This window comes from Balaenoptera borealis (assembly GCF_965194805.1).
Source record: "Balaenoptera borealis genome assembly, chromosome: 7".
Lineage (NCBI taxonomy): Eukaryota > Metazoa > Chordata > Mammalia > Artiodactyla > Balaenopteridae > Balaenoptera > Balaenoptera borealis.
This window is the reverse complement of record NC_138864.1, coordinates 51750342-51816418: the sequence shown is the minus strand read 5'-3', so window position 1 is coordinate 51816418 and position 66077 is coordinate 51750342. Positions and strand designations below refer to the sequence as shown.

The 66077-nt window shown below is 34.9% G+C and overlaps 1 protein-coding gene across 1 annotated transcript; it reads left to right on the top strand.

Annotated features, from left to right (window-relative positions):
• The first annotated feature begins 5688 nt into the window (after positions 1-5688).
• Positions 5689-35946, top strand: LOC309631761 (uncharacterized protein). Its single transcript, XM_082398683.1, has 3 exons — positions 5689-18081; positions 25296-25451; positions 27241-35946. The coding sequence occupies exons 1-3, from the start codon at positions 17921-17923 to the stop codon at positions 27278-27280; spliced, it is 357 nt and encodes a 118-aa protein (XP_082254809.1). The 5' UTR covers positions 5689-17920; the 3' UTR covers positions 27281-35946.
• Positions 35947-66077: the final 30131 nt, after the last annotated feature.

Here is a 66077-nt window from a genome sequence, read left to right as displayed (position 1 = left end):
GATCCTTGGTTCTTAAAAACCTCAATTCAATGACACTCACTGAGCTCTCCTACTCTGAGAATCTGTTTAACTAATACCTTTCTTGGTCTGAATGTGCCTCTAAGTAGGTACGGGCCAGGCAAGAAGCCTCTGGTTAGGGTTGTCATGATATCTGTTTATTTCTTCTCTCTGTCTCTATGTTATCAACTGGATCGTGATAGGCGTCAATCCATCAAGATCACCATGATGTATACTTGTCTTTCCACCCTTGTATTATCCATAGAGAAATGGTAGCAGGGCATGGTCTGGGAACATAGGCATTTGAGGTTTAGATTTAAATATGTAACAAAGATCCATGTTACGCTTCATAGCAGCACAGGTTTTGATACGCTTGTATCTTTTCATTAATATCACCTTTTGATAAAATAATTATTCACACTCTTCTAGAAAATAACGTTAGAAAGGCTGGTTAATTCAATCCTTCATTGAAGTTATAGGCAGAATGTTTCAGGTAGATTCATGGCTCAACAATGATAATTAAATAGTCCAGACCCTGGGAGAAAATGTAGTTTTAAGTATATAAAAGCACTGGAAGCTTACTGGTTTCATCCCATTTTTAATCCCCCATGGGGTTTCCTAAGAGTTGAAGGCTTTGACAAGACTTGGACGCTTTAATGAAATGTGAATGATCCAGAAAACACAAGCATTTGAAGAGCGTAATGCATTTAAAGAATGATGACTGAAATTACATATGTATATAATTACTTCATTTAGGGTTGTAGGTGGTAGTAATAAACCTTTGACACAATAAGAATGATATTATAATTAATTACTACTTTTCTTAGGTCGTTAGTGGAACAGACCTGCTCTGTATATACAGTTTGGAGGCGAGAAGAATAGTTATTTGGCATATGATATTCATAAGGAACAGGAAATGGTACATGTCTTTGAGTGAACTCATATGTGTCAGCACATTTTATTATGTAGTTTCATCTAACATAGCTTGAGGGAAGGAGATTATAGTTCAGTGACTCAGAGAAAAAAATATGCTTAAGAAAATTTAAAGACCTTTTGTTTTAGAAAAATCAAAGTGTTATAACTCTCAGTGAATTTTTTTAAACACACGAAGCCACAGAAACCAAGAATTTTATTAAAAAATCAGATTATATGCAAGTGTGACTTTTCCATGAATGGCCGTTCATCTTATTAAAAATTAAAATTTTGATAGGAAGTTTTTTTTAAAGAAAGTAGCAAGATGTCAGTTATTAAGATAATTAATTTATATATTAACAGACCTCTAATTATCATACTCTGACTCAGTAACTTAATAATCTCAAAACCAAGATTTCTCCATATTGTCTTCGGGGTAATTGTTCACATTTTAAAACAAATACAAAAATCACACTTTAAAAAATGAAATTTTGGGCTTCCCTGGTGGCGCAGTGGTTGAGAATCTGCCTGCCAATGCAGGGGACGCGGGTTCGAGCCCTGGTCTGGGAAGATCCCACATGCCGCGGAGCAACTGGGCCCGTGAGCCACAACTACTGAGCCTGCGCGTCTGGAGCCTGTGCTCCACAATAAGAGAGGCCGCGATAGTGAGAGGTCCGCGCACCGCCATGAAGAGTGGCCCCCGCTTGCCACGACTAGAGAAAGCCCTCGCACAGAAACGAAGACCCAACACGCCAAAAAAAAATAATAATAAATAAATAAATAAATAAATAAGTTCTCAATAAATACGTGATAAATGAATTAAAAAAAATGAAATTTCTATTTCTTACTCAAAGTTTTTCTCTCCCTCTCTCCCTCTTTCTCTTGAAACAAAACCAAAAATGCCTCCTTTGTCCTCACATTCTTCTCCAGCAAGTGCTAGAGGTACATGCCTTCAATTTTTTCCCTCTCATTTTCTTCTGAACTATATCCAATTTGGCCTCTGCCCTACAGTTTCACCAAAATTCATTACCTACAAGATCACCAACACACTCTTCCTTACTAAAACTGACGGTTAGTTACCAGTCCTAGACGTCCTTGACCCATCTGGAACGTTTGAAAACCTTTGCATCTTCTCACGCTTGAAGCAGCCCTCTGCTTCCAGGGCACGACCTCTCCTGGGTCTCCCCACACTCCTCCTGTCACTACATCTCAGTTTCTGGTGGCTTCCTCTGTTTCTCTCTAACTCTACTAAAGTAACCTGGGGTCAGCCCTCCAATCCCTGCTCTTTTCTACCTACCCTCTCTCCTTTTGCTATGGCTTAGTTATCATGCAAGAGATCCAGCGAGAAAGAAAAGCTTTTCTTCCCGCAGAGCACAAAGCAAAACAGAAGTTCCAAGCCTCTTCCTGGTGCCAAAAATCTCTTTAGTTTATCCCTTCATTTAAACAAGGTGTCTTTAAACATTTAAAACTCCTTGCTTAGCAATGGCCTGTACTTTTTGTGCCCCTTTCTTTTGTGTGCAATAACTGACTCAAAAACCCTTTCATGTTTAGTAAATTATTCAGGGTTAATTTCTTGAAGTCACTTTGTTTTTGTCACTTTATTCTTCTGATGTTGTTTTATGTAATTTGCACAATGATGTAAATCATTTCTAGTCTTTAGTTCAAAACAATTGGCATATTACAACTGGTTACATCAGGCTATCCACATGTATTCCCTAGGCACATAGGAAATTAAACTGATCAAATGTCAAAGTATTTAAGTTATTATTGATAGGACTGATATCTAGATTTCTTAAAAAGACAAATATTGATTTTTTTTCTTCTTTGTTATTTACAGGACCCTGGACAAAGGATATGAAGATAAAGGAGACATGAATCTTTTTCTCAAATTATTTCTTAGGGATATATATAAAATATGTCTATAAATAACTATAATATGAAATCATCATGAGAAATATAGGTAGTGTTATAAGATTGGAGGAGGAAAGATCAAACCCTTACTGCAGAGTATCAGGGACATCTCCACAAAGATGACATTTAAAAGGAACCTCATGAACCACCCAAAATGTCATCATTTGGAGGAGTCTGGCAGCAATTGTGGAGTCATCCTAGTATCTCTTCCTGTATAATTTCTCAATTTTATTCCCAAGCTTAAAAAAATACAAAATATATCTTTCCTTCAATATTAAAAATTTCAACAGTTAAGATCCAAATTCCACGATATCATTTTTTTAGAATAATACAAAAAATTCAAGAATATTTGAATAATTGAATTTACCTAAGAAGAACCTCAATATATATCTATCTCAACATGTATGACTAGTTACCATCAGTTGTAATTATCATTTTCAAAGCTCAAATTGTCCCATCTTTAGCAAGAGCATTCTTTTTAAATTAGCTCCTGATCCTTTTGATGTGACCTTTTGATGTGTCTTTGATATCTTTGTCACTATCCTATGTGACTCTGTGTTCCAAGTTTTCCTTGGACATTTTCTGCTCCAGAATTGGAACTAGTCACTTGTCTAAGAGGCACTCCTTTTATTTAATAGAAAAAGTAATTAAGACCCCAATCTGTGTAGTAAGGATTCTCATAGGTACTAGGTTGGCCATTCTTTTCAGGCCTCCTCAGTGGACTGAGCTAAGAATATATGTTGATGATAGATGATAAATAGATAGAGATAGACAGACAGGCACTTTTAAGAGACATTATACTTCGTGAGGTCTTACTGATACTTCCATTCAAATTTAGGACCACCAGACTTTTCCTATATCGTGTTCTATATTACATGCAACTGCTTGTAACAGTTATATACATAACTGCTTTCTTTTACACTGAGAATTCAAATTCTCTAGGGCACATGACATAGTAAAATTTGTACAGTCCATAGCATTACTTAAATTTTTCCCACTTTATACACACATTGTCAGAAAAATGATATTAACACTTCTAGTATATACATGAGAACAGTTTAACTTTTTACATATGCTTTCCCAATTTCCCCCAGTTTTAATAATTGCTTTATACCTATAATACCTGAGCATATGGTCATTACATACTGTTCTATTTCATGTTTAACCCTTCTTCAATTTTAAGTCTATAAGTAACTCTGTTTAATGTTCACCATCCTCCTCATGTCGATGCCTTTATAGCCATTTTGGTTGTCTGAAGATCATTCTCTAGTAGATTTCTCTAGAAGGATCAAGTTCTTCCATGTTGAGAAAACTTTGTTTATGTCTTCATACTGGAAGTCAGTTCTGCTGGATTTTATACTGACTCACATTTAAAATATTTTCTTGAGTATATTAAATATGTTACTCTATTTTTCTTACAAAAAGCACTGCTGTTGAAAATCTAATGATAATCTAATTTTCTAGTTCATGTAACTTTTTGTCTTGATACCCAAATGAGCTTTTGTTTTTAAAAATTTTAAGTCCAATAATTTTAATAGAATACTTCCTGGGTTTGATCATTCTGGATCAAAATTCATAGGTACCCAGTAGGCATCAGTACAAATTTCCATTTTTTTAATGACAGGAAATGTTTCTTAAGCTATCATTTTTTCTTTTCTATTTGTTCTTTTTCCATGCTTTGGATTTGTTCAGAAAGTTCTATTGTGTCTATTTTTTATCTTCCTTGCCTATCTTCAATAACGAACACTTTTTATTGAATCCTTTTACCTTTCTTTTTGGTTTTTATAATTGTCCTCTTAATCTAAATTTCAAAAGGCATTTTCTATTTATTTACTTGTGTTTCTTCTAATTAAGATGCCATTTATTAAGTAATTTTTCTTTTATTTTAGTTATTTCTTGAGTTGTATTACCATATTTCTGCTTTACTCTAATTCTCATTTATGTTGCTCTTTCATTTCCAAATGATATAAGATGGTTTAAAACTCATCTTAAACTTTTCATTTTCTGTGGGGATGTTATTCTTCACCTTATTACCTTTTTGTCTTATAATAAACGTATGGAATTTGACCTTGACAATGATCTGTTACTTATTTTTATGGAAAAGAGTTTTTCTGATGTTTTAAAAGGAGGCAGAGTTCAGAGATTTTCTAACTTAAAAGTGCTCTTATTTTCTAAGAGTGTTAAAAAAAATACTGTCATGCTTTCTGAAATTTTATGGGGCTCTTAACTCAACCCCACTTTATCTGGTCATTTTCTTTTTTTCTGTCTCTGTCCATACATTGCTTAATTTTGATTGCACTCAGCAGTTTCTCCTCTGTGTGTAGCTTTGGGCTGGCAGGGAGCCCTGGCTAGTCAGCCTGGGGAGTTTTTAATGGCTAGAAACACCTAGCTTTTTAGTGGTTACTGTACAGTCATTGTGCCCACAAACAAAGCAAATCTCCTCCTCATTTCAGCTGTTGTTTTCAAGTTGGCCCAGGGTGACACCTATCACCTTCAGGCATGGCAGGTACCTTGTAGCTTCTTTGTTTTTTGCCTCACAGACATGAGTGCCATGCAGGCTTTTGGTCTTTTTAAAAATTAAACCTACTTGTATTTTGGGAACCATAGGAATATCCTGCTGCCTAGTTTTATTGTAAATATTCTCCATGAGTTTTGTTTTTGCTAAATAATTTTACTGTTTTGATGTGAAAATTTAAAAAGATTAAGCCATTTGTCAAGAATTCTCCACTTAGTATTTCCTTAAATACTTTACTGGGAAAGTTTTTTCTGGATATCCAGTGTTCCAAATTGCTAGATACAGAAGTCCTTTTTAGACATTTAAATTTCTTGCAATTAATGAAATATTAGAATTTATTCTTTGAATTTTCTGGATATCCAGTGTTCCAAATTGCTAGATACAGAAGTCCTTTTTAGACATTTAAATTTCTTGCAATTAATGAAATATTAGAATTTATTCTTTGACTTTTTCTATGTTTGTTTTATACTTATTTTGTCATTTATTTGAATTTTATTTTTTTATATTTATCTGCTAATTTGAAAGTATATTTCTCATTTTCTTTTTTAGAAGTAAACAGAAAGATCCATGGATCTTCCCTCACCCCCAAAATTTCTCTTTAATTGCACCTCTGGGCTGGTGGGAATATGAGGAAAATCTCAAAAGTTCAGAATGGTAAGAAACTACAAACTCATTTCCCCAATATTGCCACACAAAAATACATATAAAATTATATAATTTTTGTAATTTGGATCTGTGAGTTTATTTTTTTGCTTTTAAAATTGTAACTCATTGAATAGGCATTCATATACAGTAAGGAAACTGTTAAATAACCAATGCCCAAAGTTATAATCCTAAAACATACATGCATGGAAATTCAAAATGGATATTGCAGACTCCTACTGCATCCTCAAAAGGTTTCCACAATTGCCCTGGTCATTATGTTCAAAGAGGCAGACGGCAGAAGAAGGCCTAGAGAAAATCTAACTTCTTTTAAATCACCTTGGGTCACATTTTATTTGTGAGAACCAGTCCAATGTCCTTAGGTAGACATCAGGGAAAATGGTCCTTGTCCACTCAGCTACTTTCTAGTTAATTATGCTATAGAAGGGTGCAGTCTTAAATCTCTATCAGGTGTTTTCAGTGACTGTCAAAAACTCAAAACACTTATGGACATTTTAATAAGTGTAATTAAAGTGATCATTACTAGGGATAAAAAACACATTAAACCAATATACTGCTCATTTATTTTCACTTTGATAGCTCAAGAGCGCTGAATTTTTTTTTTTTTTTTTGGATGCACCAGGTATTACTTGTGACAGGCAGGCTCCCTAGTTGCAGCTCATGGGCTCCTTAGTTGTGGCATGTGAAATCTTAGTTGCGGCAGGCATGTGGGATCTAGTTCCCTGACCAGGGATCGAACCCGGGCCCCCTGCATTGGGAGCGTGGAGTCTTAACCACTGCGTCACCAGGGAAGTCCCTGTCTTTCTTTTTTAATCTTAGACTTATTCGAAGAAACATATGTTTGTCGAAAGAGCTAAATGACACTAGCCTAGTTGAACTGTCACTGATGTGACATTAGCAGAATGCCTGGCCCCGCCATTTCCTAAATTTGTTTCCTTGGACAAGTTATTTAATCTCTTTGCTTCTTTTTATTTAGGTATAAAATAGAGATATAAATTATACCTGACAGAGTAATAGAGAGGATTAAATAAATTATGATTTATAATACACATAAAATGGAGCGGCACATAGAAAGTCCATCTGTTGTCCTTGTTTTATTTTTTTTATTATTAAATATTCTCTAATTATCTATAAAATTGAATGCTAGAAACTCCTTGAGATAGCATTTACAAAATATTTTGAAAATAATATATTCCCATGCAGATGCAAAATATTATCCCCCAAAATGCTATTTAGCTTTGGCAAATACCCTGAATTTCCCATTTAATCACCCTTTCCACCCGGATTCTTTTAATTGGTAACTAGTGGATGTTCCTGTCCTAATAAATACATTTTAAACTAGGTTCTATCCCTTATAGGCATGAAATAGTGTGAGCCTGTTTCTTCTTACAGATCTCACTAAACACATGGATCTGGTTAAGTCCCAGGGTGAAAGAGGGGCGGAAAGCACTATTATACAACCTGCATATTTCCCCTGTGGACAATCTATGGAGAGAATGATATAAGCCATCCTTTGAAACAGTCCATGTGGTACATAATAACCCTGTGGTATCTCAAAATAGGATTTATTTAGTCATTTACATGATAGTTTTGAAAGACATACATCTTGTGACGCTAAAGCCCAACTGTATTAAGTCATCAAAGATAACCACTACTGAGGGGAGGCATAGCTGATTGGTTAAATTCTAAATGAGGACACAACCTGAAGGAATAGATCCAGGTAACATTTGTCATAATTTATACCCAATCTTGACAAACTGCTTTAAAAAAAATCAAAATAGGTATAATAAAATAGCTGCCAAATTGAGTAGTCCATGTACTTCACCCTAGCGGTGTGCTAAGTGGTTTACAGATTGAGTATCTATGGAAAACAAAGAATCTTTTTTATAATCCTCCAGGAAATTTAGGTCGTCAAATATTGTATTACTGTCTCCAATTATATATGAAGAAAAGTCAGGAATTGCAGATGTGTGGGATGCATGAATTTCCATATTTCATAAGAAATCATGTAAATGTCTAAAATATAGTTCTCAGTAAAAGCTATTATCTTTGGAATGCCATTCATATCACATGCTTCTTTTTAGTGCCTTCTAAATATGTGTTCCCTCTAGAGTTGGCTTGGTTTGAGAGTATGTTCTCCCAGTTGCCTATTTCTTATCAAAGAATTTAGAACTTAATAGATAGCACACTTCTGGACCAGACCAATTCCCTTTCTCTCACTATATGGAGGAAGAATCTGCAGTTCAGAGAGGTTAGTTAGCAAGTGTTTAAAAATAATGCCTTAACATATTGTGCTCAAAAGCTATCTTGTTGAATGCATGAATGAATTAATGTCACCCAATCAGTGGAAACACTGGCACAACACAGATTTTTGTTCTTGACCCTTTTTCTCTTGGTTAAAGACTTAATGCTCAGGCTCCAGCCTTTTGTCATGATGTAATATGTGTTAAATAGAGGTGTAAAGTCATTTTGAGTGAACAATGATTTGCATAACTTGGTTCATGCTGTCAGCATGAATTGTAGAGACATAATTTTACTGCTGAGTTTTCTGTGTTTTATATTCCCCCTCCATGGTAAGCAATGAGGTTTATGGTTGTTATTTCATTTGAACTTCGAAAGAACTTTGCAAGAGATAGAGCAGCTTTTATTATGAGAAAACTGATAGTCTGGTGTTACAAAACCTGGCAGGAATTTGTGGATGCATTCACATATAGCCCTAAATAATTTCTTTTTCTCTTCTATTCTTTAGAAAGTCAGAACAATGTTTTATGTACAAATATATTACACTTGTATGTGTGTACTTAAGATGGGGACAGTGAGAATGTGCGACTCTCCCTCTTTTATCATAAGCTATTTCGCCACTAAGATTCTGTATGTCTAGATATGTTTATAGGCATCTTCCAGGAGCTTGTTTACAAGCACTTTACAAAGCTCACCAGGACATATGATAATTCATGGGAAGACAGAAACACTATTGATAATGAAAGCTTTAAAAAAGATAGTTCTCTTTGCTAAAAGCATAAAGACAATATATTTGCTCAGCTGATCTCCAGTGACTTGTGTCTCAGTGCTTTGGAGAAAATTTACTGGAGGAAAAAAACCCAACAAAATGAAACCCAAAATTTAAAATAACAATTTTTCCTCCCAACAAACAATAGTCCAGGAACAAATGACTTCACTGGTCAATTCTACCAAAACTTTAAAAGAGAATTAATACCAACCCTTCTCAAACTCTTCCAAAAAATAGAAGAGAAGGAAAAACTTCCAAACTCATTTTACAAGGCCAGTATAACCCTGATACAAAAACCAGACAAGGATACAACAAGAAAAGAAAATTACAGGCCAATATCTTTGTTGATCATAGATGCAAAAATCTTCAACAAAAAAAAAATTAGCAAACTGAATTCAACAGCACATTAAAAGGATCATACACCATGATCAAGTGGGATTTATTCCAGGGATGCAAGAATGGTTCAACAACCACAAATTAATGTGATACACCACTTTAAAATGAAGGATAAAAAAAATCATATATCCATCTTAATAGTTGTAGAAAAAACATCTGATAAAGTTCAACATCCATTTGTGATAAATCTCTCAATAAAGTGGGTACAGAGGGAACATAACTCAGCATAGTAAAGGCCATATATGACAAACTCACAGCTAACATGGTATTGAATGGCAAAAAGCTGTAAGCCTTTCTTCTAAAGATGCCTACTGTCTCCACTTTTGTTCAACATAGTATTGGAAGTCCTAGCCACAGCAATTAGGCTAGAAAAAGAAGTAAGAGGCATTCATACTGGAAATGAAGAAGTAAAACTTACTTTTTTACATCATGATACTATGTACAGAAAACCCTGAAGACTCCACCAAAATCTTGTTACAACTAATAAATGAATTCAGTAAAGTCACAGGATGCAAAGTCAATATACAGAAATCTATGGCATTTCTATACATTAATGATGAACTATCAGGAAGAAAAATTGAGAAGACAATCCCATATACAAATACCTCAAAAAGAATAAAATACTTACAAAAATTTAACCAAAGAGGTGAAAGACCTGTACACTGAAACCGTAAAACACTATGAAAGAAATTGAAGATGACACAAATAAATGCCAAGAAATTTCACGCTCATGGGATGGAAAGATTAATACTGTTAAAACGTCCATACTACCCAAGGCCATCTATAGATTCAATGCAATCCCTAAATGTGCATTTTGGTGTCAATGTCACATTTGTGTCAATGGCACATTTCACACAATGCAAGGATATAATTCTAAAATTTGTATACAGCCACACACACACACACACAAATAAAAACAAAAAAATAAATAGCCTAAGTAATCTTGAGAAAGAACAATAAAGCTGGAAATATCATGCTCTCTGATGTCAAACTATACTACAAAGCTACATTAATTAAAGCACAGTGATGTTATGTTAAGTAAAAAATATTATAGAACAATATGAATAGTATGGTTCTATTTGAGGAAGGTATCATAAAATACATATGTAAGCAAAATTAAGAAAATAAAAATCATTGACTTGTTAATATTTTGTTGTAGCTTCTGAAGTTGGTACAAGGAATGTGGGCTATTTAAAATAAAAAATGAAACAAAGAAAAACACAAAACAAAAACAACAAAAAAATAATTAAAACAGTGTGATACTGGCATGAAAAAAGACACGTAGATGAATGGAACACAATCTAGAGACCATACATAAACCCACACATACATGGATAATAAATTTATGATGAAAAGCCAAGAATATACAATGGAGAAATAGTCTTTTCAATAAATGGTTCTGGGAAAACTGGACAGCCACATGCAAAAGAATAAAATTTGACCATTATCTTATGCCATGTGCAAAAATTAAACTAGATTAAAGACTTGAATGTAAGACCTGAAACCATAAAATTCCTAGAAGAAAATGTACTTGGTAACCTCACTGACATTGGTATTAGAAGGCTTTGTGGATCTGACTCCAAAGGCAAGGGAAACAAATAAATAAGTGGGACTATATCAAAGTAAAAAGCCTCTGCACAGCAAAGGAAACCATCATCAAAATGGAAAGGCAACCTACTAAATGGGAGAAGATATTTGCAAGTCATGTATCTATTAAGGGGTTAATATACAAAATAAATGAAAAATTAATAAAACTCAATATTAAAAATCCAACAATCTGATTTTAAAATGGGTAGAGGATCTGAATAGACATTTTTCCAAAGAAAACATACAAATGGCCAACAGGTAGGTAAAAGGTACTCAATACTGCTAATCAAGGAAATGCAAATCAAAACCACAATGAGGTATCACCTCACATCTGTTAGAATGGCTACCATCAAAAGGACAAGAGATAATATATACTGGTGAGAATGTAGAAGATGTGCACTGTTAATGGGAATGTAAATTGACACAGCCAATATGGAAAACAGTATGTAGAGTCTTAAAAACATTTAAGAACAAAACCACCATATGACCTAGCTATTCCACTTCTATTTATCTGAAGAAGACAAAAACACTAATTCTAAAAGATAAATGCACCCCTGTGTTCATTACAGCATTATTTGCAATAGCCAATATATGGAAACAACCTAAGTACATTGATGGTTGAATGGATAAAGAAGATGTGACATTTTATATGTGCATACACACACATACATACTGTATATACACGTACATATACATATATACCATACATATATATATATATATATATACACACACACACACACGAACACAATGGAATACTACTCTGCCATAAAAAAGTGAAATCCTGCTGTTTGTGACATCATGGATGGACCTTGAAGATAGTATGTTAAGTGAAATAAGTCAGCTGGAGAAAGACAAATAAATACTGTATGATTTTACTGATATGTGGAATCTAAAACAACAGCAACAATAAAACCAACTAATAAATAAAATAAAACAGAAACACATTCATAGATAGAGAACAAAGTAGTGGTTACCAGAGGGTAAGGGAGTTAGGGGGGGCAAAATAGGTGAGGGGGGTTAACTGTATGTGATGTGTGCTAACTATATACTGTGCTGATCTTTTCACAGGATAGTAAACACATGTCAAGTCATTATGTTGTATACTTGAAACTAACACTGTTATATGTCAAAGATATCTCAATTTTAAAAAAGAAAAAAATAATAATTGAAGCAAAAAATAATTATTTTGTTACCCAATGTCTTCCTGAGGAAAAAAAAAAAACTCTTCCTTTTAGGAGGCACCGACTATGGTAGCAAGTGACCTGGCGGCATCAGAACTGGTGATAGCATTGCTATCAGGAGTCACTGGAAGCATCCAGGGTTTACTGGTGAGCTAATGGGCAATACTGGGGTAGTGTAACAGCAGATTGGAGGTGTCTTGACAGCAAACAGGGAGGCACTTTTCTTGGCTTTGGGATCAGGGTAGTGCATGCTTTGCCGCCACTCAAGGAGACAAGCTCAGAGCACACCTGTAAGCTCTTACCAGGACATACGGAAACTGGTGCAGGGCCTCCTGCACCCCTGTCACCCAGCAAGGTCAGCAGTCCCTGAACCTGGCAGCTGTCTATGCCAGTAATGAGATCAACGTGAGTGATGTCAAGGTCTATAGCTCCCACTATGACGAGATGCTGGCCCAGAACACAGCTGCATTGCACCTAGCGATCTACAGTGCTGCACATGACATCCTGATTGAGCAGTACAAGTGCTCAGAGGGGATTCAGAAGTATGACTACAACCTCAAGTTTGCCTTTGGGGACTCCACTATGACATTCAGAAGAGTATTCAGATGAAGACTGATGCCTTCCATTATATGCAACTGGGGAATGCCTCTAGGGTCCTCCAACTCTGCAGGATGAGGAAGTGATCCACCTGTTTGGGGGCACCCAGCATACCCCCTGTACCCGGTGGGCAGTTTCTACAGCAAAGTTCCCTCCATCATACATTTCATGGACATCTTCTACTGCCAGAGATGTCACTGTTCTGCATGGTAGACCACTTCCTGGCTCATGATCTGGAGTTTGACCAAGTGTACCAATACAAGGATGTGATGGAGGTCATTCAAGATGCCACACAAGACATGACCTCATATACCAGTGGATTGAGTGGGGACCTAGAGAAGTACATCCCGAAAGTGAATATTGCTATCCTGAGCCACCTGGTGGCCCATGGGAAACAGCTGTTCCTCATCACCAACAGTCCCTTCAGCTTCGTGGACATGGAGATGTATCATATGGTGGGTCTTGATTGGTCAACCCTTCAATGAGGTTATCCTCCAAGTGGACAAGTCCAGCTTTTTTCACCAACCAGCACAGTACTGCAGAAAACTCAATGAAAAGGGCTTAGTCCAGTGGGACCATATCACCCGCCTGGAAAGGTAAGGATCCTTCCACAGGGAAACCTGTTGGACTTCCTGGTCTGATGGAATGGGATGGCCTCTGCATGCTTTACTTTGGAGAACACCTCAACAGTAACCTGGAAGATTTCAGGCCCCAGGACGACTGGTGCAGTGGTGCCATCATGCCCAAGCTGGAATACGAGATCCACATCATCAACACAACACAGAACATGACCTATGCTCACAGACCCTGACGTTGCACTCATGGGATTGCTGGAGCATAAGTAGACCTTCCAGGATGTGAAGTCCAGGCAGGGGCTGTGTGCCTGGAAGAAGGAACAGCAGGAGCCGAGTTGCATCACCTAGGTCCTATTCAATGCTCAGTTTGGGAACATCTTCCACACCTTCCAAAACCTCACCTTCTTCTCAGGGCATCTCTTGTGTGTATCTGACCTTGGCATGGCCTCCCTAGGTTAACTGCTCAACCACTGAGTGGCTTTTACCTCATCCAGGCCCTACTCACCCCTGCAGCATGAAGCAACCTGCTGGATGGACCGACTCTGCACCTGCTGCAGGAAGATGCCTTTCCTTGGCAACGTGGCCCACATGTGCCGAAGGCACCTCTATTGTCAAGGGAAGGCCCCTGCCCTTCCTGCTCCGCCCACACTGGATGTCTGTCCACACAAGCAGCAAAGGTGGTCTTCTTCTCGGAAAAAACAACGGAAACAAAAACAAAGCCCCCAGAATTATACTGCACAGCAATCAGAAAGGCTAAAAGAGCCAAGATACCAAGTGTTGGCAAGGATATGGAGAAACTGGAGCTCTCTCACATTAGGAGTGCAAGTTTTATATCCATGTTGAAAGATTGTTTGGCAGTGCCTACTAAGGCTGAATATACATAATCCCTGTTACTTAGATTTCCAATTTTAATGGAGACTCGAGAGAAATGTATATATTTGATTACCAAAAACCGTGTATACGAAACTCTATAGCAGCATTGTTCATACTAACCTTGACTGAAAATAACCCCAAATCCATCAACAGTAGAATTGGATAAAAGAACTGTGGCATATTCATTCAATGGAATAATTTCCAATAATAAAATTAAACGAACTAGTGTTAAGTGCAACAACATAAAAGAATCTCACCCACAAAATGTAGCACAACAGATGTCAAATATAAAAAATATAGCTCTTATGATTCCATTTATATAAAATTTAAAACTGATGAAACTAATCTATAGTACTTGGAATCTAGATGGGATTGGGGGAGGAGGTCGTCTAAGTGACTGGAAGAAGGTATTATAAGTCCTTCTGGGGGTTGGTGTTATTCTATTTCTCGACTTGTCCATTTATGTGTGTATGTTACAGATAAGTTACTGGAAAGCAAGCAAGTCTAAGTATCTCCATTAAGACGAATATCTGATTGGCAACTTCTATAGGTCTCCTTAATCAAACTCCACAATACCTTTTAGTGAAGCTTGAAAATATAAAAAAGTTGGGTTCAATCCCTGTTTCAAAAAAAAAAACAAAAAAAACCAGGAAGCACTGATGGCTGATAGCTGTGACTACGCTGGAAATGAGTTTTTAAAACTCTAAGCTCTTTCCAGCCGTAAGCTATGAGCCCTCTCATAGCTTTAAATAATCTGGAAGAATTCTTGTATCCACTGGTGAATGCACTGATTCTTATTATTTCCCCCCAAGTAAATCTAAAATCAACATCATGAACCTTGTCTGCCAAGTCAAAATGTGTAGCTTAAACCACTTTTATACAGAAAGGAAAAAAGCACTTAAGGTTCCCACATCCCTACAACTTCCCCGTAAGAGGGGCCAAATAGCTGTGTCCTTTAAGAAGCGATCGTCTGGTTGGAGATGCCATGGCTCACGATTTCATTAGGTGACTCCCTCAGGGATAATTACCCTAACTTTACATTTTCTCATGTAACATGACAATTAAAGCTATTTATTACTAGGCTTCCTTCCTGGCAATAGCACCATTTTTAGACCTGTCCTCAACTCCCGAACTGACAACATGGAAATGTTGTAGGCTCGTTTATCTTTCTTATTTCCAAGTCCCACTAAGTGTTTCCCTTATCTGATTCAGACTTTGGAAAGCATCTTTCAAAATTCTATGACTCCTCACCTTCATTAATACTGGAAAATGTACTAAGTGGACATTTAGTGAACAGGAGCTAGCAATGAATGCTGGCACGTGCATATACACATATAGGCATATAGTACTGCGACATGATTCTAACAGCTTTTTAGGTGTCGGAGGTGGGCAGAAAGAGGTACTTGTGAGTTTCATGAATCTACTCCTGCCTGGAACAGTCCTATCTCCGGGACCTATGTGTCCACAATACGAGCTGAAGACTCAGGTGATTCACCTTATTTCAGTTCTCCTATCCTTGCTCATCATTGTAATCCGAGTGCCTTGTTAGGCTCTCAGGAGGACTTCCTTGGGGAGACAGAGGTGTCATAAATTATAACACTGCCTCTATCATTTCCTATGAGAGCCTTTTCTTCATCCTGGAGAACAGAGTACCTTCTTGTTTTCAAAAATCCAATAAATAATGGTGCCCACAGGAAGGCCCATAAAGACCTGAACCTTAAAGCTCTCAGGCTCATTTAGAAACTGCTCACACAGGAAGTTTAAAAGCAGGAACCACAAACTTGTCCTGGGTTCACCTATCGCCTATAAAAACACGACCTGCGGTGCCAGTTTCAAAGCTGGGCAATTGTAGCTGACCCTGGAGGGCATGGTACTTTTTAGTACAATAAGCTGGTTTCTTTTCACATTCAAGACGGGTGGAAGGAGAGTTTGTTACAGCCAGATACAAAGTAATCCTTTGGCTGTAATTCAGACGGATTTGCAAAGTATGATTTTCTTGGAAGAAAAATGAATCCCTTAACTGTTTTCGCCTGCCATTACAACAGCACTAACAGTTGCCTAATTTTCCATCTGCATATTATTTGGAAACGGTAAAAGTTAGGGTAATATAACGTGCAGATGAGTGAAAACAGAATTTGTTTGCTTTCCTTCTTGCCTACACACAGGGTTTACTGATGTGTAAATCACAGAATCTGCTCACTTGGTGTGTAAGCTGTGTTTTGATGTGAGTTCCAGTGTGCGTTTTAGACTCGGGCTGCCGAGGAAACTTTTAGGAATGTATTACAGGTAAAACACCAGGAGACAGCATTTATGTGACAGAAAGTGAATGACAGCTTATTAACTATTCTGTCTGAACAGTTAAAGGCTTTTACTCTTTCAGTGAGTGAATGGGGGAAAATCCTCTGCTTCTGTCACTTTAGGTTACAGTAAGAAAAGAAGATAATTATCTGTTAGCTGTTTTCAGCCCCTCAAGAACTTGGAAGGAGACGGAGGTGGAGCCAAAAGGTAGGATTCTCCGTCCAGTATCTAACTCTTCAACTAGATCTGTTCTTCTCTTCTCTCTTGTACATACTGAAAGTATAACTTTCAGGTATAGCAATGGTTATCTTTTTAAAAAGTTTGAAAACCATGACGGATATTGCACCAACTAAAATCACAGTGCAAGCAGAAAAGGTGGCATCAACAAGTTTTAGACTTTTAAAAAAAATACTGACCTCAGAATATGAGGGCAAACTCCGTACACAGCACCCCCTCTAATTAAGTGACTGCCATCCATGGAAGGGAAATATCCATCAGCATAATACAATCCCCAAGCTTAGCTGGAGACACAGTTATGATTCATCTGAAGTTCAGTCTTGGACGTGGCAATTTACCTGATGTGACACATAATGCCAAACGAGGAGAAAAGAAGTTGAATTCTATTCATGTATTTGTAGCTCACGGTTTATGGCCAAAATAATATAATTGGCATTTTGGATAATAATCAGTGCTAGATATTTGATAAATTATTTTCTTAAACTCTTATAAATGATTATTCTCTTAATGTATCCTAGGAAGATTACTAAATCATACAGGAAAGAGGTAAACTGAATAGTCCAAGATAGGAAAATAGAATTCCACTGAGTAAAAAGTTATCTGGTAATCTCACTCTGTTGTACTACCTTATTAATCAGCATTGAATTTCAGGATTATTTTTCTTTTAGCTTTGGATATAGCCTGTTATAATCAGAAAAATCATGTGCCAAGTGGTCTGCGGCCTGTTTGAAAACTTCACTTATGAGAAAACCCTTCTGGCTTCCTTGAAATGGAACCTGGCGTTTCACTATTTCTGCAGTCTTCAGTAGTTCATGTGTGGTGTTGCATATGCACACCGTGTACTCGGCCTGTATTAGTAAGCAGTACTGGGGTAAGAGGCATAATTACCATATACAAACTAGAATGATTGGCACAGACTCATTTATTGTCTCTAATCTGAGGAAAGGTGATTTTGACTTGAGAAGTAACTGGAGATTACAAAGCACTGGCGTTAACCGTATTTTAGCCGAAAAGTGGGCAGTTTATTCATCCTTAATTTACTCAGATACTCCTGATTTTCTTTACTTTTTCTTCCTAAGAAGCCCAGTAGAATTTCTTTTTTTTTCTGGTGGATCCAGTTAGTCTTGCAATTCTGTGAAAGCAATCTAAACTTATTGGCTACATTATGAGAACAGGAGAGAATAACACCTCCTTGTCTCAGCTTTCTACTCCAGTCTTTTATCCTTTTACAGATATGCCAAGTCACTGGGGAGACATGGTGGTCTCTAAGGCAGCATTCTGGAGCCAGGAGTGCGTCGGAGAATGTAATCAGCGGTTAGATCTAAGGTTACATGAGTCCTGGCTCATCAGCCTGATGCATCAATGTGTGAAAGCTATTTCTTGTGCTTGGCTTTAGAGAATATGGATACATTCTAAGTAGCTTCTCTTTTTTCAAATCTGTATGTTTAACATTAAAACAGCTGATATTATACCCAGAGAGTATCTCCATCATCAGTGATCTTACAATTTCACATCTTAAAAATAACATATTCTATATTACTTGAGCATTTTCTAATAATACAATTGTAATCAGGTATTATTTCTGTCAAGGAGTTGAACTTGGCTGAAGCAAACAAGTGTAATTATGTATCCAAATATCTCATGAGTTAATCTCTATTCAGAGGTTCTTAGCCTGAGGTACAAGGATATAATTCAGTGGGTTCAAAGAAACTTCTAAAATAAAAAAATTTTAAAAAATAGGCATATATATTACATATTTTCAGTGTCCTTTTTGCTAAAAAAAAAAAAAAAACCCATGGCTTTTATCAGAATTTTCCCCCCAAACTGCTAAGCAATCAGTGCTAAGCACCACTGATTTTATAATGATTTGTTATTATGATTAGTAGTAATAGTACTAAAGTAGTATTTTGCTGATGAATCAAAACTGAAATTTGTAAAACAAATTCAGAAATAACTATAGGTATTTTTTTTTTTTTTTTTTTTTTTTGGCTGTGTTGGGTCTTCTTTGCTGCACGCGGGCTTTCTCTAGTTGCGGCGAACGGGGGCTATTCTTTGTTGCAGTGCGCAGGTTTTTCATTGCGGTGGCTTCTCTTGTTGCGGAGCACGGGGCTCTAGGCATGCGACTTCAGTAGTTGCAGAGCGCAGGCCCTAGAACGCACAGGGTTCAGTAGTTGCAGCGCGTGGTCTCTAGAGCGCAGGCTCAGTGGTTGTGGTGCACAGGCTTAGTTGTTCTGTGGCATGTGAGATCTTCCCGGACCAGGGATCGAACCTGTGTCCCCGGCATTGGCAGGCGGATTCTTAATCACTGCACCACCAGGGAAGTCCCACTATAGGTATTTTCAAGTTTATGATTATCTATTATAAAAAGATTGTCAACATGCTGTCCCCTATCTGACACATTACATGATCATAGCATGGATTCCAAAATACCTGGAGTCAAAACAAAAGTTTTCCCCAAAGCTTTGTGCTTTTAACAAGTAAGAATCAATCAATTACACAGTGATGCCTCACTTCCTGACACTATTCTAAGTGCTCTGCACATTTTATCTAATTTAATCTCCCAAACAAGTTTATAGATTAGGTACTATTGTTTCCATCCCAGTTTTACAGATGATAAAACCAACACAGAGAAAGTTGCATATTATGCCCACCGTCAGTGAGTTAGTAAGTCTGGCCTTAGAATTTGTAAATTAACCACTGTAGCTATGCTACCTTGAGAATCAAAGATCACATGACACAGAGAACAGTACACATTTCAAGGCTCATGTCTTAGATTGAAGTACACATTTCAAGGCTCATGTCTTAGATTGAAGTAACAGTAGGACTCCTTTACCATTTTCTTCCTATCATCAACATCAGATCTTCCCAACTCCTATTTCCATAGTCTTTGTAGCTCTCAATCCTGCAGTCTCATCAACAACTTTAGTGATGTCCTGTATCAAGAACATGCATCTGTTTCATTGTCTCTACTTATCTTTTGTTTTCTTCAACCTTCTCTCCAGGAAAAAGGATTCTATGGTTAATGTTAAAAATTAGAATGGTAACTGAGTGTACCTCCATCCTCCCATTTTTGCATCCCTTAGGATATGACACGAAGGGGTAGGCTTTCGTAGTTCAAGTCAACACAAACATGCCTATGAAATGCACCTTTGTGGAAAATTCAGCACATGCTACAACTTTTTTAAGTATAGTTTGCTCATTAGTGGCCAGCAAATACCAAACTTGAGGTAGCTGTATTGTTTCGTGATGTCATGTATGGTATCATGGTCACCCTGTTTATGTTTACTGGGGAATAGAAATTCAATTTGACCACATCAAGAAGTAATTATTCTCACTAAAGAGAGTGGAAATAATTTTATCACCTTACCTGCAATATGGCTAACAATACAGATTAACTGAAAAATAGTCAAATGAGAGATGAGCTGAGTTAACACATACTTCTATGATTAACAAGTAAAACAGGCATCCAGGAATTGACATCATACTGAAATTTAAAACTCAAACATTGAGGTTTTCCTTTGTATTAATATGTCTTTCCAACTCCTGAGTAAGCATATGCATACAAACTCACTTTAAGCAATTGCTTTATCAGAGCTTGAGGACTACGTGAAAATATTAAAAAGACGCTTGGGACAAGGACTGATAATTTCCAGCACATCTGGCAAGGAGGAAAAATTTGTGATACATAGAAGTGAAGGGGAATGGGAAGTTGGCATAAGAACATCATACTCTATTTTTAGTGTGTTTTATGAAATTAAGTTTTGTTGTGTGTGTCAAGAAACACAGAATACATGGTCATTTAATCTAAGTCAAAATAAGCTTGGATTTTCACACAACCTTAAGGAAAACATCTTTTGTAAAACTGAACTCTTCTAAATTAAAGTCAGGGGTTTGTTGGTAGTTAAATAAAAATACATTTGTGTACCATTGAAAATAGTTTAACTGCTTCTGATTATCCAGATAGTTTGGAGTATATCAATAGAGAAAATTATCAATAACAATAATTGCCATGGTTGGGATATAAAATATTTCTCTCAGTGTGATTCCTTGTTATTATGAAGATATGCTTGAAGATAGTGACAATGTATGCCGTCAGTACAATAGTAACTAAAAGTTTTGCCACAAAATCTTATTTTTATAAGTAATTAATTATATGAACAACTATATTTACAAATAGCTTCACATGATTTTTTTTAACATCTTAATTGGAGTATAATTGCTTTACAATGGTGTGTTAGTTTCTGCTTTATAACAAAGTGAATCAGTTATACATATACATATGTCCCCATATCTCTTCCCTCTTGTGTCTCCCTCCCTCCTACCCTCCCTACCGCACCCCTCTAGGTGGTCACAAAGCACCGAGCTGATCTCCCTGTGCTATGTGGCTGCTTCCCACTAGCTATCTATTTTACGTTTGGTAGTGTATATCACATGATTTCTATATTCAGTTCCTCACAAAAGACATACACCACATGAGCCAGAGTTTCAATAATACTTTTGGAAATCCTGAAACAACACAAAGGCAGCTCACTACATCAGTTACTTTTAGGCAGTAAGTAAAGGACTAAGGGGCATGTGAAGCATGACAATTATTGGGTTTTGTTTGTAATTAATGCCTCATTAGTTTACGGTAACAATATTATGACTTAATTACGTTTTGAGTTACCGTGAAATCTTGAGCTTTAGAAAGACTGCTACAGTTTGGCTATGCATTTGACACCACATCAAATTGATGCTGAAGGAAACCAGGATTCTCCATGACCACATATCTAAGATGATACCTAGTATTAAACTCTTATTTTCATAACTATTGAATAGAAATCATAAATTATCATCACTGTTTTAGGACAATATTGATAACCATATCAAATCCAGTAGTTTACTGTACATAGATCTGTAACCATAGTGTACCACACAGCTTTATTTCATAGCTAAAATTATTTCAGAATAGCATGGCCTTCCATTTATATGAATATATTATAATATGAAAGTATGTAATAAATGTTGATATGCGTATGTATATCTCATATACGTAAGTCTGATTTAGTATATTGCTTAGCCGATCAGTCAATCATTTTGAAAATAACCATTGAGGAAAATATGAATCATTTTATCCACACAGTCCAGCTAAATATTTTGACACAGACCCATCTGGATAGAATCCTGTGTAACGTGTTTCTGATGACCTATGATTTTGACAGTTTGAACACCAATTTTACTACAGTTACATTAGTTCTTAGGTTGGCACACTGAGATTTCAAATAGAGATGAAAGGGCCTACTTTTTTAGATGCTGGTCTCAGTGGTTATATGCAGAATCATTCAAAAGATGTGGAAAGATGGAGTAAAAGGAGTAAAAATTATAAAGCTTTAGGACAAAGATAGGAAGATTAAGTGAGCAAAAGATACAAGCACTCTAGTGGAAAAAACACAACAGGCTAGATCTATAACAAAATATTAGCTAACCACAAAAAATACTATTTATAAAAGATCCAACACTCGGCCTTGAAACAAATATGAACAATTATGTTGCTATAACCAAGCATATATACTTGACTGCCACCAGAACTTATGCTTATCTTAACATGAAAGATTATATATATGAAATAAATTTGGACCCTTTAAGCAGACATTTTATTAATAAAACGTTGTCTTTTTTTAAAACAAAAGCCTCATAGCTGATTTGGAACATGATTATAACTCCTGGGTATAGAGTAAGCCGTCTCAACCTACCTTAAGTATAACACTATTCTCTAGCTATGTAAAATCTATCACACACACACCCACACACCCCTACCTTACAATACAGCAAGTCGTGGACCAAATTTCTCTATATGTAGATTCTCTTTTAAGTATCAGATTTAATTTAAGCATAACTATGTCAGTCTCTGAAATACATTTTAAGTTAGATCCTGACTCTGAGATTTTCCAGTATCAAGTACAGGCATAAGTAACACATTTCAAAGGAACAGACTGCCTTTTAAGGAGAAACCAAAATCCCGAATGCTGTGTCTACTATATTGCTTAAACTCCTTAAAATTCAGAAAGCATGCTAAAAACCCTTAAGTAAGACACAAACCCGAGATTATCCTACCAAGGAAGGGCAGGATGGTCACAACAATCATAAATGTACATACCATATGAATATCCACTTGATGTTCAGAGAAGATAACTCAAGGAGATGAAATGATGTGAGTCATAATTAAAAACACTCCAGCTATCATCCACAAAACGTTTGCGGTAATGTGAGAGGGCTTGTCTGCAGAACTATCATAATTCTGGCTTGGCATTTGGCTTTGCCTCGGTCACCAAAATTCTGTTCTAGGTTATTATCGCACACTCTACGGACTGAGTTGCAACGACGATAGAAGCCAGTTTCCATATTAGTGTTAATTGAACATTGGCTTGGATAGAGCCTAGATCCCACAAAAAGTGATCTTATAGGGGGAGCAATGGATTTATATTATCAAAGGAGTTCTCTTTCTTTTGCTGATCTCATAACTGCGTACACACATACATAGCAGGCAGCTTGCCAAAACACTGTGAAAGAATGCCCCTAATTAAAGCAAGCCACTTTTACCATTTGATATAAAAACTGTTCCCTTTACAAGGTTTATCAAGAAAGATTATATATTGAATATCAAAGTGGAATTTTTTTGAGCTCAGAGATTATTTCTACATGGTATTTTGGCACCGCAGATAGTCTGGAATGGGAGTGCTTGATCCTTTCATATCTTGGGATCTGTGCATAATTTACAGTCATCAACATTGTTGACACAGCACAAAATAATGTAAAAATCTAGCCAAAATAATGACTGTGGGACTAAGTTATTTTGCTTTGCTCTCTTTTTCATTAATTCCTTGTAAATGCAGTTTAATTTATCATGCCTAATTTTGAACTTAAAATTCATTGAAATCTTGAGTTGTATTTCTTTAAGCAATATGGTATAAGAACGTGGTGGTGTATATTTTTTCATATCTAATGGTTTTTTTAAAAATGACTCACTGCTGCTCCAAGTCAGATGTCTTACAGGAACTTCTTTTTCATACATAATTTGCATATTAAATGGTAACAGCTTTCTAAAAATGATTCAGATTCAACTCATGTGTTATTATGCCCTGTGTCATGGCATAATGGGTTCTCTATTAATGGGTCCTCTATTGAGTCTGCTTTTGGTACTAAATCACCTTTATAACATTGCCTGGAAGGAAAGGTTGACTCTAATGGCTAGTACTTCTATACTTATACTCCATCCGAAGAAAAGGTCAAAACATGTTTTAAAAATTATTATTATTAAATGAAAGACAAAGGAAATGTGCAGTAGTACAGGGTAAATAAAGTGCCAGAATTATAACTGGAGGACTTACAAGGGGACTTGCAGGGAATTGGAAGATACTACGGAGATCACAGAAAGAGAATAACTTGAGACAGAAAATCTTTAAAGTTATTTACAAACTTTTCGGGTGACCCCTCACACCATCCCCAACCACCAAGATATGCGTGCATGGATCTGTCCTAAGAAGTAGACAAAACACTTGGAAACTAAACCAAGAGACAGACAACCAGACAGTTCCCAGACTATCTCAGTGTGCATCACACTCTGGAAATAGAAAACAAAATATTAAAAACACAATCCAGAGATGGATGGATGGGTGGGTGGAACGTATGGCTTAAAGCCAAATTTGTTATCTATTAAAAGTATCAACATTATCTAGAGGTTTTAGAAGATATAAGAGTCTCATAGCACAATATTAAAATGTCCAAGACACATTTAAAAAGTACTTTGCAGACAGAGAACAAGGAAAATATCAACAAGCACATGATACAACAATCAATGTTTGCCAATGACATGACACAAATGTTGGAATTGACAAAGACTTTAAAGCAGCTATTAAAAAAATGTTACAACAAGTAAAAGTGATCACTCTTAAAATGAACAGAAAGCTAGAAAAGCTCAGAAAATGAACAGAATATATAAAAAAACAATGAAATGGAAATTTTATAACTTAAAAACAAACCCTCACTGGATGTGCTTAATAGCAGAGTGGATATGACAGAGAAAACAGTAAGCAAACGTGAAGACTGATTAATAGAAATGACCTAATATAAACAACAGAGACAAAACATATTAGAAAAAAAATGCACAGAGCTTAAGGAACATATGGAACAATATCAAATGGCCCTAGAAGGAGAGGAGAAACTTAGTACAGAAAAAATATTTGAATAAATATTAGCTGAACACTTCCCCAGTTTTATGAAAGACATAAACTTACGGATTCAAGAAACTCATTAACCCCAAACAGAATACACCAAAGAAATCTATCCCCATCAGTTGTTATAAAAGTGCTGGAAATCAGAGACAAAGAAGAAACTTTTTCAAAGCAGCGAGAAAAAAAATAATGCATTGATTTTGGGGGAATAACAATTTGAAGGCTGGCTTCAAGTTTTATTTCAGAAATAACTGATGACAGAATGAGTGAAACAAAAAATTTAAAGTGCTGAAATCTTAGATTTCTGTATCTAGTGAAAATATCTTTTAGGGATGAAGGGGAAATAAAAATACTTTCAGATGAAATGAAACTAAAAGAAGTTGTTGCCAGCAGACCTGTACTCAAAGAATCACTAAAAGGAAATTTTCAGAAGAACACCGGAAGTAAACTTGCATTATTAGGAATGAGGGAAGAACAGCAGAAATGGTAAGCACCTGGGTAAATATAATAGACTCTTCATCTCTACTTCAGTTCTTTAAAATACATCTGATGGTTGAATGCAAAATTATAACATTGTCTGATGGAATTTCAGTGTATGTAGTGGTAATATACAAGTACAACACAAAGGGAGAAATAAAGCAACACATATTGTGCTAAGGTTTCTGTCTCCACTAGAAGTGGTAAAATATTCTTTCTAAGTAGAAGTGAAAAGACAAGTACATAACTAATCTCTAGAACAATCACTAAAAGAATTATACAAAGACATAAAGAGGAAGAGAGATTTAAATAATTTAAAACTATTCAAATAACTCAGAAGGAGACAGAAAGGGGGACCAGAGTAAGGATAATAAGAGGAATCAACCAAACCAAAAGAAATGCCAGACCTAAATTTGAAGATGTTTATTGTATGGTATGTTCATGTCCCTAAATACACCGATAGAAAGACAGAATGTCAGAATGAAATTTTAAAAACATGAAACAACTATACTCTATCATAAGTCACTTGATAGAATGACGAAATATAATGATAGAAGATGATTTCCAGAATGGCAGTGTGAGGAGCTCCACGGACCCTCCCCTCAGTGAAACAACAATAATTGGTGAAAACAACCATTCAAAGTCTCTGGAAATTGTCCTAAAGGACTTTAGCGAATGGAGAAATAGTTACTGAGGAAAATTTACTACATCTTGTGTGAATAGTCTGAGTCTCTGACACCTGAGTCACTGCCTCCTCCATTCTTCCCCCACCCTAGCTCAGGAAGCTACACTCATGGCAGGTACCACCAAGACGACAGAGCTCCCTCTCTCCCCAGTTCCCAGGTAGGGCTACTGTTCCAAACTGGCCACCAGCATTTATCATCCCCTCCCACCTCTTGCAGTTCCGTGTTGCAGAAGCTCTCTATTCCAGGCAAGTGCAGTTGAGATGTCTGGGGCTCCCCGCCTCCAACCAGACCCATTATTGAAGAAGCCCTACTCTAGACATGGCAGCCTGAGAACACTCTGCCCCAATCCACCCTAGTACCAGCTCATGTTTAGGGCAAAGATTCCACACCATGAGAGGCAAGCTGAGAAGATCAAGGGCTACCATGGCCACCAAACATTCCATTCATAGAACACAGGTGTCACCCCAAGAGAATTGGTTGCTCAAAAGGAGAAGAACAATGCTTCTGTCCAGGCATAGGGGAGGCCTTAAGAACAGAGAGCTGTGTAGCTCCCACTAAGGAAACTGCTTTTATGACCCAGGTGATAAGTTAAATCCACCAGAAGAAATAAAGAAAACCAGATGTGATAAATAAAAATTTTAATATAATGAACTCTAAATACTTTTCCTCCTTGTTTTCCTCTTAGCTTCTTTGAAAGATATAAAATTATATAAAGAATTATAACAATGTATTGTTGGTTTTGTAAGATATATAAACATAATATGTATAACAAAAAAGCACAAAAAAAGAGGAAGGAATAGATTTATATACAAGTAGCATTTTCTAACTATCAATTTATAATCCCTTATAATTTGTTTGTCAGTTAACTATAATAATTATGAAATGGGAATAAAGAAATTGACTGGGGCCTTTTTAGAATTTGAATACAAAAATGTTATTACATTAAAGTAATCTTTTCCAAGTTTTATTAAAGTTTAATTAAATGTCAATAAAATTTTAATACAGTTTTATTTTCTTTTGCAAGTTTATATATGTTACAGTATATAAAATAAATGTAATACTTATAAGTGTTGAAACAATTGCATTCTGTAGATCTCTTTTTGTTTTCTTAGGGGAAACAAATACCCTGTACCTCTCTGGGAGCCAACTTGAATAGAAGAACTCTGTAAATGAGGCATGAGGCAAGAATGTGACTTCTTAGCTTAATCCTTTTCATAGGAAACCCTTGACAAGTTAAATGAATAAAAAAATAATATACACATTTTAAAAGACTATGAGTAAAATAAACAATAATGAGAAGTTCACTGGAATTTTGTGATCAAAGAAAGAGAATCATCCACCTAAAGAAAGGAAACTTAAGAAAATTTTCCTTATTAATGCTGCATGGGAGGGGACCAGCCCCAGATCCTTTAGTGGCAGGTGGTACAAGGAAAGCTATCAACTGTTCAAGTCTGATCCAAATTGTTGAGAAGGTGCCCTGTTATCCTTCCATAATAAATTCATTTGTAATAGGATTCTTTATAAAAAAGTATGTTTCTGTAATGTGCTCCTTTTTAAATGATTTAATATTTATTTTCTTTCATTATGAGCTTTGCATGAATATTTTGTCCACATATAATTTAAAAAACTCATATAACTTAATCATCAGAGCTCTTACAATAAACAGAACTCTTTGATAAATGTAGGTTATTCCAATTTGAACTAAGATAAATCTCTAGACATCCATATGTTTCTGGACCCTGTTAATGGGGCTATTTAATCAGGTTTAGAAAAAACAAAAGGTTTCTTAGGCCTGCAGGATTACAAAGCATCCCAACGCTAAATCCAGTCTCTTTTCCAACTGGAAAAATTTGACATAATATTCTCGGTTTAGATGGTTCCAGAAACAAACCTTAATACGTTGGACCACCACTGGGCACCTGGGCCATTGAAAACTGCTTTACCCCAGGATATGCATTTCAAATACAGCCTTTGGACGTCTGCTCTACGTTCATTCTTACTGACTTTTCATTTCCACTTCTTGACTATGTCTTTGTTACCTACCATCCTAAACTCTTGGCAATTCCCAGTCACATTCATACCACTGCAGCCCTCCTTTCCTAATTCCGATCTCAATTCCAATTTCAGGTCCTGTATCTACCCTTTTCTAACCCAGCTTCTATTGCACCCACACTCTTGCCCCCCCCACCCCGCCTCCAGTTTTCACCATTTCAATAATCCATATTATGTAAGGTATAGACTCTAAGTTTTCCAGGGGTTGTCTGGGATTATCTAGTCCAATTTCATTAAATACACACGTTCCAGATAAGCTGAAAAACAGGCTCAAGATGATAGAGTTAATTAGCAGAAAAAGAGAACTAGGTTATTATATTATGACTCCTAGTCTGGTGCTTCTTCTATCAAATTGGAAATATAGATTGATCACTAAAAAAGAGTTAAAATATGATTGAATGCTGTTGGGAAAACTGGACAGCTACACGTAAAAGAACAAAACTGGATTATTCTCTCACACCATGCACAAAAATGAGTTCAAAATGGATTCAATACTTAAATATAAGACCTGATATCATAAAACTCTTGGAAGAAAACACAGGCAGTAATCTCTTTGATATCACTGTTAGTAATGTTTGTTTGGATATGACTCCTCAGGCAAGGAAAACAAAAGCAAAAGCAAACAAAGGGGACTACAGCAAACTAAAAAGCTTTTACACAGCAAAGGAAATTATCAACAAAACCAAAAGACCACCTACTGAATGAGAGAAGATATTTGCCAGCGATATATCCAATAAGGGGTTAATATCCAAGATACACAAAATAACAACTCATACAACTCAACATCAAAAAATAAAAATAAACAACCTGATTAAAAAATAGGCAGAGGAGCTGAATAGGCATTTTTCCAAAGAAGACATATAGATGACCAACAGGCACATGAAAAAATGCACAATATCACTAATCATCAGGGAAATGTAAATCAAAACCACAATGAGGTATCACCTTACACCTGTCAGAATGGCTATTATCCAAAATAACAAGTGTTGGTAAAGATGTGGAGAAAAGGGAACACTTATACACTGTTGGTGGGAATGTAAATTCGTGGAGACACTAGGGAAAACAGTATGAAAATTCCTCAAAATATTAAAAATAGAACTACCATATGATCCAGGAATTTCATTCCAAGGTATTTATCTAAAGAAACTGAAAATGTTAATTAGAAAAGATATATGCACCCCTATGTTAATATCAGCATTATTTCAATAGCCAAAATATGGAAGCAACCAAGTGCTCATCGATAGACAAATGGATAAAGAAGATGTGGTGTATGTATATATATAAATGAATATTACTCAGCCATAAAAAATGAAATCTTGCCATTTACGACAACAGAGATGGACCTAGAAGGTATTATGCTAAGTGAGGTAAGTCAGACAGAGAAATACCGTCTGATTTCACTTACATGTGGAATCTTGATAACAAATGCATAATTATAACAAAACAGAAACAGTTATAAGTACAGAGAACAAACAGGTGGTTGCCTGAGGGGAGGGGGTTGAGGGGAGGAAAGAAATAGGTGAGGGAGATTAAGTGGTACAAGCTTCCAGTTATAAAATAAATGAGTCACGGCTATAAAATATACAGTGTGGGGAATGTAGTCAATAACCATATAATATCTTTGGATGGCGACATATCGTAACTACACTTATCATGGTGATCAGTTTGAAAGGTACAGAACTATAGAATCACTAAGTTGCACAACAGGAGCTAACATAATGTCGTAGGTCAATTGTACTTCAAAACAAACAAACTCACAGAAAAAGAGACCAGATTTGTGGTTACCGAGGCACACGGTGGTGGGGGTGGGGGAGTGGGGTGAAGGCAGTCAAAAAGTGCAAACTTCCAGTTCTAAGGTAAGTACTAGGGCTGTCATGTACAGCATGACAAATATTATTAACACTGGTGTATGTCACACATAAAAGTTAAGAGAGTAAATCCTAAGAGTTCTCATCACAAGGAAAAATTTAGTTTCTTTAATTTCCTATCATTTTTAAATGACGGATGTTCACTACACTTGTGATAATCATTTCATGATGTATGTAAGTCAAATCATTATGCTGTACACCTTACACTTATACAATACTGTATGTCAATTATACCTCAATAAAACTGGAAGACAAAAATATACATGATTAAATTTTGGTGTTACTTTTAGAGCTGCTCTTTCCAGTCTTTAAGATTCTTGTGTATCCCTTTATGATTACTTTAGGACCTACACAACTTTTGGTAAATATAAGGTGGAGTCATAAATATTATATTGCCCTAAGCTCAGGCACTCATTTGACTGTTTTCAAAATATAATATAAGGTAGTGGTAACTTCTCTCTACCACTTCTTCTATTCACTCTTGATTTCATTAATATATTTCCATGTGCTAAGCTCAATTTACTAGTGGTTTAAAAGAGCATTAATATTAAAAACAGCCTCTCTCTCCTTCTCACTCCAAGAAAACTTAATCAGAAAAACAATCCTCTAAGTGTTGTATTTTGCCTTTGATTCCTCCTCTCAGCCCATTTTGAGATCCCTTCCCCGAAACTTTTGAGCAAATATTTCCTTAAAGAGACTTTCAATTCTGTCACAACACTAGTATCTTCTTGATGGGCCTGATCAACTTGTGTTTCTTTCTTCTCATCTAGGATCAATGTGTAAGATGACACAGACCCACATTTGTATTTAAAAGAATGAATAAAAGGGAGAGTTACTATAATATCAAATATTACAGTTACTGTAAAGTCAAATGACTTTGTTACAAAAGAAATAATCTCTCTCTTTTTTTTTTATGTCAAAGGAACTCATTATATGGCTAGATATGTCATTTTGTATTATTTTCCAGATTAGAGGATATAACCCCTCAGATAAAAGTATATTTTTTATAGAACATTTGATCTCAGTGGTAATTTCAGAATGTAAATATTAGAACTATTCAGTTTAATTGGACTGACCCCAGAAATGAAACCTTGCTTTCATGAAATTCTAACTATATCTACACAATCTACTTTATTTGCTTTTAGAGTTTCCTGGCAATATTCTGTCTCTGTGGCTTATGTGTCTTTCATATGGCTAAAAGATTTCTTCCAATTTTCCCCATTAACCCAATAATAGATTTCAACTGAGATCACTGTAATTCCAGAATTTCTATTTCAACTCCAAAATTTCCGAATCCTATTTGAGATTAAGGCAAACACTAGATGCCCCAAAGGAGTTCCAATTAAATCCGATTTATCAGCACAGTTCTCTTAGAAATTTCATTTATTTGAATGGCTGGTATTTTAGTTTAAACTTAGAAAATCATGCGAAAAATACGTTTGTTTCATATGATTGATATGATTTTGACTTCGTATTTTTATATATTTCTTTCTTAGGGGATTAATGGTATTATATAAACAACATCTGTATCAACTGAAACTTAGTTAACATGTAGAACCTTTTCATCATGATAGAGCCATCAGTTAGACAAAAATAAAACTTGCTCAGATAGTTACCTCTTTCCTGCCTCACTGTTATTAAATAAACCTGGAGTTTGACTTGCGTCATATTGGTTTGTGGGAACTGGCGTCACAGAATAAATGTTTGGAAGATCAATCCTTGAAAGGACATTGTCAACATCTTTAAACCATGGGTTTGAATATTTTATTCTTTTCCTGTTTACTGTATAATTTTATTTTTTTAACTTCCAAAAATATTATCCCAACTATTGGGCTTTATAAAAAATTGCTTTTAGTTCTTTCTCCAAAGTATTCTTAGTTGAGTTCAATTTTACACTAAAACGTTGAGCACAAAGTTTAGTAATAAAATTATCTATATGTAATTAATTCCTTTTGCTAAATGGTGAAGTTTGCCACTTTCTATCATTTCCCATGTACTTTCAGGGTCGATGTTACTATTGCTAAATCAGACTGTTACAAGGTAAGATTTTTGCCCAACGTTTTGGCAAAGAAAGCAAAATCATTTTAAGTTGCTCCTCTTAAATTTGAGAAATATTGCTGAATATAAATTACGCTAAAAAGGAACACAATAGGATTATAGATCAGTATGTTAAGTGACCTGTTAATATTGCAATAAAACATCACTATCGATTTTAGTCATCTCTGGTAGATATTCTAGATTAATTTTCCCATTCTACTCTTCTAATTGGAGAGATTGGGTATTAAATTATATTTTCAAGACTCTCGTACCACTAGGCTTCTAGACTTGTTTCTGTCAATTATGGGAATATGTGAGATTTTTGAAAGGAAAAATGAGACAAGAGTCATCTTCCTGTACTGGTAAGATAGAGGTGTGAAGTAGAACTGTTTTTACATCATTTCAGCATTGTATTCCAACATTCTGGGTATCAAGAGGCAGTTACATCAGCAGTAACAGATAAGATGGTAGAGATTCTTGAATGAAGCTTCTAGATTCATAAAGTGCAGGTATTGATGTGCTGTCTCGATTTGGAATCTCCATTGGTGACATTAAAGATAGATGGCTCTGCATATCCATGGAGTCAATCAACTATGGATCAAAAATATTGGGGAAAAAATTCCAGAAATTTCCAAAATGCAAATCTTGAAATTGCCTTGCACTGGTAACTACTTACATCACATTTACATTGTATTAGGAATCATAAGTAATCTAGAGAGGATTTAAAGTATATGGGAGGATGCGTGTAGGTTATATGCAAATACTATGTCATTTTATACAAGGAACTTAAGCATCCCTAGATTTTGGTATCCATGGGGGTCTGGGAACAAATCCCTCTCAGTTATTGAGGGACAACTATAGTTGTTCTACCATCAATTCTGTATTGCTCTAAGGTCATTCATACAGTCACATGCCTTCAGCATTCTGCTGATTTTTATATACACTGAATTCCTTTTATTAGTAATCTGTGAGAAGAAACAACTAGGTCGATTAATGGTTCCAGGCTGGACTTTGATATGGTAACTTTATTTGGGGACTCTGTTAGATTTAGTTTTCTTTTGTCAGTCTCTTTCACAGTACAGCTTTCATTATTTTTAATTATACTTCATATAAATCATTCTAGTTTTGTCTTATTCATGGAATAACAGCATTATTTTACCCTCAACAGAAGAAAGCAGTGATTCACTTTTTTCATTAAAGAAATCCACTTCTGGAGCCTTTACTTGTATTGATTATAAATCATGCTTTCCAAAGACATTCATTTATTTTTAAATACTGGGTTTTCTCCAGACGCTGTGCTTTGGGTGAGTCTTTCCTGAATAAGAAAATACAAAGACTTCAACGCCGTTTTTTCTACTAATTTATCCATAAATAATTTATCAATGACTTTCTCTGGCTTGAATTTAGAATCTACAGTAATTCTTTCTTATTTCATTTATGTATTTAGAAGTTTTATTTAGAACAAAGAAAGTATTAAGCAGTTGTGAGTTAATATTTATTGAGCACTTGGATAGAAAATAACATGCGCAAGGCTGTGGGAAGAGGGTATGTTGTTTAGACTTCATGATATGTCCGAGAGAAAAATGGTGTATTTTCACTTTGGAAATAAAAAAGTGAATGGGGAGCAAGATTCATGCAAAGTTTGCTTTTATTAAAAAACTGAATACCTTTAAATTTTTTTTAAGATTTTTTTTTTTTTTTGATGTGGACTATTTTTAAAGTCTTTATTGAATTTGTTACAATATTGCTTCTGTTTTATGTTTTGGTTTTTTGGCCCTGAGGCATGTGGGATTTTAGCTCCCTGACCAGGGATTGAAGCCACACCCCCTTCATTGGAAGGCAAAGTCTTAACCACTGGACCGCCAGGGAAGTCCCTGAATACCTTTAATTTTATGCTTAGCACTCAGCTTTAACCAATTACTGCTGACCTTGCATAAATTGTAATATCTGTTTCTATATTTCCTAAACTGTAAAGTGGAGTTACCATTGACTGCCTGCCATAGGTAGTTGCTCTCTCTCTCAATATATATATTTATATATATATATATAGGCACCCTAACCCATTTGCTATAAAGATGTTCTTTGATACTTGTGATAAATGTTCTTTCCTTGAAAGTTATTGGTATCCACATCAGAGAATTTTTAGTCTTTTGCAATATTTTTAATATCTCTTTAGAACCATGTTTAGTAAAAATACAAAAAATCTAAAGTATATATATTATATTTTATATGGTAATCATGTCATAAAGTTTGAAAAGATTATGTACATTTATAGGTATACAACATAATCACTGACTCAAACCCTACATAGAAGAGTGTGTACTTTTAGAAATAATCTGAAATGTATAGGATTCTGCTAAGCAATAAATAAAAGATGACTTTGGAGTCAAAGGTGGTTCATAGAACAGAGTGGACTCTTAAGAAAGGAAAAGGGTAGGGAGCCGTGAAGGCAGATATTTATCTGATATTATTGACTTGACTTTTGGAGTCATGTTTGGACATAAACTAACTCAGAAATGTCTGGCTCTAGTAAGGGGTACACAACAAAACAAGCCGTGGAGTTGGAAGTTACATGCTCCTGAGACCAGTCTCTTTGATTCTAATCCAGTAGGATCTAGAACAGATGTGGCCACTTTTATTTTAGGAGATACACAGATCTGATGCTCATCCTTGTTTGAAAACCACTAAGGTACATTACTCAGTGTGGTAAACATCTAAAAGATTTCAAAAATATTCTAAATTTAAACAGGCTTTTGGACAGAAACAGCAAAATGAATTTAATATGATATCAGAATCTCATTATTTACAAGTACTTTAAAAATATCAAAATCAATTTAGACCACCTTCAGATGAGCCAACAGAATTGGCTAAATGTCAAAGTTATTTTTAGGATTGACTTAAAATACTGGGCACATATGTGCACGACTGCTTATGTCTAACTCCAGAAAAGAGATTTTAGGAACGAAAAGACATCCACTAATACATAATATCTAGTAAATAGTATCAGACAGTTAGTTCCATGGAGAATAAATTAACTTTTTTAATCTCTTTTTCTGAGACTTTCTGAAAATGCTTAAATTTCTTATGGGGCATTAGCAGAAACCACATAATTTCTTGGGACACGTGGCAGAAACAGTTTGTGACCTAACAACACCCATTTCCTCATTCTTATTAACAAAACACAGATTTTTGACCTGGAGAGTAGTGAGCTCATCTAAGTATTGCTGTTCTTCCTCTCCTTTGCTCTTAGATGTTGGCGTACAACAAATTTCTCATCAGAAGGGGCATAATTAGAAATCTATGAAGTGTTTCTGAAAAAATCTTTCATTTTCTGGTGAATAAAATAAGAGTCAGTAGGCACTAAACTCCTTCCTGCGTTGACTTGGACATGCAGTCTGAATTGCGATAACCTTACTGTGCAAGAACCAAATGTCCCTTATCTGGAGGGAAAGGTCCTTCATATCCAGAATGTGGCTTCATTTATCCCTCTGTTTTCAGCTAGGCTAACAGATGTCTATTGAACTGAATCAAAGGCTTTAGAATTTAGAGTGTGACTATGCTTAATCTGGATTAATATCTTACTTAAGAACCTCAGAACACTTATTTCCAACAATTAGAAACACTTTTTTCCCAAATCACTTTGGCAAATGGGACAGGGGCAGCAAGGAGCAAGGGCTAAGCTATTTTCTTCTTCTTTTTTTTTTTTTCTGGACAAGAATTGACTAATCTCCTCACACATTATTTCTCCCTTTCATATACTTAGTCTTTCATATACCTAGGCATGTATGTATATGGCTAGTGGAAAGAGAGAGAGAGAGAGAGAAGGAAAGGAAGAAAGGAAGAAAGAAAGAGAGAGAAAGAGAAAGAGAGAAAGAAAAAGAGAGAGAGAGAAAGAGAGAGAGAGAGAGAAAGAGAGAAAGAGAGAAAGAGACAGAAAGAGAGAGAGAAAGAGAGAAAGAAAGAAAGAAACAGTTGCTTAACAAATATGCATAGCTTTATCAGGATCCTAGTAAAAATTACAACAAAATTAGTAAAGTAATATGTAATATTTAATTATTATAATGCAATCACTATGATTAAAAATAGTGTGATTTCTTGCCCATGATCTTGACTTTTACTTTCTATCCTTTTGTGAGGCTCTGCTTTACATATGCACACAATCTCTATACTTATTCAAGCATATCAAAGATACAGCAGTGCTACTACTAATTATAGGTTTACAGTTTCACATTCCTTTTCTCATCTAGTGTTCCCTCAATCTCTTCAACATCCCAGGTAGATAAAAACAATAAATCTCACAAGCTCAAAAATCAGAAGCAAAATATTACGGAATTATAAGTAAGAAATCTAACTCGACTTTACAGAAAAGTTCAGAAGAAAGTTGGCAATTAAAAAAATACAAATTGTGAGGCAATTAAGAAGTAACAACTGAATGATCTGCATGGATTCTTTTGGCGGATATAGATTTTGGCTGAGCAGAGAAGTGAGTAAACCTTTTTTCAGTTTAAGATGCAATGCCAATATCCTGGGTAGAAGATGAGTATGGTTTGTGTTGTAGGGTGTCTATGACACAAGAGTTGTTGAGGATTCAACATGTTGATGTCTCACTGGAGAACACAGGAGAACAGAAAAGAGAAAACTAAGGAGTGATCTGACATCTGCAAACCAATTCCTTTTTTTTCCTTAATGGAAATTATGCTAGGACAAGTGTGCGCTCTGATGAGCCAGACTGAAGTTATTTATTTCACACTGCTTATTGTAGAGGTTGGAGAATCTATTGACACTGGCTGGGAATCATTCCAGCAAGAACTTTATTCAAGTAAACTGCAATAAGAAAACTCCTCCTGATTAAATCATACTCGTTTCTGACATCAAAATACCGGCTTCCAAAAATTAGAACTTGAAGCAATACTATCTTGAAGTACTTAATTGGACTCCCTGATCATCCTATAAATCAGAATTGATTTGGTTTCTCTTTCCAAAGGGAAAAAACTTTGTTTACAAATTCATTTTTGCTTTAACTATAGAATACAAATGAAGATAATACTACACATCTTCATGTTGTTTTCCTTAAGACATGAAGGGAGAAAAAGGAAAAGCTTTAGGATGGTAAAGGGAGGCAAACCATGGCTTTTTTCCCATCATGTTGGGAATAACTCAAGAGAAAAACCAGCTTGTGTAGAACTGCCTTTTTGTTTTCCTTCTTAGAAAGCATACGCACCCAAGTAAGAATAAACTGGATTCTCTGTTCCAGGACCCTGAATATAACTAAATATTGGCTTTAAAGTGTTTATTATGTATCAGTTTCTGTACAAGGCATTGCACATGTATTACCTAGTTTAACTGTACAACAGCAGTGAGATATTACTATATTCAGTTCACAGATGAAGGAACTCAAGTCAGGAAGATCATGCCAATAGTACATAGAGGAGAACTTATCAAAGCCCAGTTTGTCTTTACATGAAAACACCACGATACCCTAGTCCCCGTACTCCAATTATCTGAGGTCTATGAAAACTGTAATCCCAGCTGTCTGAAATTACCCTGCCTGAGCAGCATGCCACAACAAGCCCCAAAGCCTTCTTTGTTCTACAATTCAAATACAATTCAAACACAATCACGGTGCCTCCACCAAGCAAAGGGTAGGCTTTGTGAAAACTACTAAAAGCAAAAGTGAACAAGAGATCCCTTGGAATACTTCACCAGTGGGTCATTTTTCCATAAGTCACATTTTCAAAATTTAACTGCTAGGAAGAAAGATTTCCACCTGTATTAATTAGTTTCCCATTGTTGCTGTAACAACCACAAACCAAGCAGCTTAAAACAATAAAAATTTTGAATCTTACAGTTCTGAAAGCTAGCAGTCCAAAACAGGGGTCACAGGGTGTCAAGGTGTCATCAGGGCCGAGCTCCTTCCCGGAGGATGCCAGACATTTTTTGGATCGCGGCTTCCTTCCTCCATCTGCAAAGCCAGGAGCTGTCATGCTCTCACACCTGCTCACTCTGACACTGACTCTTCAGCTCCATCCCCCTGTCCTCCGCATTTAAGTACCCTTGTGATTACATTGGGCCCACCTGGATAATCTGGACTAATCTCCTTAGTTGAAGATCAGATAACTTGCGATCTTACTTTCACCTGAAACTTTAATTCTGCTTTGCCGTATAACACAATATAGTTAAAAGTTCCAGGGATTAGGATGTAGACACCACTTAGGGACCATTATTCTGCCTACTACACAACCATTTTAAAAATCACACTGGAAAATCAAAAGTTGTAGTAGAGACAAAAGGGCAAATATGGACAAAACCTCAAATTGCTTATCTTCAAATTCTAAACACTGGAAATCAGTAAATGTCCCTGGCAGGGGCATAAGGATGAACACAAAAATCCCTCTAAGACTTCTTGGGAATTTCAGAAGCAGCATGAAAGGATAGTTCCAATTCTGGTGCCTGAAAATTGTGTGACCTTAAGCACGTCCGTGAACTTGTATTTCTGGACCTCAGATTCCTCATCTTCAAAATAACAGGGTCTGAGTAGACGACCCCTCATATCATTTCCAGTAGGTAGAGTATGATCTCCGAAAAAGAGGGTTTTGCTGAAGATATGAAACTCTGAGAAATGTGGGTACTAGTGGCCCGTAATGATAGAGCACCTGACAAAAAACAAGGCAATTAACATTTTACTACTTTAAAAAAATGTGCAATCTGATACTGAAGTAATAGTGCAATAGTGAGCAAGGGAGTCTTTTTCTTATAATTTGCAGATGATGAAGGACAGACTTAGAAGCATTTTGGTCAAAGTAAAGTAAATACCTATGAGGATTATCATATGAAATAATTTTTACTTAACTTTGTTATTCATTGTATTCATTGTCATAGAAAATGAAAATTAATTGAAATCCTATAAACAGAAACATAAGCTGTTTTTTACAGTTAAAAACAATTGCATTGAAACATGATTAATGGGCTAGTGAAAGCAGCTGTCAAACAAAAATTTATAACTGACAGACAACAAAAGAATCTCATATTTATGATATTTCATATCATATAAATTAGGATTTATGATTTTATAGTATATCTCAGACTTTAAAACCAAAATAAAAACTCAAATTCCAATTACTTAAAAGAATACTTAATAAAAATGGATAAAGCAGAAAAGCACTTTTTGATATCAAATATGGGCAATCTTTTTTTAAAACTACATTAGTCAAAATTATTCTTTGAATATACGTACCCCTTTCTCTTCGTATTAAATATAATTGTACGTGTGTCACTCAATCATAATTTTGTGGGTGATGATTTTATAATAGGCCATAATTTGTTGAAATTCGAAGAAGACACCTTGTGGCTAGAAAAAAAAAAAAAATCAACTTCAAGGAAAAGCAGATGGGGTTAAGGCAACGATAAAACCGGTAAGGAGAAGGCATTCCAAGATACGTAAACTTCTGTAAGCCCTTTGGTCCTTATTTTCCTTATTTGTGACATATATAATGTTTCCTATCTATCAGATCTGTGATTCTACAAGAAGTGAACTGATAGAGTCCAGGAGATCCAAGTAATAACTGCAAGATGAAACTTGCTCAATATTAAAAGGAGCAAAAGCATTCCAGACAAAGGCTGAAGAAATAAGACTCACAGAAAGTGACTGAGGTGAATGGGGTGGAAGGCAGTGGGAGAGGAATTTGGAGGCAGTTATAGGTGAAAAGATGTTCTGTGCTTGGGATCTTGGGCCAAGTTAAATTAGATAATTGCAAAAAAATGCAAGTAGATAATTGGAGTGTGGTTTAGGCCTGGAATCCTTTGGGATTATAGGGAAAGTCCCAAGAGCCACCAAGAACAATGAGGTTGCAATAGAGCTGAAATTGAGGTAGAAAAAGCCTGAAAAGGAAATTTGGAGAGAGGCAAAATGTCATTGGTGGCTAAAATGTAGCATGAGAGCTAATATATAGTTGATACTCAGTAATACATTGCCCAATTTATTTTATACATACATATACCATTTATACAATCAGATAACAGTAATTACAAAGATTTGGCATTCATTCTGCCAAGTTACATTCTGTAACTTATTTTCTTCTTAGGGAAGCTACAGAGGTACCTAAAAGATGATGCAGATCTAAGAAGGAGAAATTCAAACTTAAAAATATTTATTGGACTAATATACTACCAAATGTAAAATAGCTAGCTAGTAGAAAGCAGCCGCATAGCACAGGGAGATCAGCTCGATGCTTTGTGACCACCTAGAGGGGTGGGATAGGGAGGGTGGGAGGGAGACACAAGAGGGAGGAGATATGGGGATATATGTATATGTATAGCTGATTCACTTTGTTATAAAGCAGAAACTAACACACCATTGTAAAGCAATTATACTCCAATAAAGATGTTTAAAACAAATACATTTATTGGATTTCTGCCTTGTTAATGGCGTTAGATACTGGAACAAGGAGAAAACACTGTAATAGAGTAGCAAGAATATTTTGTTTATGCAAAGTTTTACAAAAGCTCATTATCTGTCATACGATGAACATTTAATAAATGTTGATAGGGATGACGATGATGATTGGATAATAAATAAGAAAGCTTAGATGTTAATTTTAGTTCTGCTAGTTACCAGTTATGTTTTCTTCTGAAAGTCATTAACCTCTCTTTAATCTTAGTTTCCACCTTTAATTAAATCATAAAGAAAAATACCTCTTGTACCCCTACTGGATGGGATTTTTGAGAAGAGAGAAGACAATGAATCTCCTCTATCTATCTATCTATCATGGCTTTTTGTAAACTCTAAAAATCATAAGAATCCATATGGCTAAGGCAAAGTCTTGTCTGTACACAGACTGTAAGCTAAAAATTGAGATATAATGCACGTACAAGGGCTATAAGAATACATACAACATGTTGATGATACAACGACAGAATACAACAAATGCTGTAAGAAAAGTACAGTTTTATTTTCATTAACACATTAATGAAGGATTATAATATGATATTAACACCAATTGACTCAGTACACTTAATGGAATGGATCAGAGTAGATGAAAGGAATCGCTCACTAAAAACTGAGTTAAAGAAAGGATATAAATGTTACATAGAGCATATCTGCAGTTGCAGCCTTAACACTGTACTTAGTCACTTCCATCCTCGACTCCTGACCTTTCATATAGATTCAGTTTTAAACCATATCAGACTCTTGAAAACCTAACATACATTTCAGCCTAATAGTACCCATCGATAACTAAAAGAATTTTTGAAACATTGCAAAGAAAATGTCAAAAACTGCTACTGATTCTAACAGCAGAATATTAGGTATCCTGTAGAAGATGAAGAGTGACTTACAGTGGTATAGAGAAAATAATAATACAATGTATATTGGGTTGAATATAAAAGAAACCACAGAGAAGTTAAAGTTAAATTTTAGGGAAACCACAAAATGATTAGATTATAGAATCCTCTCCCTGGGGAAGTAAAAGAAACCTTGTGACTACTAAAACTACATCAGGGGAAATGAAAGGGTGGAGACAATACAGGAATTCTATACCAGAAGGGGAGGGGAGAGATAGATGACCTTTGATTTTTTTTTTTTTCTGTAGCATTCTTGGACACCAAACTGCTCAGAGACAGCACTATTTTTCCGAATTAACTGTAAATAAATCAGAACCATATGTATTACAATTTCACATTCTGAAAATGACCCTGGTCATCCGTAATGGGGTGGGGAAAGTTACCCATTAAATTCCAGATATTTTCAATTTAGCAAGCTCTGTACAAAGGGCACGAGAATAGGTGTAACCAGTTAACATCAAGACTAAAAGAGATAACTCTCTGCAAACAGGCATCTGAGGCCGTCTCTCTCCACTGCTTCCTTATCTGTACCTTAACAAGTCATCTCCTTCGGGCAAAATATATTCTCACATGACAGAAACTAATTCTGACACAAAATGTTCTGTATTGATTTCTGGGATCCTGTTGTGGCCTCTCCTCAGCAGATTCTTGCTGGACCAAACAGGAAAACCACTTTGATCCATAATTCAATAGAAAGCCCAATATAACTTTTCAAATTTACTACTGACATCTGAGAAGATGAAGAATGGCATCCCATCCTTCTTCCTGGAACTTCAAGCACAATGAATAAAACTTTTCTGTCCAAAGGGCATATTCTGCATGACGAGCCACATCACTGGGGAGAAACGTACCAAAAATGATCCAAGTTTTTAAATAATAAAGGAAAGGATGAATGGGTGTAGCCCTTACGTGCTTTTCATTACATTCCAACCCCCTAAGGAAAAGTATTCCTTCTGGATGCCAAGATTAAGCCCTTTTGTGCCATAAAAGGCGGCAGAATGATGTTCTTAACAGCAGTTTTTAGGGTCCTAATCTAATGTGACCCAACTTGATATTCTAACTGGACATAGAAAAACAAAGGGACCAGCAAAAAAAAAAAAAGCCTGATCAGTATTATGATTTTCAACTACTTTTCATGATATATAGTTAAGAATTTCTCAAAATTTTCACAATTTTCATTCACAAAAGAATTCAGATATATACCATATATTTAGTAAAATGTACAAGATGCCTTATTTCCAAGGCAACACTTCTGATAATTTCAAAGATGTATTCATAAAATTTCAAAATTCCCCACCACAGTAAAATGCAATATAGTCTTTTATCATTTTATGATATTGTTCTCTCTAAAATGCTTATTTATTAATAATGCATGCAAATCTTAATTATTCAGAAATATATAAATATCTTTGTGACATCTCTGGGGACTATTGATAACATTGCTATAATTTTGTGCCTGAGATAATATGAAATCTGGGAGTGATTTTTGTTGATCATACCTTAAATTCACTTGAGAAACTTCTCAATCCTAAAATAACTGAACTTATTTTACGATTGAGGGACATCAGACTTACGACTTTTGTCATTTGATTGCTTTATGTTTTTGAACGTAAAATATTTTTACACACAAAATCATTTCTCTTTACACTAAAATGTCAGAAAGAGAAAGTAAAAAAAAAATCCCATTTAAAATAGCATAAAAAAATACCAAGGAATAAACTTAACCAAGGAGGTGAAAGACCTGTATGCTGAAAACTACAAAACATTGATAAAGGAAATTGAAGATGATGTAAAGAAATAGAAAGATATTCCATGCTCTTGGACTGGAAGAATTAACATTGTTAAAATGGCCATATTATCCAAAGCAATCTACATATCATATTTAATGTGATCTGTATCAAATTACCCATGACATTTTTCACAGAACTGGAAGAAATAATCCTAAAATTCATATGGAACCCAAAGCGATCCTGAGGAAAAATAACAAAGCTGGAGGCATAACCCTCCCAGGCTTCAGACAATACTACATAGCTACAGTAATCAAAACAGCATGGTATTGACATTAAAACAGACATATAGATCAATGGAACAGAATAGAGAGCCTGGAAATAAAGCCCTATATCTACAGTCAATTAATCTTTGACAAAGGAGGCAAGAAAACACAATGGAGAAAAGACAGTGTCTTCAGCAAGTGGTGTTGGGAAAGCTGGACAGTCCCACGTAAATCAATGAAATTAGAACACTCCTTCACACCATATAAAAAATAAACTCAAATGTTTTAAAGACCTAAATATAAGACATAACACCATAAAACTCCTAGAAGAGAACATAGGCAAAACATTCTCTAAGTCTTACCAATGTTTTCTTAGGTCAGTCTACCAAGGCAATAGAAATAAAACCAAAAATAAACAAATGGGACCTAATCAAGTTTATAAGCTTTTGCACAGCAAAGGAAACCAAACCATAAACAAAATTAAAAGACAACCTGCAAAATGGGAGAAAATATTTGCAAATGATGTGACGAACAAGGGCTTAATTTCTAAAATATACAAGCAGCTCATGCAGCTCAATATCAAAAAAACAAACAACCCAATCAAAAAATGAGCAGAAAACCTAAATAGACATTTCTCCAAAGAAGACATACAGACGGCCAACAGGCACATGAAAAGATGCTCAACATTGCTAATTATTAGAGAAATGCAAATCAAAACCACAGTGAGGTATCACCTCACGCTGGTTGGAATGGCCATCATCAAAAAGTATACAAATAATAAATGCTGGAGAGGATGTGGAGAAAAGGGAAACCTCCTATACTGTTGATGGAAATTTAAATTGGCGCAGTCACTATGGAGATTCCTTAAAAAAGTAAAAATAGATCTACCATATGATCCAACATACCACTCCTAGGCATATATTTAGAAAAGAAAACTCTAATTCAAAAAGATACATGCACCCCAATGTTCACTGAAGAACTATTTACAATAGCCAAGACATGGAAACAAACCAAATGCCCATCAATAGACGACTGGTTTAAGAAGATGTGGCATACGCGCGCGCACACACACACACACACACACACACACACACACACACTAGAATATCACTCAGCCATGAAAAAGAAGGAAATATTGCCATTTGCAGCAACATGGATGGAAGTAGAGAATATCATAGTAAGTGAAGTATATCAGACAAAGAAAAGACAAATATCATATGATATCACTTATCTGTGGAATCTAAAAATATAATAGAAATGAATCTATATACAAAACAGAAACAGACTCACAGACAGAAAATAAACTTCTGGTTGCCAAAGGGGAAGTGGGGGAGGGTTAAATTAGGAGTATGAGATTAACAGATATAAACTACTATACATAAAATAGATAAGCAAAAGGATTTACTGTATAATATAGGGAAAAATATTCAAAATCTTTTAATAACCTATAATGGAAAATAATCTGAAAAAATATATATATATAACTGAATTACTCTGCTGTACACCGGAAACTAACACAATATTCTATACCTAACACAATATTGTAAGTCAACTATATTTTGATAAAATAATCATTTCAAAATCATTACTATTCAATAAAAATCTCTACACTTAATTTGGTACTTATGTGGAAATATACACTAAGATCACATATGTGGGTGTATCATAATATATGACATATATAACATACATTTTTATACAATATATTATGTATACATTATATACATGTATACATATATATATGTATTCATATGGCATATATAATATATACTATATATAATATAGAAATACATATGTATACAATTTTCCCATCCTTTAATAATTAGAATTATTTTCATTGTACTCTATTAATAATTATAAATTATCAGGAATAATTCAAAAGCTGAGTATAATTTTTTTAACAAGTTTTACCATTGATCCAAAAGTTCAATGATCTTTGATAATTGATTACACTCTTAGGCCTTGGAGATGTAATAAATTACAGGTTGGCGCTGATGTCACATACTTCAATATATTTAACCTTCCATTATTTGGTTGTGAACTCTAGCTTTAAAAACGTGAAATCAAATACATTTAAATGAACTTCCCTTTACTGCGTTTTCAAATCTACAGAGAAAAAAATACTCCAACTCAAGTCAGAGTATGTGAAACTGCCTCAAAGAAGAACAGAGAAAATAAAGGTTTATAATGTTTGGAAACTTTTTAGAAGCTTTGTTTCCAGTATTTTATTTTACTTATAGACCTTGGTCCAACACAAACTAACTAGAGTCAGGATAAATCTAATGATTTTCCACCAAATGAATTCCAAGCTTGCAAAAATAAGAACTGATAATAACAAGAACAATATTTTGATATCTCCCTTTCCTATTTAGGGCCATCAAGAGGAAAACTACAAAAATAAATAGTGGTGAATCCAAAAGGCAGAAGCACAAACATGACAGGTCTTGTGGTATTATTTCCTGAATGGCTCATGTGATTTGTTGGAGAGTATTTTTATAGGCTAAATTACAGGATCATAGAATTATGGAATTTTTAGAACCGGAAGGAATGTTAGCAATCACTAGGGTGCTGTTTAGTAAACTTTCCCTTGAATGTTCAAAACAATACCCGAAGGAACTCATATAATTTCCTAAGACATTCCTTTCCCTGAAGACTGCTTCCTATACATGTTGAGGTGCTGGGTATATGGCACCATGTAGCTTCACTACATTGTGATTTGGTACAGGGTGTATAAGGTTTGCTTCTTTAGGATTCTCTCCAAGGAGGTTTATCATTGGAAGTTAAAGGGATTCATAGGCAAACATATTTATCAAAACATATCCCATACAGAAATCCAGATAATACCACCAGGATAAATTTTCTGTGTATAAAAATGCATGTCACTAACTAAAATCTGCCATATGTAGCAGAAACTTTAGCCTAGCTTGCGATCTCTAAGATTACATTATAATATGTTAGTAGATTACGGTGTTTTTTAGGGTAGAGTTTATGTGCTACATTACTGTAACTCATATAGAACCTAGTCTTGCATATAGAAGGAGCTGGATATTTGTTTGTTTGGTTTGTTCTATTTTTTAATACTTTAGGTGGCATCTGTCTCAAAAAGAAAAATAAAACAAACCTCTAGAGTATAATATGGGCATCTAAAGTGTCCCATTTATTTTAGTAGAATTATTAGGGGAAATTTAACTGTGCTTAAAGAAGATTATCTCATTCAAGCCTCACAAAAATCTAGTTTGCAAGTGAGAAGACTGCTTAGAGAGGGATAATCATTTGCCCTGAGTTACACAGCTGTTAAGGCACAGCTCTGAGCTTCAAGCCCAAATGTCTGTTAAAGCCCCCCTGTGAGGAATGACAGAAAGTGAGAAGGATTTGCACATTAGTTCATCCATTTTTCAAAGGAAGGATAATAATTCGTAGAACATTTATATCAAGTAAAAAATACGTAATAATTCTAATTACTGTATGAAAAATGAAAATTTAAACTGAGATGTACCCTGGAATCTAATCAAAGAGGAAAACAAAACAAAATCATTCTCCCCAGAAATCTCCCTTTTACCCATCTCCAGAGTTTCTTCATACTAAAAAAGAAACATAGCATCGCCTGGACTAAAAACGATGCCTGGAAAACACGCTCCTGAGGATGTGATGGCCTAAGGTCCTCCTCAATCTACATTCCTCTCAGTCGAGCTCATAACTTTGAATATATGTTGTCGGAATGATTAGCTAGTCTGTGGATTCATCTGCTTCCATATATGCCCATGGTACAAGTTTGTGTATTTCCCTCAACTCTAACTTTCAAGCATGCACAGATTTGGTAAATTATTGCAATCTTTCACAATTTCTGTTCTTAATATGTTGATCTTCTGCCTTTCAAGAAGAAGCTATTCTATTAAATAGTTACACTCATTCTCTGAACCCCATTGTCTTTCTACTGAGAACTGGCGATACAATGTTGATCTTATAGATTAGCAGACTTCACCAGTAGTTGATATTAGAAGTTTATTCTCTTTATTTTCTCTTTCACTGGGCATTTTGTGCCATCCTTGTGGATGATTTCTAAGGTCACTTGATACCTTTATTTTTATTTAAGGGGGTTTTCTAAGGTCACTGGATATCTTTATTTTTATTTACATATCTTGGATCTTTCATTAGGAAAAAAGACACTTTTCCACTGAAAATAAATCAAAATACTGGGTGGGCTTGTAAAGTTCCAAAATAATTTGAACGTCATATTCAGCTGCCAAAATTGATATAATTTATCAGCTGGCATTTTTAGTGCAAGAAAATTTCCAATTATTTGAATCAACTTTTTAAAGTAAATGAGGATATGATTCTCATGTTCATTTTAGCAATTTTTATTTTTTAACATTGTGTTCCCTTGGCTACTTTGTAGTCTGGCTGGATAAAAATTGCAAATCAGCATATTAAATGATTAGAGAGAATTAATAAACTAATGTGAGAACTGATTCCATCTCAACTTATTATTACTACAGTAAGTTTCATTCAGTGCCTTAAGTTTAAAGAAGAAGTGAGCAGTAATCAACAAACACTCAAGATTTTTAATACATAATAGTTCTATCTCATTCACATAGTATTTAATGAACTATATTTTACTATATAAAAGCAAAAACGTTCTTAATCTATATTTATTAAATCTGATTAATCAATATTTCTTGTAAAGGGTTCCATTACAGTAACTGTTAGGATTACATAGGAGGAAAAAATCAATTACTCACATTCTACTTTACAGGAAGCAAGAAGTATGTATAAGTTTATAAGAAATTTTGCACGTTATTTCAATGACCTTTTATCTCAACTTCAAAATTGTCAGATTTTATACACATCTACAGTATTAAATTTTATTTTAGCCAGCTTCACCTCTGCTTTCTAAATACAGCCCATACAGAGCTTATTTCTTAGCAAAACCATTCTTGTCTGCTCTATGGAGTTATTCACTTACTCCCCGTGATGTATTTGACACATTTTTCAGTTGGAGATCATACCCTATTGTTTTCTAATTATTATTTATGTCTGCCTTCCCTTGTAAAATAATGGACTTGTAAACAGACGGTCACTTTTGTTTCATATTTCCACACTCTCTACTTGGCACTCTTTCTAGCACTTAGAAGATGAACTAGAATGTAAATTTCCACCAGCAAATAAATTTCATGAGGCAGGGCTTTTGCTGTTTGTACACTGATGTGTCATGATCACCTAGAAAGTGCCTGGCACATAGGAAATTCTCACTAAAGAAATATTCATTGAACTCATAAAGTTTTATTAAATTTAAATTAATTAGTTTATTCAATTAGAATTATTTTTTTAATTTGAATTAGATCCTAAAGTGTCTAATCATGAAAATTATCATTTGCCTTTCTATTAGCTTCTATGAATTGTGTCATGTATAAAATATTTTCTGAATTTAAGTTTACACCTCAACACACATTTCAGTCACCAAAAGAAAGGAAAGAATCAGATCTGCTACATCAGACTGTAACCCGTGCCTGCCTTTCTGACACAAGCACCATCTAATACGTGTGCATTACATTTCCCAAGTCTGGTACTCTCATCAGAAGCTTCAACCAAACTGTGTTTGAGTCTTAACACTGAAAATGGGGTGGAAACTTTGCTGTACAATCTCACTCATGATATTTCTGGCACTCTTTAGGTCATTTCATGCCAAATAACTGCAAGAGGCCACATTAGATTTCAGAAGGACATACCACCTCTTGCCAGAAACAGGAAGATAAGTGAACATGATGAAGCTGTCACAGGTTAACAGTAATTACAACAACATATTTTTCAAGCCCTCTCTTTGGCAATCTCCTGTTCCCAGTCTGTAATTTTAATTGTTCCATTCATATTGAATTAAACGTGAACTAGTAAAATTTAACTTATTTATTTAAAAGAGCACTGGACTGTGAAAATCAAGAGACCCAGATTCATGTACCAATTGAATCATTAACAAGCTGTGTGTCTTTGGCAAGTCCCCTCTTTTTCTCATTCTTAGGATCCCAAATGGAGAAAACAGGAGATTGAACTGTGTGATGTTTGAAGTCCCTTCAAGCTCTAAGATTCTAAGATCCTTTTAACTTATCCCTAAACATTGACATTTCTCAATTTTCACCCATATCATTATACTCTGTGTTCTCTCCTTAGCTTAGAATACCCTCCCCTCTTTCCCTACTTTTTCAAATCTTGATGACTTTTCAAGACCCAACTTACTTCAAATTTCCAACAAGAAGCCTTCCCTGATTGCTGTGTGTGGACATATTAATGGCCATATGAATATACTATTTTGTTGGATAGATTAGTTTTTTCTATTCAACAATAGTTTTGCATATGTATTAGTCTTGTATCTCCAAGTAGGTTACCTATGCTCTTGAAGAGAGAATGGCTAAGCTTCCATTGTATGCCTCATAGCATTTAGTAGTATTGTAGGTATTCATTCGTTTTCTGTTGTTGTCGTACTTTCAAGAAGCACTTGATTGACTGCTTACTTAATTCATTTTTGAAATGAACCTGTAATATTTGTGCAATTAAAAAAATCTACAATTAAAACTCCACAGTTTACTTTTTGCATAAGCTCTTAAGCAAGATCTGACTAAATTTTCCATTCTGTTGATAATGCTGGTATTTGAAGGGTCTTTCGTTTTTGAATTTATATACCTTGTTGCTTCTGAGAATCAATTTTGTCTATGAAGGAGAAAAAGGCTTTTGGTGAGACCCTTGTGTGTGTTCAAGTAGTGGGAAATTTTACCATTCCAGATGATTCATTTTAGCTAAAATATTTCTTTATATGGCCTAAGGAATGAGAGGATTATGACTCAAGAGAACCAGATTTTAGTACCAGCTTTGTCAGGAAATCCCTGGATAATAAAACCAATAAATTAAGACGTCTGTGCTCAGCTTTCCTATTACATCTTTAATTCAGTCTTATTCTCCTGACTTATTTCACAGATTAGCTGAAAATAAAATGAGAATGTTTTTTAAAACAAATTTTAAATACAAGCGGTATAAAAATGCTAGAATATTACTACTTTCAGCTTGCTTTTTCTATCCTCAGTTCAACTGTGTCTTTCTTATCAATCAAAATTGTTGAGATTATTTTAAAATTCAGAAGAAAAAACTCCAAAAGAAAAATTGTACATGAAACTGGGACTTTACTTCTGCTGAAAATAGATATGGACAGAGCAATGGATATGAGACTCCTCTAAACAGCCAGTGTGATTTTTAAAATTACTTTAAAAAATGTTTTAAATTACTTTTCTTTTTTATGAGTTTAAAAACTATGTTTATTTGACAAAATGAAAGGTGGACAAGCCTACACTGATTTCCATTTTTCATTTACTTCTTCATGAAAAACAAAAGCACAAGAACCACTGATCCAGCCCAACTATTCATTTTCAAGCAGAAAATAAATCAAGTCCTGGAGTGATCACATGACTTGCTCAAATTCCTGATTTAGAGTGGTTAAAATGATACAAATGATCTTATTTACAAAACAGAAACTGACTCATAGATCTCAGAATCAAATTTATGGTTATCAAAGGGGAAACAAACATTGGGGGAAGTGATAGATTAGGAGATTGGGATTAACATATACACATTACTACATATAGAGTAGATAACTAATAAGGACCTACTGTATAGAACAGGAAACTCTGATCAACATTCTGTAGTAACCTATATGGGAAAAGAATCTGAAAGGGAATGGATATATATATAAAACTGATTCACTTTGCTGTACACCTGAAACTAACACAACACTGTAAGTCAACTATACTTCAATAAAAATTTTAAAAATAAATAAATAAAAATAAGAGTACATATATAAAAAAATTAAATTACTTTTCTATTTAAAAATTACTTTTCTATTTTCTAAAGAAGACTTTTTTTCCCACAAAATCTCTCTAATACAGTGTACTTTCAATTTATGGAACATAAAACATATGACTTTTCTACAATGGGTAAATTTGCTGAAGCGTGTGTATGGAGCACATGAGCCAATGGTTGAGGTTATGGCAAAGCCTGTTTCTTACTGAGGTCCTCAGTGTCAAAGAAAACTGTTAAAACATGTGGGAGTGTCCATTACTGTGTGTGGCATTAACAATACCGTTCTTGGACTTCCCTGGTGGCACAGTGGTTAAGAATCCGCCTGCCAATGCAGGGAACATGGGTTCGAGCCCTGGTCCGGGAAGATCCCACATGCCTCAGAGCAACTAAGTCCGTGCGCCACAACTACTGAGCCTGCGCTCTAGAGCCCGTGAGCCACAACTACTGAAGCCCGTGCCCCTAGAGCCTGTGCTCCACAACAAGAGAAGCCACCGCAATGAGAAGCCCACACACAGCAACTAAGAGTAGCTCCCGCTCGCTGGGACTAGAGAAAGCACGTGCGCAGCAACGAAGACCCAATGCAGCCAAAAATAAATAAATAAATTTATTAAAACAAACAAACAAACAAAAAGAATACAGTTCTTTACTGAGATATATTAATTTATAAAGAAACTCTAAAACTTTATAGAAGACTACAACTATACAGTTTTCTGATAAATATTAAATAAAAATGCCAACAGATAACAAGTGAATTAATTGTCTTGGGTTTCCTCTTAAGAGAGTATATATAACTTTCCGTTAGTTATCTATTAATTAGATCTCTTCTAGTTTGTTCAGTTTTAGTAAGACGTTTTTATATTCTTGATTGATCATTCCTTTTAATCTCCTTTTCTTGTTTTTTTTTCTTTTGGTACATTAATTATATTTTTTAAGGGCTAATTTTAATTTAATAAACTACATTAATTTTATCATTTTATTTTCACAATAAACCCATGAGGTAAGTAACATTAGCGTCTTTATTTAACTAAAGACAAAGTTAAGTTTTAGAGAGATAAACAACTCACCAAAGACCACATAGTGAGCAAATGGCCAAGTCAATAACAAGATCCAAGCATTTCTGAATCCAGAGTAGATGTTCTTAACCCTAATCCATTCTGCCTTTGTCTCACCAGCATTATACGTTTATTAGTCCTTAATTCTTATTCCTTGAAGAAGCCCATGATCATTCATCTTTGGAAATAATTTTCACATTTGAAATTTATAATCGGAAAAAAAATTAACTCTAAACTTAATATTTAAGCTACATTTACATAATATACATCAGAAATTATGAGAATTAAAATGCAATCATAGAATAAGCACATATTTTACATCCGCACAGCTCTCTCTATATACAGACACATAATAAGGTAGATTGATTGGTTTTCAGTAAAGTAATTCATTCATTCATTTATTTACGCATAATTCTTTATTTGTCAAGGTCATGAAAAACAGGAAAAGTGAGAAACTGCCATAGATCTGAGGATATTAAGGAGACATGACTAAATGTCATGTGGTATCCTGAATTAGATCCTGGAACAGAAAAAAGACACTAGAGGAAAAACTGGTGAAATCCAAATAAAGTCTTTAGTATAATTAATAGTATTACCAAGGCTAGTGGTTTAGTATTGACCAAAGCACCACAGCAAATATTATGTTAACATTAGGGAAAGCCAAGTAGAGGATGTACAGAAACTCCTTGGATGATCTTTGCAATTTTTCTGCATATTTTGAGATTTTTTTTTTAAGTTTAAAATTAAAAAATGCTTTATTGAGTACCTAGCATGTGCTATACTGTGCTGAGGAGTAGTCAGGAAAGAAGAGTCAAGAGAGCTCCTGCCTTCGATGAGTTCACATCTAATTAGGTTAGTAGTTCTGACTGCAAAAGAGTAGGACACTGTTTTGTACGGATATGCACAGAAAGCAGATGGGGGTACAAAGAAAAGAGGACATGAACTCTACTTGGCCAAGATAAAGAATACTTAGTGGTTCAGAAAATACTTCGTTATATTATCTAAATTGTTAGTGTGACAAAAATGGGTACTATTTGTAGGCCAATATTGCTTCTTATTTTAAGGATAATCTTGAAAAAATTATATGCGGACAAATATTTCTCTTTATGAATAACAAAAGGTTTTATATAGATAGATTAGATAGATAGATAGTAGATAGATGTAATAAAAAGACTGGATATAAAAATTGTCTTATATATAATACTAAAATAGTTTTCTTAAGGTAGTGATATGCAGTTTGCTTTATTCTAGACACTAATAGCATCTAATTAGCAAGAGACCCAAGAGAATAGGAAATATTTTAACATTTCAATTGGTAGTGGGCAGTATAGATAGCAGTTCTTCTCCATTAGAACATAATTTTACAAGCTCCTGTTAGACTTGTAGAAACATTAACTTTTTCAAGAAATAAGGACTTATAACTGAAGTTTCCTTAGGCTTGTTTATAATGCCATCTATCATGTTTCAGATAGGAAATTTTTATCTAAATATGGTCCTCAGATATTCAATTACATTGTCTACATTTAACAGAGTTATGAAAACTAATGTAGTAATTGCTTTGATAAGAGGTTTAGGTTAGTATTCAAAAACATAGTATCCTTGAGAGAATAATTATAAATCAACTATGGGATCTGCTTTTGGAACTAATCATTTAGAAACGCATTAACAGAAGGTTCTGTGAACAGCTGAAATACTGGGCATGTCATTTTATGTTTGGGTACTATAAATATAGGATTAAAAAGGCTTTATGAACGTTTAACTACATTTTAACTAACACCCTGCAGTCCATTTTCTATCAGTAAAATGCCTAGGAGTTTACACTTGTAGAGTTTCAAGAAATCCAGATGGACTGCATTACCGTTTGGCTTCTTTGAGCAGTGTGAAAACATGACCTTGTTTCTCACAAAAGTATACAGTTTTATGTTAGTGGTAAGTGCTGTAATATCTCTAAGCTTTTAACTTAATTTGACCTGCTCAAAACAAAATATTCCATTTTGTTGTTATATGAGAATTGTTATGACTCACGATGATACTGGCCTATTTGCCAATAATGGGACCTAACATAAATATACAATCAATAGCATCATGATGCCATCTTAGGTATGTAAAGCTGACTTTTTTGATACACCATTAGACATACATGGACTTGGATTTGTTTTCCTGGTAGTCGTAATAAATTTGACTCAATCCATCCACATTGTGTTTTCCAGTCCTTCATATGACCTGCGGTTTTATTTGCATTTTAGTTGTCAGAGTTCTCAGACACAGTAAATTCAGATATACTGAAGTAATAAAGTTTGTTTTTGGTTCACCAGCCCCTACTTTCTCTACGTTGGCCTCTCTTGCTTACTCAACCTTTAGATATTCTCTCAAGAAATGTTCTCAAGATAGGAGCTGATAACCTCATTTACATTTCAGCATGAGAAACAAAAAGCATGTCAACTTCCCCAGTGGTACTTTCTTTTTTTGGCAGTTGAAAAATCTATTCAAGCAAAGGACACAAAAGGGAACCTCTGTAATACTGAATACAAATAGGATTATTGTAAGTTCTGCTTGGAAGGAAGCATGAACCTTTTCATCATCCTAACATGGATGATCCTTGCTTATATCTAGGTTTGCTGGGAACAGATCCAGTTCACGTCTGTTATCCTGGCATAATTACATATTGAGTTTCATTTTACTGTCAAAAAAAATCCCAATTTGGATTTTAAACTATATAGTTGTTTAGCTCTGTGAAAGACCTTGCCCACAGAGGGACCCATATTTTGCCCACAGCAGGATATAGTGAAGAATACATGCATGAATAGAGAGATTAATTGATGTGCATTTTTTTTTAGTTCTTTTCAAATATTTAATGATCCTATAACTATGGATATTGAGTTATAATAAATTTGTTTATTTTAAGTCTTTATTTATCTTTTATTGCACTAAGTGAAAGGAAGGGTAGATTCAGTGCCATACATCTGAAAAGGCAAAGTCAGCATATATTTCCTGGTAAAACATCCAATATCTAATATCTGTTTGAAATCTTTGTGGGTGAGATGAGTGTAGAGTTGACTGCCAAAAAGTCTGTGTTTGGCTCAAGATCCAAGCCCCAGGATAAAACTAAAAATTGCAGGTGTTCCAACAAGCCTGAAAGACTTTATCTGTTCCAAAGAAATTGATTGATATTACACTTGTCAGTATTAAAAAATCCATTTTTTAAAAAGTATGGTCAGAAACATTTAAATCCAATTAATAAAATCCTTGGAGGAGTGGTTCATTTCAGAAAGTCTGTAATGGAACATCCTTTCAAAGCATGTGCTGTTTGCTCACTGGTTCAAATTACATGCATGATATGCATCATGTTTTTTGCTGAAAATCCGTGACTCAGCAACCCTGCCAGAACCTGACAATCTCCAAAGCCTGTTCAGATATCACAAGGGCAGTAGAAAGATCATCTTGTCTCACTCTGTAGTTAGTTAGGGCCAACATTTCACAATAGTCTAGAGTAGAATTTGTGAGGCTATTACTCTGATGCCATTTCTCTGAGTCTTTCTCAGTTTTCAGCTACTACTTTTTACATGAATATGAATCATTACATAATGTGATATATATTTCTAATTGAGAAAAATTCAAGTGGAGAAAAGCTTTAATTAACTTTTGTTTAAATTTCATGACAAGGCAAGCCCTGAAAACATCACGATAATTTTATAGAAAATAATACACACTGTTAAATAAAGCAAGATGAGGGAAAAGGTATATATTTCCATTAGATACACATGAGCAATAAACACCTCAATCATAAAAATGAAAATCAGTAATAAGTATTTTTATATCTGTTGCTGATGACCCATTATAATACATCTACGTCATAGCCAAAGAAACAAAAAACTTTGAGCCAGATCTAGTGATTTATTTTTTTACATATCAATTCAATATATACGTTAAAATGGGAGTTTTATATAAATGTATGAATTTTTAGTATTTTTAAAAATCCGAATTCCTCTTTAGGTAGCATGTGCTTTCTTCAATTTAAAATAATCCTTTAAATTTCTCACCATTCTTGTACTTGAGCCTTTTCATTTCTGTATTGTTTATCTGGCCTGTGCTGAACGTACTCAGTCAGCACTCAGCATGGTGCTTTTTTTTTTTTTTTTTTACTATATTGGCTGAAAAACAAAAATTTACTTTCCGATGCTTTCTTGCAATGAAGGAGGCTGGGAAACTCAAAATCTACTTTCCCATAGTTCCTGAGCACCAAAGTTCTGGATGTGTCTTTGGTTCTAGTAACTGATAAACTCAGATTAGTTTCGGAAGACAAAAGTGAGGCACTTCTGTTTCCAATTTTGTCCTTGGAGATGTGAGTATTTAGTAGTGGTTACACGGGTGGACCCAGCATTCCAGGGTCCGGTAACCTGCTGCAGGGAGACCGTTGTAATCGCCTAGATGTTAGCAGCAGGAGCTTGCTGAGCTCTGGATTGCAATTATGAATTGACTATCGACTATCGCGATGGCATCCCCTGACTCTAACCCTCCAGTCATTCCCTGACGGTGTAAAGGAAGATCTAATTCTCCACAATCAAGATTTTTGTTTTTGTTTGAAATAAGTAGAAAGATTTCTATTCCCTGCCCTGACACTGTACCTTTTAGGGATCCTTCTTCTATATTGAAAAAGTAAGCCACTTTTAGCAGACATTTATTTAGGAAAAATCACTAGAATTATCACTCTTAGTTACAAACATGTAAATTAAACTATACTCATTGTCCCATGAAAAAACGTAAGAGAACATTTTAGGTGACCAACACTGCTCCCATATCCATTATTAGGCAAATGCAAGTGCTTCTGAGTTGGAGGTAAGAGATTTGAATGATCAGGGGCATTTTTTTTTTTTTTTTTTTACATCTTTATTGGAGCATAAGTGCTTACAATGTTGTTTTTCTTTCTGCTGTACAACAAAGTGAATCAGCTATGTGTACACATATATCCCCATATCCCCTCCCTCTTGAGCCTCCCTCCCACCCTCCCTAACCCACCCTTCTAGGTGGTCACAAAGCAGCGAGCTGATCTCCCTGTGCTATGCGGCTGCTTCCCACTAGCCATCCGTTTTCCATTTGGTAGTGTATATATGTCCATGCCTCTCGCTCACTTCGTCCCAGCTTACCCTTCCCCCACTGTGTCCTCAAGTCTGTCTCTCTATAAATGTCCGCTAAAAGTGGCTTACTTTTTCAATATAGAAGAGAGATCCCTAAAAGGTACAGTGTCAGGACAGGGGATAGAAATCTTTCTAATTATTTCAAACAACAAGAAAAAACTTGATTGTGGAGAATTAGATCTTCCTTTACACCGTCAGGGGATGACTGGAGGGCTAGAGTCAGGGGACTGTCATCGCGATAGTCAGTTTATTCCTGCCCTGCCACTAGGTTCATCAGTACCATTTTTTTAGATTCCATATATATAGGCATTAGCATACGGTATTTGTTTTTCTCTTGCTGACTTACTTTACAATGATCAGGAGCATTCTAAGAAGAGTATCAAAGGCTCACCTATTTAATGGATTTATATATCCCCAACCAATATCTGTGGGTAGGAAAAGGAAAGAATGTCAAGGACCACCCTCCCAAAGAGAACAGAACTCACTGTGATGGGATAAAAAGTTTGGATATAGAATTTAGTTTGTCAATGGGAAGGCCCATTGTGAAGCAAAGATGTCAAGACTAACTGCCTGTACCTCGAATCCAACAGACACCTTCACATGACGTGCATGATTTGGGAGCAATGGCTAAGGAGATGGGTCAATTGAACTCTATGAGATTCCACTCCAACTTCTCAAGGTGTTGATGTGTGAAGGCTCCCATATATGAGCCAAGTTAGCGAAGACAGAGACATTAGCTTCTTGTGGAATAGTTCCTATTGGTTCCATTACGCCTGGAGAACTAGGACAATTATTTTCTCCCAAATTCTCTCCTTAGAACTCTTGTCTGTGAAGGATTTAAATGCTTCAGTTAAATATTTCTATTGCTGGCAGCCTAATTCCTGTCCATATGACTTCTTTCAAACCACAGCAGAAGTCTCATATTGGTCTCCTACACACAGGGTCTCCCCAGCATTGCATACTTCTAGCAGATTCATCATCACAGGGCTAAAGGATTCCAGTGAGTTTCTGTCATCCTGGAACACGGACACTGGCATTCTAGAACGCAGGACAGAAGTGTTTATGAAGAAGTATTTGTAACTTAATAACATATAGGTCAAAAGCAATTTCCCCAAAAGGATTAATGTTACAAGAACCCCATTTCATTTCCAGTGTGCTGGCAGCAGTAACCAGTGATTTGTCTCTATGATGACATTAGGAGAAGCTGAAGCATGAAGCTCTTCACCCCACAAAGAGAAAAACTTACTGTCAAACGTGGTATAGTGGGGAGATAAAGAGCTACTGCCTGGTAGCATCATAGAGAGAAGGTCATGAAATCAACCATTCTCTAGTTCCACATGCCTTAAGAAAGGTCAGTAGCTCAAGTAGTGATCATTTTATGATCTAAGCTTTTAATTAAAAAGGAAGCCTCTCTGACGTATAAGACAGTATCACACATGGCAAATGATTAAGCTTAAAATTGCCATAGAGATGCATGTAATACAGCACAAATGCAATAAAAATATGAGGAACTCTGTTGGTGAAGAAGAGATGTTATTCTCTCCCCAGGAGTGACTTACTACATCTGTTCATTTATGGGTGCCATGCTGGATCCTGCCAGACAGTGGCACAAGTTATTCTGAGAACTTACATTCATATGTTGACTATGTTTTCAATTATAAGCAAGCAACAAAGCCCACTGGCATAGACCAAAATTTCATATCAGATTTAATATATGAGAATTAAAAAGCCTCTGTAATACTTGCCATTATCCTCAAATTCTACAAGCTGTTTCCCACACATTCAAAACATTCAGCTACTCAGTGCATTTGGTCTTGCTCATGCCCAAACATCAGATCAGCATGCATTAGTTCGTTCTGAAAACACAATCACCTATTATCATCATTAGGTGATTCTGTAGTCAGAACAATACATAGGAACTTCCTCTGCTGTCAAGAAGCTCATATTCAAGTGGGAGAAAGAGAGAGAAATGTAAGGACACCATTACAATAGAACGTGACACATGCAACTATACAAGCACAGGCAAGATAAAGAAATATAGACAGCGCTGTGAGTAAATCTTACCGAGGCAAGTCAGCAAGGATGGCAGATAATATTCCATGTGCTTCCAACATTTACAGTTAGTTTGAGATCACATGACCATGTCTACTTAAGGACTGTATGTCACTTAAAGGATAGTTCCCCCTCATGTCCCACTCTCTCTTTCCCTTTGGTAATGGCCAGGAAGGCCTTATGGAGACTGCAAAGCCACCAAAGAGAGGCAGTCTGGAACTCTGAGCCTACTTGAAGAAGAGGCCTTGGTGGGATTGAGAAATAAACTTTGTCTTGTTGAGCCACAGAGTTTTCTAATGTGTCTGTTGCACAGCTGACATTTACTATCTCGGCTATTTTAGAGAGAAATAATTTGGTCAACATCGTTAAATGTTACAACTTGGATCTGGGAATACAAAATTGTATCAGATTTTGACAGGTGAGTCATAGACTGTAGCATCAAGTAGCATAGTCATAGAAAAGAGTACATATGTATATGAAGATATGCAGTTCTGAAACACTCTTCAATACTCTAAGATTTGATAGTCACATATCAATAGGCAGGATAGGAGAGATAAGCAAGATTCTCTACATCATCAAAAAGAAATTTAAAAATCTTATGGTCAAAAATCAGGCATTGATTTTTAAAGGGAGTCAAAACCATGGCCTGGTTTGTGCTTCCTAAAAAGATCAATCTGGTAGCAAAATGACAAATATTATGAAAGTAGTTTGACAGATAAGTTAAAAACCATCAGCCTGGGTTAAAAAAATAAGACACTGAACAAAAGCACAGACACAGAAGTAAAAAGTTTTAATCTAATGACTATTAACAAGGCAACATTTGAGGGGCTTAGGTAATTGATTATAAATAGGAGGATTAGTGAAAGAAGAGTTGGAGTTTAGCTCCTAATTTCTAGCATCTGTATGGATAATGCCACCAGTAACTGAGCAGTTACATAGGAGAAAGATTTGGAGGTAAAATAATGAGCGTATGACTCACTGAGTTGGCAAATTTTCAGCAAACAGGTAGAAAACTCAGAGCCTATCTAAAGCCTAGAAATAAAGACTTCTCATAACATTGTGAATATAGTAAGTACTCAGTATATATGTTTTCCTGTTTTTCTTTAACTGAAGGATAGCTATATCAAAGGCATGAAATTTGGGAACTAGACCAATGATTAGAAAATATTATTTGTTCATAAACCTAAGTAGCAAAGGTTTTGATAGTATTGAACTGAGAAGAAACACGCAAATGCCATAAGAAGATTTGATATTTCCAAAGAATCTCTGAAGGAATGACAACCATGTCCTGTTATCCAATCTCAGCAATGGAATTCATTTGCTGCAAAACTGTTTCCACACACTTTCTGAACTAAAAAAAACAGATCATTATTTCCTGAAAATTAAGTAAAGAGAGGGAAGACGATGAAGCAGAGCAGATAGAGGAATTTTTTTAAAAACCCAAGATTTTCTATAAAGTTTTATGAAAAATTCTCCATTGCAATATTGGAGATGATTGACAGAAAGGAAAAACAAATGAAAGAAAAGAAAATCTTGTTAATAAAAGTATGAATTAGCTTCTACCAAACCTAACGTTTCCCCAGCCTACACATATGACGTACTTTATTAGGCTATACGCTAGTTGAGTAGATACATCCTGGTGGCAATTTCACTATTTACAAAGTTTTAATGCCGTAGTGGTTGTCCAGAACTTGTTAACGTTACTAAAGGTTTTTCCCAAGAGGGTTGCCATAGCACAGCTGTCAAAAGTATACCCACTAAGTTTAAGTAATCAGTATGACATTTTACAAATGAGTAAAAGCCAAGAGACTCAAAGTCCGGAAAACTTATCCTGAACTAACATTCTTAATTTCCTCAAAGCCTTAAAAATGAAAAGAATAAAAATGTCCACATTACCAGTAAAGATTCTTGAAGTTGTCTCTGCATAGTTTTCTGTAACTAATTACCTCTTAAAAATGAGTGTTTGCAAAGTTAATATAAAGCAACCTTCTCAAATTGTCAAAATCTTGGACCGCATACACCTGGCCTTGGTTATTTTTCTGTGTGACCTTAAGAAGTTACTTTCAATTTCCCCATCTACCAAAAGATGATAAAAAACACTTGTTTACCCCTAGAACTCTGGTGGAAGTCAGTTAATAAATTAGAAAAAATTATTCTGAAAATTATAAAAGTACTTCATAAAATACAATTATCAATTATACTTTATTGATAGAGCTTTATTGATAGAGCTTTATTTTTTTTCTCAAAGGCATTTTCACTAAACTAGATGTAACATATGTATAATTAAACTGTTATGTTTCTTCTCATATGTAAGCATATGTTTGGAACTAAGCAAGGAGTGAATTTTTAATTAATGTATATTCTTCAAGACAAAAAAGGCTATTTATCACAAAAGTAGCTATAAGAAATAAAGGAAACGCTACATGGAACTTATATTGAGAAACATTTATTTATAATGGTAACAATAATGATCACTTTCACTGATTCTAAAACACATAATTTTGTATCTCTGGAATTAAGATACATTTTACAATTGAGGGCAATTCATAGTTTCTTGATAGTGGGTTTTTTTTTGTACAGAAAATAATGTGTCTTAGATAAAACTATGTGTAATGTGTTTGAATAGTGCTTTCAAAGTGCCTTCTTTGTGGATGCAAACTGAAATCCTACTCACTCAGCAAAATGAAGATTTTTTTTCTGTATTTTATAAATACTGAAATTCACAATCAGACTACTAAGAGCAAATGTGTGTCAGTTCATGCCTTCCAGAAGAGAGGCCAAGATGGAATTAGACATGAAAGGGAGTTAATGGGGGAGAGACAGGAAAAGGCAGGAGAAACTTCAGACCTTGATGCTGATCTGACCCCTGTGGAAGGATAGAGAGGATTAAGAAGGTTTGTATTGAGCTTATTACTGCTGCTAGGATGGTGGGAAATCATGAGGCTAGGTCTCCTGCTGGAGGAGTTCCACGTCTCACAATAATGGGCCCGCCTTAGTACATTGTCATGTTCAGTTACCAGCTGGGAGCTACCTGGGAGGGGTATGGACTTGGCAAGATGATGGTGGGGCGTCCAGATTGACAGCAGGTGGGACCTTCAGTCAACTGTGCTTCCCACAGCCAGAAATCTTAGCTGTGGATTTCCATGGCCACCACACATGGTTTAGGCAATACAGCTCTTAAAAATTGGAACTATTTCCTTTCTATTATGAAATCTTTTTATTTCTGTTATAAGAAAAAAAAAATTATTCCATTAATAAGTCATATTTTTATAGCACATAGGAGTTCTTATTTCACACACGTTATAAGTTTACCAGTATGTAAAGCCAAATAATTTAGTCTTATAGAAACACAACATGAAAAATTTGCTTCCTGTTTTCAGCATCTACACTTGATTATTTACTTGCATATTTTATCCAGAACCCACAAATCTCTCATGTATTAATCAGCAGCATTGTGAAATGTAAAGAACACCAGCGGAGGATTCAGGAAACCTAGTATTTGTCACTTTTTTTGTTCTGAACACAAACACACACTCTCTCTCTTCTCTCTTTCTCTCTCTCTGTCCACCCCCTATCTGTCCCCTCTTTTCTTTCTTTCTCTCTCTCTCCTAATGACCTCTGGAAAATCATTCAGCCTCTCTCAGTTATAATTTCATTATAAATAAAATGAATAATAGCATTTGAAGTAGTTACCTTGTGAAAATATGTTCAATCAAATGACTAAAGAGTTTACAGATAATTCTAGGTCGTGATTAACTATACTAAAGGAATTCTGAATTCTGGAGAAAATAAAGAAATTGGACCAGCTTAACAGAACACAGTAGGCTGATTCTGTTATTTTCAATCCTAGCCAGATCTGTGGTTTCTAAAGCAAACCTGAGCTATGCTCATATTTTAAGGACTCATCTACTGGTGGCATTGCCTACTAATAACACTGGATTTGCACAAACTGTTATGTTTCAGAAAGGGAAATATACCTCTAATCTGTGGTTTTTAAAATATATGTATAAAATATGAAGTAATAAAAACTGATCCAAAGAACATGGTTTCTTATAGTTTCAAGACGTCTTTTAGGAAAAGTCCGTTAATTTTCAAATGTAGCTCTATTGACTACGGCGAAAAGTATATTGAGTGAAAGAACAATAGAAAACAGCTGAAAAGAAGGAACAGATTGAAAAAGAAGGTTCACTGGGTCTCTGAATTCTGGCTTTAAGATTGTATCTTTTGAACAATCATAACTTATAAATGAATTAGACAATATTATGATGAGGTGACAAATAAAATGAATTATATTTCAAATATAAATATAAAAATATTTTGTGATTTTGATTCATATAGTGTATTATACAGACTATCTTTTTTGATCAATAGGCTAATGTAATTGAAATAAATAGTGTAATTGAATTGACTTTATTAATTGTAATCCCTATTAAAATGAATATCAATTTAGTGGTAGTAACCAAGTTACAAGGCTATATGTTCAGAAAATTTCTTTTCCTTCTTAGCAAAATGATAAATGAAATTGAAGACATCCTAAAGTTTAATAAGATGAGAGTGAGATGTAAATATGCCATTCGAAGCAGTCAAATGAACAGCCATGGAAGAAAGGAGCAGTTAGACATTTACAATTGAACAGTAATAATTTTATATAAAAATATTGTATATTTTATCACTTCATTAAGGTATAATTCATATGTAAAAATTGCCATTTTATAAATATCTGGAAAAAGCTATAATTCAAAAAGATACATGCACCCCTATGTTTATAGCAGCACTATTCACAATAGCCAAGACATGGAAACAACCTAAATGTCCACTGACAGATGAATGGATAAAGAAGATGCGGTAGACATACACAATGGACTATTACTTAGACATAAAGAATAATGAGATAATGCCATTTGCAGCAACATAGATAAACCTAGAGATTATCATACTAAGTGAGGTAAGTCAGAAAAAGAGACAAATACCATACGATATCACTTATATGTGGCATCGAAAATATGACACTAATGAACTTATCTATGAAACAGATACAGACTCACAGCTATAGAGACAGACTTGTGGTTGCTAAGGGGAAGAGGGGATGCGGGAGGGATGGATTGGGAGGCTGGGATCAGCAGATGCAAACTATTATACATAGAATGGATAAACAACAAGGTCCTACTGTGTAGCACACGGAGCTATGTTTAATATACTGTGATAAAGTATAATGGAAAAGAATATGAAAAAGAATGAATATATATGTATAACTGAATCACTTTGCTGTACAGCAGAAATTAATACAACATTATAAATCAATTCTACTTCAATAAAATTTTTTTTTAAAAAATCACCATTTTAAGTGTATGAATCTATGAGTTTTGACAAATGTATTCAATAAACAGTAACCACAATCATGATATGCAACATTTCTTTCACCCCAAAAAAGTTTTCTCATAGCTTATTTCACTGAACCCCCTTCCTCTATCTTCACCCCTAGGCAACTATTCATCTGCTTTATTAACACTATAGCTTTGCCTTTTCTAGAATTTCTTACAAATGGAATATAGAATGTAGCCATTTTTGTCTGTTTTTTTTCACTTAACATAATGCTATTGAAATTTACTTACGCTAATACCAATTTATTCTTTTTATTCCTGAGTACTATTGCATGGTGGGGTATGCCACAATTTGTTTATCCCCTCTTCAACCGAGGGACATTTACATTGTTTTTAGTTTTTGGTCATCAGGAGAAAAGCTGCTATGAATATTCAATAACAATTCTTTGTGTGAACATATATTATCATTCCTCTTGAGTAAATAACTAGGAGAAAGATTTCTAGGTTACATGATAAATGTGTACTTAACTGTATAAGAAACTGATAAATGATTTTCCAAAATAGCAGTCTCATATTGTATGCCTATCAGTGTTATATAAAATTTTCAACGGCTTAAACACACCTGGTATTATCAATCTGTTTGTAATTCTAGCAATTCTAGTGGGTTTGAAATGATAATTTGTATTGTCCTAATGATAATGAATGATGTTGAGAATTTTTCATGTCCTTATTTGCCATGTCAATATCTTTTATTTTTAAAGTGTCTGTTCAAGTCATTTGCCTTTTTAAATCAGTATTTTTGTCTTCTTATTATATCATTTTAAGAGTAAATTATATTCTGGATGTCTTTTATCATTTATATGTTTTGTAAATATTTGTAAATGTGAATGGCTTGCCATTTTGTCTTTATTGGGTGCATTTCAAACCACAAATGTCTTAATGTTGACTAAATTCCTACTTAGTTTTTAAAAGCTTATGATTTATGCTATTTGTGTCATGTTTAGGGATTCTTTGCCAATCCAAAGTGGCAAATGTGTTCACCCATGTTTTCTTCTAGAAAACTCATATTTTTAGCTCTTAGTTTAACTTCTATGATTAATTTGACATTAAAAACATTTTTGGTGTAATACATGAATTTTTAGTACATAGATAACTAATTGTTCCAGAAAAAAATTATTAAAAATATTATTTTCAGTAAGCTTTTAAATTCTAGAACAGTTTCAAATTTACAAAAATAATGCACACTACAGAAAGTCCCTGT

Coding starts and splice junctions, on each gene's coding strand:
- LOC309631761 (XM_082398683.1), top strand. CDS start 17,921: ATGAGAACAGGAGAGAATAACACCTCCTTGTCTCAGCTTTCTACTCCA. Junction 18,082..25,295: donor AATCAGCGGTTAGATCTAAG/GTTACATGAGTC, acceptor AATATCTTTTAG/GGATGAAGGGGAAATAAAAA. Junction 25,452..27,240: donor AGGGAAGAACAGCAGAAATG/GTAAGCACCTGG, acceptor TTGTTTTCTTAG/GGGAAACAAATACCCTGTAC.